This window comes from Thalia democratica, chromosome 9 (assembly GCF_965202585.1).
Source record: "Thalia democratica chromosome 9, ktThaDemo2.hap1.1, whole genome shotgun sequence".
In the NCBI taxonomy this organism is placed as follows: Eukaryota; Metazoa; Chordata; class Thaliacea; order Salpida; family Salpidae; genus Thalia; species Thalia democratica.
In genome coordinates, this window is record NC_139173.1 from 25,107,062 (window position 1) to 25,179,150 (window position 72,089).

The following is a 72,089-nucleotide window of genomic DNA, read 5'->3' on the forward strand; positions in this document are numbered from 1 at the left end:
CACTTAAAAAGGCTATAAATCATGTATTTTTAAAAACTAACTCATAACCTTTTCAGCCTATGTTAAAAAATTTTAAACCAATGTTGTAAACTTTGAATAAAAAATTCCAAAATTGGTCACATTCGTCTACGTCCGTAACGTCTAGGTTTTGTCTATATAAGTAACAGTTATAAGTGATTTTCAAGCAAAAACTACAATGGCCCGCAAAACACCAACCAACCGCAAATCAATTGGAGGAAAAGCTCCTCGCAAGCAACGTGTCAGTATTGGAGTTATGGTTAGTACTTTTAATGTAAACTTATCTATTATTATATTTATGTTATATATTGTTATTTTATCAACAGATTGAAATCTTGGCAGAATTGAACGTTTTAATTCAAGCTAAACACCAAGATATAGAGAACAAAATCCAAAACGCAACAGAACTTCACCAACTACACGCCATTGAAACAAACTACCATTCAAGTACAAACTTGCACCGACGAAAAGATTTAGAATTAAAACGAAAATTTCGAAACATAAATTCTAAAACATTTAAAGACAAACTTGATAAACTTGAAAGTGAATTATGCCAGCACATGGACGCAACAGTTCAACGAATTCACACCAAAAGACAAGACTTGATGTATAAAGGTCTCACTCCGGAAAGAATGGAAAGTTTTCATCATTACGTAGCTGATGAGTCTACTGTAGGCGGTCAATGCTCAGTTTGCATTCAAGATGTTGAAGTTGGTAGAAAAGTGATACGTCTCGACTGCAAACATGAATTTTGTAAAGAATGCATTGAACAATGGTTTGCTGATCACAAAACTTGTCCTAATTGTAGACAATCATTTTAATAAAAACATTAACTCTATTATAAGTGTTATAAATTCTTAGTATAATTTTATTTTATACGTTTTATTTTCTTTGTCGCTTTAATAAATTCAGTACCTTTTTCTTCGTTTTTTTTATCGGTAAACATTTTAAAAATATTAAATACGAACTCGGTTTAACCAGATCTAAAGTTATCGAAAAGTATATGAACTTTGGTTGAATGCGTTTAGAAAATTAACAAAACACTTTTTGCATTTTAATGAAAATTTTATGTAGACAAACACTTAAAAAGGCTATAAATCATGTATTTTTAGAAACTAACTCATAACCTTTTCAGCCTATGTTAAAAAAAGTTTAAACCAATGTTGTAAACTTTGAATAAAAAATTTCAAAATTGGTCACATTCGTCTACGTCCGTAACGTCTAGGTTTTGTCTATATAACTAACAGTTATAAGTGATTTTCAAGCAAAAACTACAATGGCCCGCAAAACACCAACCAACCGCAAATCAATTGGAGGAAAAGCTCCTCGCAAGCAACGTGTCAGTATTGGAGTTATGGTTAGTACTTTTAATGTAAACTTATCTATTATTATATTTATGTTATATATTGTTATTTTATCAACAGATTGAAATCTTGGCAGAATTGAACGTTTTAATTCAAGCTAAACACCAAGATATAGAGAACAAAATCCAAAACGCAACAGAACTTCACCAACTACACGCCATTGAAACAAACTACCATTCAAGTACAAACTTGCACCGACGAAAAGTTTTAGAATTAAAACGAAAATTTCGAAACATAAATTCTAAAACATTTAAAGACAAACTTGATAAACTTGAAAGTGAATTATGCCAGCACATGGACGCAACAGTTCAACGAATTCACACCAAAAGACAAGACTTGATGTATAAAGGTCTCACTCCGGAAAGAATGGAAAGTTTTCATCATTACGTAGCTGATGAGTCTACTGTAGGCGGTCAATGCTCAGTTTGCATTCAAGATGTTGAAGTTGGTAGAAAAGTGATACGTCTCGACTGCAAACATGAATTTTGTAAAGAATGCATTGAACAATGGTTTGCTGATCACAAAACTTGTCCTAATTGTAGACAATCATTTTAATAAAAACATTAACTCTATTATAAGTGTTATAAATTCTTAGTATAATTTTATTTTATACGTTTTATTTTCTTTGTCGCTTTAATAAATTCAGTACCTTTTTCTTCGTTTTTTTTATCGGTAAACATTTTAAAAATATTAAATACGAACTCGGTTTAACTAGATCTAAAGTTATTGAAAAGTATATGAACTTTGGTTGAATACGTTTAGAAAATTAACAAAACACTTTTTGCATTTTAATGAAAATTTTATGTAGACAAACACTTAAAAAGGCTATAAATCATGTATTTTTAAAAACTAACTCATAACCTTTTCAGCCTATGTTAAAAAGAGTTTAAACCAATGTTGTCAACTTTGAATAAAAAGTTCCAAAATTGGTCACATTCGTCTACGTCCGTAACGTTTAGGTTTTGTCTATATAAGTAACAGTTATAAGTGATTTTCAAGCAAAAACTACAATGGCCCGCAAAACACCAACCAACCGCAAATCAATTGGAGGAAAAGCTCCTCGCAAGCAACGTGTCAGTATTGGAGTTATGGTTAGTACTTTTAATGTAAACTTATCTATTATTATATTTATGTTATATATTGTTATTTTATCAACAGATTGAAATCTTGGCAGAATTGAACGTTTTAATTCAAGCTAAACACCAAGGTATAGAGAACAAAATCCAAAACGCAACAGAACTTCACCAACTACACGCCATTGAAACAAACTACCATTCAAGTACAAACTTGCACCGACGAAAAGTTTTAGAATTAAAACGAAAATTTCGAAACATAAATTCTAAAACATTTAAAGACAAACTTGATAAACTTGAAAGTGAATTATGCCAGCACATGGACGCAACAGTTCAACGAATTCACACCAAAAGACAAGACTTGATGTATAAAGGTCTCACTCCGGAAAGAATGGAAAGTTTTCATCATTACGTAGCTGATGAGTCTACTGTAGGCGGTCAATGCTCAGTTTGCATTCAAGATGTTGAAGTTGGTAGAAAAGTGATACGTCTCGACTGCAAACATGAATTTTGTAAAGAATGCATTGAACAATGGTTTGCTGATCACAAAACTTGTCCTAATTGTAGACAATCATTTTAATAAAAACATTAACTCTATTATAAGTGTTATAAATTCTTAGTATAATTTTATTTTATACGTTTTATTTTCTTTGTCGCTTTAATAAATTCAGTACCTTTTTCTTCGTTTTTTTTTATTGGTAAACATTTTAAAAATATTAAATACGAACTCGGTTTAACAAGATCTAAAGTTATTGAAAAGTATATGAACTTTGGTTGAATGCGTTTAGAAAATTAACAAAACACTTTTTGCATTTTAATGAAAATTTTATGTAGACAAACACTTAAAAAGGCTATAAATCATGTATTTTTAAAAACTAACTCATAACCTTTTCAGCCTATGTTAAAAAAAGTTTAAACCAATGTTGTAAACTTTGAATAAAAAAATCCAAAATTGGTCACATTCGTCTACGTCCGTAACGTCTAGGTTTTGTCTATATAACTAACAGTTATAAGTGATTTTCAGGCAAAAACTACAATGGCCCGCAAAACACCAACCAACCGCAAATCAATTGGAGGAAAAGCTCCTCGCAAGCAACGTGTCAGTATTGGAGTTATGGTTAGTACTTTTAATGTAAACTTATCTATTATTATATTTATGTTATATATTGTTATTTTATCAACAGATTGAAATCTTGGCAGAATTGAACGTTTTAATTCAAGCTAAACACCAAGATATAGAGAACAAAATCCAAAACGCAACAGAACTTTACCAACTACACGCCATTGAAACAAACTACCATTCAAGTACAAACTTGCACCGACGAAAAGTTTTAGAATTAAAACGAAAATTTCGAAACATAAATTCTAAAAAATTTAAAGACAAACTTGATAAACTTGAAAGTGAATTATGCCAGCACATGGACGCAACAGTTCAACGAATTCACACCAAAAGACAAGACTTGATGTATAAAGGTCTCACTCCGGAAAGAATGGAAAGTTTTCATCATTACGTAGCTGATGAGTCTACTGTAGGCGGTCAATGCTCAGTTTGCATTCAAGATGTTGAAGTTGGTAGAAAAGTGATACGTCTCGACTGCAAACATGAATTTTGTAAAGAATGCATTGAACAATGGTTTGCTGATCACAAAACTTGTCCTAATTGTAGACAATCATTTTAATAAAAACATTAACTCTATTATAAGTGTTATAAATTCTTAGTATAATTTTATTTTATACGTTTTATTTTCTTTGTCGCTTTAATAAATTCAGTACCTTTTTCTTCGTTTTTTTTATCGGTAAACATTTTAAAAATATTAAATACGAACTCGGTTTAACCAGATCTAAAGTTATTGAAAAGTATATGAACTTTGGTTGAATGCGTTTAGAAAATTAACAAAACACTTTTTGCATTTTAATGAAAATTTTATGTAGACAAACACTTAAAAAGGCTATAAATCATGTATTTTTAAAAACTAACTCATAACCTTTTCAGCCTATGTTAAAAAAAGTTTAAACCAATGTTGTAAACTTTGAATAAAAAATTCCAAAATTGGTCACATTCGTCTACGTCCGTAACGTCTAGAGTTTGTCTATATAAATAACAGTTATAAGTGATTTTCAAGCAAAAACTACAATGGCCCGCAAAACACCAACCAACCGCAAATCAATTGGAGGAAAAGCTCCTCGCAAGCAACGTGTCAGTATTGGAGTTATGGTTAGTACTTTTAATGTAAACTTATCTATTATTATATTTATGTTATATATTGTTATTTTATCAACAGATTGAAATCTTGGCAGAATTGAACGTTTTAATTCAAGCTAAACACCAAGATATAGAGAACAAAATCCAAAACGCAACAGAACTTCACCAACTACACGCCATTGAAACAAACTACCATTCAAGTACAAACTTGCACCGACGAAAAGTTTTAGAATTAAAACGAAAATTTCGAAACATAAATTCTAAACATTTAAAGACAAACTTGATAAACTTGAAAGTGAATTATGCCAGCACATGGACGCAACAGTTCAACGAATTCACACCAAAAGACAAGACTTGATGTATAAAGGTCTCACTCCGGAAAGAATGGAAAGTTTTCATCATTACGTAGCTGATGAGTCTACTGTAGGCGGTCAATGCTCAGTTTGCATTCAAGATGTTGAAGTTGGTAGAAAAGTGATACGTCTCGACTGCAAACATGAATTTTGTAAAGAATGCATTGAACAATGGTTTGCTGATCACAAAACTTGTCCTAATTGTAGACAATCATTTTAATAAAAACATTAACTCTATTATAAGTGTTATAAATTCTTAGTATAATTTTATTTTATACGTTTTATTTTCTTTGTCGCTTTAATAAATTCAGTACCTTTTTCTTCGTTTTTTTTATCGGTAAACATTTTAAAAATATTAAATACGAACTCGGTTTAACCAGATCTAAAGTTATTGAAAAGTATATGAACTTTGGTTGAATGCGTTTAGAAAATTAACAAAACACTTTTTGCATTTTAATGAAAATTTTATGTAGACAAACACTTAAAAAGGCTATAAATCATGTATTTTTAAAAACTAACTCATAACCTTTTCAGCCTATGTTAAAAAAAGTTTAAACCAATGTTGTAAACTTTGAATAAAAAGTTCCAAAATTGGTCACATTCGTCTACGTCCGTAACGTCTAGGTTTTGTCTATATAACTAACAGTTATAAGTGATTTTCAAGCAAAAACTACAATGGCCCGCAAAACACCAACCAACCGCAAATCAATTGGAGGAAAAGCTCCTCGCAAGCAACGTGTCAGTATTGGAGTTATGGTTAGTACTTTTAATGTAAACTTATCTATTATTATATTTATGTTATATATTGTTATTTTATCAACAGATTGAAATCTTGGCAGAATTGAACGTTTTAATTCAAGCTAAACACCAAGATATAGAGAACAAAATCCAAAACGCAACAGAACTTCACCAACTACACGCCATTGAAACAAACTACCATTCAAGTACAAACTTGCACCGACGAAAAGTTTTAGAATTAAAACGAAAATTTCGAAACATAAATTCTAAAAAATTTAAAGACAAACTTGATAAACTTGAAAGTGAATTATGCCAGCACATGGACGCAACAGTTCAACGAATTCACACCAAAAGACAAGACTTGATGTATAAAGGTCTCACTCCGGAAAGAATGGAAAGTTTTCATCATTACGTAGCTGATGAGTCTACTGTAGGCGGTCAATGCTCAGTTTGCATTCAAGATGTTGAAGTTGGTAGAAAAGTGATACGTCTCGACTGCAAACATGAATTTTGTAAAGAATGCATTGAACAATGGTTTGCTGATCACAAAACTTGTCCTAATTGTAGACAATCATTTTAATAAAAACATTAACTCTATTATAAGTGTTATAAATTCTTAGTATAATTTTATTTTATACGTTTTATTTTCTTTGTCGCTTTAATAAATTCAGTACCTTTTTCTTCGTTTTTTTTATCGGTAAACATTTTGAAAATATTAAATACGAACTCGGTTTAACCAGATCTAAAGTTATTGAAAAGTATATGAACTTTGGTTGAATGCGTTTAGAAAATTAACAAAACACTTTTTGCATTTTAATGAAAATTTTATGTAGACAAACACTTAAAAAGGCTATAAATCATGTATTTTTAAAAACTAACTCATAACCTTTTCAGCCTATGTTAAAAAAAGTTTAAACCAAAGTTGTAAACTTTGAATAAAAAAATCCAAAATTGGTCACATTCGTCTACGTCCGTAACGTCTAGGTTTTGTCTATATAAGTAACAGTTATAAGTGATTTTCAAGCAAAAACTACAATGGCCCGCAAAACACCAACCAACCGCAAATCAATTGGAGGAAAAGCTCCTCGCAAGCAACGTGTCAGTATTGGAGTTATGGTTAGTACTTTTAATGTAAACTTATCTATTATTATATTTATGTTATATATTGTTATTTTATCAACAGATTGAAATCTTGGCAGAATTGAACGTTTTAATTCAAGCTAAACACCAAGATATAGAGAACAAAATCCAAAACGCAACAGAACTTCACCAACTACACGCCATTGAAACAAACTACCATTCAAGTACAAACTTGCACCGACGAAAAGTTTTAGAATTAAAACGAAAATTTCGAAACATAAATTCTAAAACATTTAAAGACAAACTTGATAAACTTGAAAGTGAATTATGCCAGCACATGGACGCAACAGTTCAACGAATTCACACCAAAAGACAAGACTTGATGTATAAAGGTCTCACTCCGGAAAGAATGGAAAGTTTTCATCATTACGTAGCTGATGAGTCTACTGTAGGCGGTCAATGCTCAGTTTGCATTCAAGATGTTGAAGTTGGTAGAAAAGTGATACGTCTCGACTGCAAACATGAATTTTGTAAAGAATGCATTGAACAATGGTTTGCTGATCACAAAACTTGTCCTAATTGTAGACAATCATTTTAATAAAAACATTAACTCTATTATAAGTGTTATAAATTCTTAGTAAAATTTTATTTTATACGTTTTATTTTCTTTGTCGCTTTAATAAATTCAGTACTTTTTTCTTCGTTTTTTTTTATCGGTAAACATTTTAAAAATATTAAATACGAACTCGGTTTAACCAGATCTAAAGTTATTGAAAAGTATATGAACTTTGGTTGAATGCGTTTAGAAAATTAACAAAACACTTTTTGCATTTTAATGAAAATTTTATGTAGACAAACACTTAAAAAGGCTATAAATCATGTATTTTTAAAAACTAACTCATAACCTTTTCAGCCTATGTTAAAACAAATTTAAACCAAAGTTGTAAACTTTGAATAAAAAAATCCAAAATTGGTCACATTCGTCTACGTCCGTAACGTCTAGGTTTTGTCTATATAACTAACAGTTATAAGTGATTTTCAAGCAAAAACTACAATGGCCCGCAAAACACCAACCAACCGCAAATCAATTGGAGGAAAAGCTCCTCGCAAGCAACGTGTCAGTATTGGAGTTATGGTTAGTACTTTTAATGTAAACTTATCTATTATTATATTTATGTTATATATTGTTATTTTATCAACAGATTGAAATCTTGGCAGAATTGAACGTTTTAATTCAAGCTAAACACCAAGATATAGAGAACAAAATCCAAAACGCAACAGAACTTCACCAACTACACGCCATTGAAACAAACTACCATTCAAGTACAAACTTGCACCGACGAAAAGTTTTAGAATTAAAACGAAAATTTCAAAACATAAATTCTAAACATTTAAAGACAAACTTGATAAACTTGAAAGTGAATTATGCCAGCACATGGACGCAACAGTTCAACGAATTCACACCAAAAGACAAGACTTGATGTATAAAGGTCTCACTCCGGAAAGAATGGAAAGTTTTCATCATTACGTAGCTGATGAGTCTACTGTAGGCGGTCAATGCTCAGTTTGCATTCAAGATGTTGAAGTTGGTAGAAAAGTGATACGTCTCGACTGCAAACATGAATTTTGTAAAGAATGCATTGAACAATGGTTTGCTGATCACAAAACTTGTCCTAATTGTAGACAATCATTTTAATAAAAACATTAACTCTATTATAAGTGTTATAAATTCTTAGTAAAATTTTATTTTATACGTTTTATTTTCTTTGTCGCTTTAATAAATTCAGTACCTTTTTCTTCGTTTTTTTTATCGGTAAACATTTTAAAAATATTAAATACGAACTCGGTTTAACCAGATCTAAAGTTATTGAAAATTATATGAACTTTGGTTGAGTGCGTTTAGAAAATCAACAAAACACTTTTTGCATTTTAATGAAAATTTTATGTAGAAAAACACTTAAAAAGGCTATAAATCATGTATTTTTAAAAACTAACTCATAACCTTTTCAGCCTATGTTAAAACAAATTTAAACCAAAGTTGTAAACTTTGAATAAAAAAATCCAAAATTGGTCACATTCGTCTACGTCCGTAGCGTCTAGGTTTTGTCTATATAACTAACAGTTATAAGTGATTTTCAAGCAAAAACTACAATGGCCCGCAAAACACCAACCAACCGCAAATCAATTGGAGGAAAAGCTCCTCGCAAGCAACGTGTCAGTATTGGAGTTATGGTTAGTACTTTTAATGTAAACTTATCTATTATTATATTTATGTTATATATTGTTATTTTATCAACATATTGAAATCTTGGCAGAATTGAACGTTTTAATTCAAGCTAAACACCAAGATATAGAGAACAAAATCCAAAACGCAACAGAACTTCACCAACTACACGCCATTGAAACAAACTACCATTCAAGTACAAACTTGCACCGACGAAAAGTTTTAGAATTAAAACGAAAATTTCGAAACATAAATTCTAAAACATTTAAAGACAAACTTGATAAACTTGAAAGTGAATTATGCCAGCACATGGACGCAACAGTTCAACGAATTCACACCAAAAGACAAGACTTGATGTATAAAGGTCTCACTCCGGAAAGAATGGAAAGTTTTCATCATTACGTAGCTGTTGAGTCTACTGTAGGAGGTCAATGCTCAGTTTGCATTCAAGATGTTGAAGTTGGTAGAAAAGTGATACGTCTCGACTGCAAACATGAATTTTGTAAAGAATGCATTGAACAATGGTTTGCTGATCACAAAACTTGTCCTAATTGTAGACAATCATTTTAATAAAAACATTAACTCTATTATAAGTGTTATAAATTCTTAGTATAATTTTATTTTATACGTTTTATTTTCTTTGTCGCTTTAATAAATTCAGTACCTTTTTCTTCGTTTTTTTTATCGGTAAACATTTTAAAAATATTAAATACGAACTCGGTTTAACCAGATCTAAAGTTATTGAAAAGTATATGAACTTTGGTTGAATGCGTTTAGAAAATTAACAAAACACGTTTTGCATTTTAATGAAAATTTTATGTAGACAAACACTTAAAAAGGCTATAAATCATGTATTTTTAAAAACTAACTCATAACCTTTTCAGCCTATGTTAAAACAAATTTAAACCAAAGTTGTAAACTTTGAATAAAAAAATCCAAAATTGGTCACATTCGTCTACGTCCGTAACGTCTAGGTTTTGTCTATATAACTAACAGTTATAAGTTATTTTCAAGCAAAAACTACAATGGCCCGCAAAACACCAACCAACCGCAAATCAATTGGAGGAAAAGCTCCTCGCAAGCAACGTGTCAGTATTGGAGTTATGGTTAGTACTTTTAATGTAAACTTATCTATTATTATATTTATGTTATATATTGTTATTTTATCAACAGATTGAAATCTTGGCAGAATTGAACGTTTTAATTCAAGCTAAACACCAAGATATAGAGAACAAAATCCAAAACGCAACAGAACTTCACCAACTACACGCCATTGAAACAAACTACCATTCAAGTACAAACTTGCACCGACGAAAAGTTTTAGAATTAAAACGAAAATTTCGAAACATAAATTCTAAACATTTAAAGACAAACTTGATAAACTTGAAAGTGAATTATGCCAGCACATGGACGCAACAGTTCAACGAATTCACACCAAAAGACAAGACTTGATGTATAAAGGTCTCACTCCGGAAAGAATGGAAAGTTTTCATCATTACGTAGCTGATGAGTCTACTGTAGGCGGTCAATGCTCAGTTTGCATTCAAGATGTTGAAGTTGGTAGAAAAGTGATACGTCTCGACTGCAAACATGAATTTTGTAAAGAATGCATTGAACAACGGTTTGCTGATCACAAAACTTGTCCTAATTGTAGACAATCATTTTAATAAAAACATTAACTCTATTATAAGTGTTATAAATTCTTAGTATAATTTTATTTTATACGTTTTATTTTCTTTGTCGCTTTAATAAATTCAGTACCTTTTTCTTCGTTTTTTTTATCGGTAAACATTTTAAAAATATTAAATACGAACTCGGTTTAACCAGATCTAAAGTTATTGAAAAGTATATGAACTTTGGTTGAATGCGTTTAGAAAATTAACAAAACACTTTTTGCATTTTAATGAAAATTTTATGTAGACAAACACTTAAAAAGGCTATAAATCATGTATTTTTAAAAACTAACTCATAACCTTTTCAGCCTATGTTAAAAAAAGTTTAAACCAATGTTGTAAACTTTGAATAAAAAATTCCAAAATTGGTCACATTCGTCTACGTCCGTAACGTCTAGGTTTTGTCTATATAAATAACAGTTATAAGTGATTTTCAAGCAAAAACTACAATGGCCCGCAAAACACCAACCAACCGCAAATCAATTGGAGGAAAAGCTCCTCGCAAGCAACGTGTCAGTATTGGAGTTATGGTTAGTACTTTTAATGTAAACTTATCTATTATTATATTTATGTTATATATTGTTATTTTATCAACATATTGAAATCTTGGCAGAATTGAACGTTTTAATTCAAGCTAAACACCAAGATATAGAGAACAAAATCCAAAACGCAACAGAACTTCACCAACTACACGCCATTGAAACAAACTACCATTCAAGTACAAACTTGCACCGACGAAAAGTTTTAGAATTAAAACGAAAATTTCGAAACATAAATTCTAAACATTTAAAGACAAACTTGATAAACTTGAAAGTGAATTATGCCAGCACATGGACGCAACAGTTCAACGAATTCACACCAAAAGACAAGACTTGATGTATAAAGGTCTCACTCCGGAAAGAATGGAAAGTTTTCATCATTACGTAGCTGATGAGTCTACTGTAGGCGGTCAATGCTCAGTTTGCATACAAGATGTTGAAGTTGGTAGAAAAGTGATACGTCTCGACTGCAAACATGAATTTTGTAAAGAATGCAGTGAACAATGGTTTGCTGATCACAAAACTTGTCCTAATTGTAGACAATCATTTTAATAAAAACATTAACTCTATTATAAGTGTTATAAATTCTTAGTATAATTTTATTTTATGCGTTTTATTTTCTTTGTCGCTTTAATAAATTCAGTACCTTTTTCTTCGTTTTTTTTTATCGGTAAACATTTTAAAAATATTAAATACGAACTCGGTTTAACCAGATCTAAAGTTATTGAAAAGTATATGAACTTTGGTTGAATGCGTTTAGAAAATTAACAAAACACTTTTTGCATTTTAATGAAAATTTTATGTAGACAAACACTTAAAAAGGCTATAAATCATGTATTTTCAAAAACTAACTCATAACCTTTTCAGCCTATGTTAAAAAAAGTTTAAACCAATGTTGTAAACTTTGAATAAAAAATTCCAAAATTGGTCACATTCGTCTACGTCCGTAACGTCTAGGTTTTGTCTATATAATTAACAGTTATAAGTGATTTTCAAGCAAAAACTACAATGGCCCGCAAAACACCAACCAACCGCAAATCAATTGGAGGAAAAGCTCCTCGCAAGCAACGTGTCAGTATTGGAGTTATGGTTAGTACTTTTAATGTAAACTTATCTATTATTATATTTATGTTATATATTGTTATTTTATCAACAGATTGAAATCTTGGCAGAATTGAACGTTTTAATTCAAGCTAAACACCAAGATAAAGAGAACAAAATCCAAAACGCAACAGAACTTCACCAACTACACGCAATTGAAACAAACTACCATTCAAGTACAAACTTGCACCGACGAAAAGTTTTAGAATTAAAACGAAAATTTCGAAACATAAATTCTAAAACATTTAAAGACAAACTTGATAAACTTGAAAGTGAATTATGCCAGCACATGGACGCAACAGTTCAACGAATTCACACCAAAAGACAAGACTTGATGTATAAAGGTCTCACTCCGGAAAGAATGGAAAGTTTTCATCATTACGTAGCTGATGAGTCTACTGTAGGCGGTCAATGCTCAGTTTGCATTCAAGATGTTGAAGTTGGTAGAAAAGTGATACGTCTCGACTGCAAACATGAATTTTGTAAAGAATGCATTGAACAATGGTTTGCTGATCACAAAACTTGTCCTAATTGTAGACAATCATTTTAATAAAAACATTAACTCTATTATAAGTGTTATAAATTCTTAGTATAATTTTATTTTATACGTTTTATTTTCTTTGTCGCTTTAATAAATTCAGTACCTTTTTCTTCGTTTTTTTTATCGGTAAACATTTTAAAAATATTAAATACGAACTCGGTTTAACCAGATCTAAAGTTATTGAAAAGTATATGAACTTTGGTTGAATGCGTTTAGAAAATTAACAAAACACTTTTTGCATTTTAATGAAAATTTTATATAGACAAACACTTAAAAAGGCTATAAATCATGTATTTTTAAAAACTAACTCATAACCTTTTCAGCCTATGTTAAAAAAAGTTTAAACCAATGTTGTAAACTTTGAATAAAAAATTCCAAAATTGGTCACATTCGTCTACGTCCGTAACGTCTAGGTTTTGTCTATATAAGTAACAGTTATAAGTGATTTTCAAGCAAAAACTACAATGGCCCGCAAAACACCAACCAACCGCAAATCAATTGGAGGAAAAGCTCCTCGCAAGCAACGTGTCAGTATTGGAGTTATGGTTAGTACTTTTAATGTAAACTTATCTATTATTATATTTATGTTATATATTGTTATTTTATCAACAGATTGAAATCTTGGCAGAATTGAACGTTTTAATTCAAGCTAAACACCAAGATAAAGAGAACAAAATCCAAAACGCAACAGAACTTCACCAACTACACGCAATTGAAACAAACTACCATTCAAGTACAAACTTGCACCGACGAAAAGTTTTAGAATTAAAACGAAAATTTCGAAACATAAATTCTAAAACATTTAAAGACAAACTTGATAAACTTGAAAGTGAATTATGCCAGCACATGGACGCAACAGTTCAACGAATTCACACCAAAAGACAAGACTTGATGTATAAAGGTCTCACTCCGGAAAGAATGGAAAGTTTTCATCATTACGTAGCTGATGAGTCTACTGTAGGCGGTCAATGCTCAGTTTGCATTTAAGATGTTGAAGTTGGTAGAAAAGTGATACGTCTCGACTGCAAACATGAATTTTGTAAAGAATGCATTGAACAATTGTTTGCTGATCACAAAACTTGTCCTAATTGTAGACAATCATTTTAATAAAAACATTAACTCTATTATAAGTGTTATAAATTCTTAGTATAATTTTATTTTATACGTTTTATTTTCTTTGTCGCTTTAATAAATTCAGTACCTTTTTCTTCGTTTTTTTTTATTGGTAAACATTTTAAAAATATTAAATACGAACTCGGTTTAACCAGATCTAAAGTTATTGAAAAGTATATGAACTTTGGTTGAATGCGTTTAGAAAATTAACAAAACACTTTTTGCATTTTAATGAAAATTTTATGTAGACAAACACTTAAAAAGGCTATAAATCATGTATTTTTAAAAACTAACTCATAACCTTTTCAGCCTATGTTAAAAAAAGTTTAAACCAAAGTTTTAAACTTTGAATAAAAAATTCCAAAATTGGTCACATTCGTCTACGTCCGTAACGTCTAGGTTTTGTCTATATAACTAACAGTTATAAGTGATTTTCAAGCAAAAACTACAATGGCCCGCAAAACACCAACCAACCGCAAATCAATTGGAGGAAAAGCTCCTCGCAAGCAACGTGTCAGTATTGGAGTTATGGTTAGTACTTTTAATGTAAACTTATCTATTATTATATTTATGTTATATATTGTTATTTTATCAACAGATTGAAATCTTGGCAGAATTGAACGTTTTAATTCAAGCTAAACACCAAGATATAGAGAACAAAATCCGAAACGCAACAGAACTTCACCAACTACACGCCATTGAAACAAACTACCATTCAAGTACAAACTTGCACCGACGAAAAGTTTTAGAATTAAAACGAAAATTTCGAAACATAAATTCTAAAAAATTTAAAGACAAACTTGATAAACTTGAATGTGAATTATGCCAGCACATGGACGCAACAGTTCAACGAATTCACACCAAAAGACAAGACTTGATGTATAAAGGTCTCACTCCGGAAAGAATGGAAAGTTTTCATCATTACGTAGCTGATGAGTCTACTGTAGGCGGTCAATGCTCAGTTTGCATTCAAGATGTTGAAGTTGGTAGAAAAGTGATACGTCTCGACTGCAAACATGAATTTTGTAAAGAATGCATTGAACAATGGTTTGCTGATCACAAAACTTGTCCTAATTGTAGACAATCATTTTAATAAAAACATTAACTCTATTATAAGTGTTATAAATTCTTAGTTTAATTTTATTTTATACGTTTTATTTTCTTTGTCGCTTTAATAAATTCAGTACCTTTTTCTTCGTTTTTTTTTATTGGTAAACATTTTAAAAATATTAAATACGAACTCGGTTTAACCAGATCTAAAGTTATTGAAAAGTATATGAACTTTGGTTGAATGCGTTTAGAAAATTAACAAAACACTTTTTGCATTTTAATGAAAATTTTATGTAGACAAACACTTAAAAAGGCTATAAATCATGTATTTTTAAAAACTAACTCATAACCTTTTCAGCCTATGTTAAAAAAAGTTTAAACCAAAGTTTTAAACTTTGAATAAAAAATTCCAAAATTGGTCACATTCGTCTACGTCCGTAACGTCTAGGTTTTGTCTATATAAGTAACAGTTATAAGTGATTTTCAAGCAAAAACTACAATGGCCCGCAAAACACCAACCAACCGCAAATCAATTGGAGGAAAAGCTCCTCGCAAGCAACGTGTCAGTATTGGAGTTATGGTTAGTACTTTTAATGTAAACTTATCTATTATTATATTTATGTTATATATTGTTATTTTATCAACATATTGAAATCTTGGCAGAATTGAACGTTTTAATTCAAGCTAAACACCAAGATATAGAGAACAAAATCCAAAACGCAACAGAACTTTACCAACTACACGCCATTGAAACAAACTACCATTCAAGTACAAACTTGCACCGACGAAAAGTTTTAGAATTAAAACGAAAATTTCGAAACATAAATTCTAAAACATTTAAAGACAAACTTGATAAACTTGAAAGTGAATTATGCCAGCACATGGACGCAGCAGTTCAACGAATTCACACCAAAAGACAAGACTTGATGTATAAAGGTCTCACTCCGGAAAGAATGGAAAGTTTTCATCATTACGTAGCTGATGAGTCTACTGTAGGCGGTCAATGCTCAGTTTGCATTCAAGATGTTGAAGTTGGTAGAAAAGTGATACGTCTCGACTGCAAACATGAATTTTGTAAAGAATGCATTGAACAATGGTTTGCTGATCACAAAACTTGTCCTAATTGTAGACAATCATTTTAATAAAAACATTAACTCTATTATAAGTGTTATAAATTCTTAGTATAATTTTATTTTATACGTTTTATTTTCTTTGTCGCTTTAATAAATTCAGTACCTTATTCTTCGTTTTTTTTTATTGGTAAACATTTTAAAAATATTAAATACGAACTCGGTTTAACCAGATCTAAAGTTATTGAAAAGTATATGAACTTTGGTTGAATGCGTTTAGAAAATTAACAAAACACTTTTTGCATTTTAATGAAAATTTTATGTAGACAAACACTTAAAAAGGCTATAAATCATGTATTTTTAAAAACTAACTCATAACCTTTTCAGCCTATATTAAAAAAAATTTAAACCAATGTTGTAAACTTTGAATAAAAAATTCCAAAATTGGTCACATTCGTCTACGTCCGTAACGTCTAGGTTTTGTCTATATAAGTAACAGTTATAAGTGATTTTCAAGCAAAAACTACAATGGCCCGCAAAACACCAACCAACCGCAAATCAATTGGAGGAAAAGCTCCTCGCAAGCAACGTGTCAGTATTGGAGTTATGGTTAGTACTTTTAATGTAAACTTATCTATTATTATATTTATGTTATATATTGTTATTTTATCAACATATTGAAATCTTGGCAGAATTGAACGTTTTAATTCAAGCTAAACACCAAGATATAGAGAACAAAATCCAAAACGCAACAGAACTTTACCAACTACACGCCATTGAAACAAACTACCATTCAAGTACAAACTTGCACCGACGAAAAGTTTTAGAATTAAAACGAAAATTTCGAAACATAAATTCTAAAACATTAAAGACAAACTTGATAAACTTGAAAGTGAATTATGCCAGCACATGGACGCAACAGTTCAACGAATTCACACCAAAAGACAAGACTTGATGTATAAAGGTCTCACTCCGGAAAGAATGGAAAGTTTTCATCATTACGTAGCTGATGAGTCTACTGTAGGCGGTCAATGCTCAGTTTGCATTCAAGATGTTGAAGTTGGTAGAAAAGTGATACGTCTCGACTGCAAACATGAATTTTGTAAAGAATGCATTGAACAATGGTTTGCTGATCACAAAACTTGTCCTAATTGTAGACAATCATTTTAATAAAAACATTAACTCTATTATAAGTGTTATAAATTCTTAGTATAATTTTATTTTATACGTTTTATTTTCTTTGTCGCTTTAATAAATTCAGTACCTTTTTCTTCGTTTTTTTTATCGGTAAACATTTTAAAAATATTAAATACGAACTCGGTTTAACCAGATCTAAAGTTATTGAAAAGTATATGAACTTTGGTTGAATGCGTTTAGAAAATTAACAAAACACTTTTTGCATTTTAATGAAAATTTTATGTAGACAAACACTTAAAAAGGCTATAAATCATGTATTTTCAAAAACTAACTCATAACCTTTTCAGCCTATGTTAAAAAAAGTTTAAACCAATGTTGTAAACTTTGAATAAAAAAATCCAACATTGGTCACATTCGTCTACGTCCGTAACGTCTAGGTTTTGTCTATATAAGTAACAGTTATAAGTGATTTTCAAGCAAAAACTACAATGGCCCGCAAAACACCAACCAACCGCAAATCAATTGGAGGAAAAGCTCCTCGAAAGCAACGTGTCAGTATTGGAGTTATGGTTAGTACTTTTAATGTAAACTTATCTATTATTATATTTATGTTATATATTGTTATTTTATCAACAGATTGAAATCTTGGCAGAATTGAACGTTTTAATTCAAGCTAAACACCAAGATATAGAGAACAAAATCCAAAACGCAACAGAACTTTACCAACTACACGCCATTGAAACAAACTACCATTCAAGTACAAACTTGCACCGACGAAAAGTTTTAGAATTAAAACGAAAATTTCGAAACATAAATTCTAAAACATTTAAAGACAAACTTGATAAACTTGAAAGTGAATTATGCCAGCACATGGACGCAACAGTTCAACGAATTCACACCAAAAGACAAGACTTGATGTATAAAGGTCTCACTCCGGAAAGAATGGAAAGTTTTCATCATTACGTAGCTGATGAGTCTACTGTAGGCGGTCAATGCTCAGTTTGCATTCAAGATGTTGAAGTTGGTAGAAAAGTGATACGTCTCGACTGCAAACATGAATTTTGTAAAGAATGCATTGAACAATGGTTTGCTGATCACAAAACTTGTCCTAATTGTAGACAATCATTTTAATAAAAACATTAACTCTATTATAAGTGTTATAAATTCTTAGTATAATTTTATTTTATACGTTTTATTTTCTTTGTCGCTTTAATAAATTCAGTACCTTTTTCTTCGTTTTTTTTTATCGGTAAACATTTTAAAAATATTAAATACGAACTCGGTTTAACCAGATCTAAAGTTATTGAAAAGTATATGAACTTTGGTTGAGTGCGTTTAGAAAATCAACAAAACACTTTTTGCATTTCAATGAAACTTTTATGTAGACAAACACTTAAAAAGGCTATAAATCATGTATTTTTAAAAACTAACTCATAACCTTTTCAGCCTATGTTAAAAAAAATTTAAACCAAAGTTGTAAACTTTGAATAAAAAAATCCAAAATTGGTCACATTCGTCTACATCCGTAACGTCTAGGTTTTGTCTATATAAGTAACAGTTATAAGTGATTTTCAAGCAAAAACTACAATGGCCCGCAAAACACCAACCAACCGCAAATCAATTGGAGGAAAAGCTCCTCGCAAGCAACGTGTCAGTATTGGAGTTATGGTTAGTACTTTTAATGTAAACTTATCTATTATTATATTTATGTTATATATTGTTATTTTATCAACAGATTGAAATCTTGGCAGAATTGAACGTTTTAATTCAAGCTAAACACCAAGATATAGAGAACAAAATCCAAAACGCAACAGAACTTCACCAACTACACGCCATTGAAACAAACTACCATTCAAGTACAAACTTGCACCGACGAAAAGTTTTAGAATTAAAACGAAAATTTCGAAACATAAATTCTAAAACATTTAAAGACAAACTTGATAAACTTGAAAGTGAATTATGCCAGCACATGGACGCAACAGTTCAACGAATTCACACCAAAAGACAAGACTTGATGTATAAAGGTCTCACTCCGGAAAGAATGGAAAGTTTTCATCATTACGTAGCTGATGAGTCTACTGTAGGCGGTCAATGCTCAGTTTGCATTCAAGATGTTGAAGTTGGTAGAAAAGTGATACGTCTCGACTGCAAACATGAATTTTGTAAAGAATGCATTGAACAATGGTTTGCTGATCACAAAACTTGTCCTAATTGTAGACAATCATTTTAATAAAAACATTAACTCTATTATAAGTGTTATAAATTCTTAGTATAATTTTATTTTATACGTTTTATTTTCTTTGTCGCTTTAATAAATTCAGTACCTTTTTCTTCGTTTTTTTTATCGGCAAACATTTTAAAAATATTAAATACAGTACTCTTGTATAGGTGTTTTTTTTTTCTTGTAACAATTCTTTTAACAGTGATAGTCTCTTTCGGCTACTGAAGTTATGAGATTGTTTGCTGATGATGCGTTAAAGACAAAGTGATCCTAACTCTTGAATGGTATAATATTAAGAAATCTAGTAAATGTGGTATAGAACAAAGTTGTACACAAGTACTTTTTCAAATAGTTTTATTTTTTATTTTAACGTTTTTTTGTATACCAGATTGGTGATACCTAAAAAATTTCGTTTGTATGCAAAAAAAATGAAATAAAAAACACTGTGTTTAAATGGCAAGGTTGTAAATGGATAATACATTTACAGAATTTAGTGTTGTCCATGATAGAGTGGCACTTAGTAATTCTGTTCACCCACACAATACAAGTTTTTCAATAAAACTAAGCTTTGTAACTAAAGTACCTAGAATATAGGCTTGGATTTAATCCTGTACTTAAGTAAAAGTTTAAAGTTTTATTATTTTATATATTTCTTTAATTTTTAAGAGAGCAATCATTTCTATTTTTATGTTTTATATGTTCTGAACTTTCAAACCAGGTTGTTTGGGTCTGTCTTATATTATTTTAATATCTTTTTGTTAAAAACAAGTCATGTTGTTAATTACATTTAAATTAAACTTTTACATTTTCAGATTTATTTAATTTAAATGGTTATAATTTTAAATTTATTCTTATAATGTGTTTTAAAAATCAGGTCGTAGATGTTGTAATTAGAAGTACAATCAAATTTTGGATTACAGGAAAATGTTTACATACTTTTTTTAGTATTTAACTTTTAAAATATAAACCTATTAGAATTTTATTTAGTATTTGTTCATTTAAACTTACAGCAGCAAAATATCAATTAACTTTAGTATCAATGAACAGTTTATCTATTTTTTGTTAAAACGTCTTTACAGTGTACTGTACCTATTTTTTGATTTAAGCTCACTATTTTTGGTTTTTAGTGTTGAGTTATTTACGTTGTAATTGTTTGACTTTTAAATAAGTTTTTCATTGCCCCAAAGAGTATAGAAATTTTTTCTTATTCAGAAAAGAAGGATGATATAATTTTTCTTATTCTAAGCTCTTCAAAACGTTCGTCTAATTCCAGAACCTTTAGTAAATAATCATACATAACATGGACTTATAACTTAAAGATATTTAAATTAATTTAGAACTTTAGTAATGTTTTTGATTTATTTAAAATTAAAGCTGATTTTATTTAACTAAGGAAACCTGTTGTAGGTAAGCAAATCAATTTTGAATGTAATGTTTCGTTTTTTCGTAAAAGTTTGTACTGTATAGGACGTATTATTGACATTCTATTAACAAGTGCACGTCAGGCTAAGTTACGCTAATTATTTTTTTTATTGAAAAAATTGAGAAGATTTAAGTTTATTTTTTCAGTTCAAATGCTTTAAAAATTCTGCTTTTTATTTGATTAGATTATTAGATTGTTTTTTTTTGAACAAGCTTTAAACTCATGTAGTAAAAAAGTTAGTGTTTATCTGCACAAATGGTTAAAATCTTTTTAGCTTATAAAACAATTTATTGCGATTTTTTTATTTAGTTTTGAGTTGATTACTTAGTAGATATTTACTTGTTTTTTAAATAAACATTTAAGTTTTGTAGGCAAAACTTCAGTACTCGTCAGAACAAATGTTTGAAAATCAATGAATTTCTAAAAAAACCTTATATCTGTATTGAAAAAAAAAATATTTTGACTTCAGTAAACTTATTATGATGTGAGTTTATTCCTAAATTAACCTTTAGTTTTTGAGGCAAATGATTATTTGCAATAAAATAAGTATATTTTTCAGTGAGCGAGAGGTGTCATAGAAGCCAGATGTAGCTGAAACGCGGAAAATTTGTTTAAAAATGAGCTATTTTCCACAATAGCTTTTAGCTTAGCATAAACCTCTTTTAACCTAAATTTTGATTTTTATAGCAGAACGGCCTTAAGGGGCGTCACGTAAACGTAAAGGGGAATCCCGTTGTACAAAACATTTTGAAAAATAATTTATCAAAGTTTATTAACTGTAAATTGTAAGGTTTAAAATAATAAATTTAAATTGTGACAAGTAAAAACATTATAAAAAGTTCTAAAGGAACACTGCTCTTCAAATAAATTAAATTTGGAAATACTTAAAAAACGCTCATGCTCATAATTTTTATAAAAAAAATCATCAGTATTAAAAAGCCAATTTTTAGTATGTTTCAAAATTTCAATTATTTATATATATATTTTTCATTTTTTCAGGTAGAAAATTAGATAATGTATTTAAATGTTAATTTAAACTTATTTAAACTTTTTATATTCTTTAACGAAATTAAGACGAAATACTTTCAGCAAAATGTTAAGCTTAGTAAGTTGTTTATGAAACATTGCCAAATCCTTAATTACACTAAAAACACAAATTTTTTAATTTACAAAGTGTTCAATTTAATGTTAAGAAGCAAAATAGAGGGTGAAGTAAATCTGATGGTTGTCTACCATAAAAAATTAAAATATCCTAGAAATAAAATAATAAATTGTGATTAAAGTCTTAAAATACTTAAAGATTTTTATCAAAAAGTTTTCTTTTTAGTTTAATTTTTGTATTCTATTTTATATATTTGAATGTTATAATGAATTTTTAAATGACTTGATTAAATTTCAAGTAACTATTTATTCAAACATAAGTTTATCATTTATTCAAAAACAAAAATATTGTTTAATTTTTTTTTTAATTTTTAGAAATGTCTCTTTGACTTAATTTTTGCACATTTTTGCTGGTCACTATTTACTCAAAAAAAAAAAAACAACAGATTGAGTCTTAATGAAATGGGTAAATAAGATTTCTTGAAACAACCTATCTGCAAAATTTAATTTAACAATGCCACACATTTTTAAAGTCTAGGACTGTTTGTATAGTAGCCATATACAAAGTAGCCTACAAATGTGCATAACTGTGTTAACCATTAAAATAATAAAGTTGGTTAACATGTGTTATTAAGTTAGTCCAGTTTTATAAGCTAACTCTTATTAAAAATATCTTTAAAGACTCTCCTTTTGTAACAACTAAATATTTTAACTGTATACTTATTAATTATTCAAGAATTAGCTAAATGACTTTAGACTAGTAAAAAACATTTTACGTATTATTTTAGAACTTAACAGTTATATAATGATTTCTTTTAATTATTTAACACTTTATTTACTCTATTTAGCTCTTCTTTGATTTCTTAAATAAGTTCTTCTGTTATTTGATAAATATTTTTGTTTCAATTTTGGTTTTGATAAATCATGTTTTTCAAGAATTCTAGAAGTTATGATTTTATATCTTAAGTTTAAAAGTGTACAAATTTTTCTAAAAACAGCTGTGTTTAAATCAAAATCTAAACAATGTCTTTTATTCACTAAAAAAAATTAACAAAGTATTATGTAAAATAATCTTAAAAAATTTAAAAATAAGTTTTGTGAAATAAGTATACTAAAATGGTAGTTAAATAATTGATCTTAATCATCTAATTGTTACAAAAAGGAATCATTAAGAACAGTTTTAATAAAATATTCATTAAAAACACTTGATGAATTTGCTTCATTAAAAAAGTTTTCAGCTCACATTTCCCATATCCTACAATATATGAGCAAAAAATAAAATTTGTTTTTTAAAGCATTCAAATAGTCAATGAAAATGTACATTAATTTTTGTGGTGGACTTTAGATAAAATTATTGTGCTAAAAATTAATGTTTCAGTTTTAAAATTTGTTTGTATAATGTAGAAATTTAACATCAGTAGATTAGTTTGTTTATAGTATCATCCATAAAGTCTATAGTCAGATTTTTTATACAACCTAAAACAGTTTCAATTAACTTTTAAGATATATTCAGTTAAAAAAAGTTTCAGATACATACTGTGTGTGGCACTCTTAGGCTAGTATGAACTTTTTTTGAAATCTCATGCTAGTGTTGATTTTTAAGTATCTCATACTAGTTTTTATGCCTTAATTATTTCTTATTTCTTACAAATGTTGATTTTTAAAGTTCTTCTGTAATTAATTAGGTATCTTTTTGTATTTAAACTTAATTAGTATTATTTTTATTCAAAAATTTGCTAACAAAAACGTTTTGTTTCTATTTTATTATAAACTCTAACTAGTCTCAGGTAACACAGGCTGACTATTTTGCCTCAAAGAGTGGCAATTCTGATTATTATTAACTCAGCTAAATTATAATTACTTCAACTTAGTAGTTAGAATAGTTAAAAGCAAAGTATACATTTGTAAGTTGTTTAAAAAGTAGGTAAACATCTATCTAACTAACTAATGAATTTTTATTAAGTTTTAAGTAAAAAAAATATTTAATATTTATTTTAATACCTTATTACTAACAAAACAATGTTTTACTCCTATATTTGCATATAGGAGATGCTCAGTTGTTGTTAACAAATCTGAAAAAAAAATTTGAACAAATAAATGGAAGTAAAATAAAATTAAAAACAAAATATTGAAATAGGCATTTAATTCAAGAACTTTAAATTGATTAATTTGAAACAAGTAAAAATATTAGTAAAAAATATGTACAATTATGATTCCCAAGATTTATTTAATTCAAAATACTAAAAAAATATTATTTGTTATTTTATGATAGTTAACTTTATAACAGCCTATTTAATATAAAGCACTAAAACATTTATTTGTCACAGCTGGTTAAAAATGATAACTGTCAAAATTGAAGCACCTACTAGGAAGAATAAACAAAAATACACTTCTAAATGGAAATATGTTCTTGAGTTTAAAGGTAAAGTAGTTGATTATTGCTTTACATAAATAAGACTTATCTATTAAATACAGAATATGATTTTACTAATAGACTGGATTATGCCTGATGTATCTAGTTCATACCACGTAAGATGTAGATATTGTAAGAAGAGATTACAAGCAAAATGCTTAAGTCTTAAATACCATGCTAATACTAGCCAACATTTGAAAAAAGTTACTTTTAACTAATCATCCTACCAAAAATTTTGAGTAACAATTAAAAACTTTTAACTAATCATCCTACCAAAAATTTTGAGTAACAATTAAAAACTTTTAACTAATCATCCTACCAAAAATTTTGAATAACAATTAAAAAGATGTTAAGGGCATAGGGATGTATATCACCATTTTTACAATTTAGTCTTATAATATTGAATTTTAAGTAAGCTACAAGTTGCTTTTTACAAATTTAAAAAATCAAATTACTTTTTGAGATATAGCAGGTCAAATTGGACGACAACAATAGGTTCCTTTGGGGAGGGGCAAACTAAAACAGCAAAAAAAGACTACTTCACTTAAAATCTATCTTCTTCTACGTTTTTCGAGATAAATGCCACAAACTTTCAGAATATGCTCCTTGCAATTTTTAAAAAATTGTGTCGGAAGAGAATTTGAACAAATAAAAATAAATAATTTGTTCAAAAAAACAAAAAAAAACTGTTTGTTTTTTGTTTATTTTTTATAATTTTATTTTTTTGATTTTAAAAACATTCTTTCTGACAAAGTTTAAAAGTACTTTAAACAACATATCCTGAAATTTTGAGGTATTTATCTCAAAAAACGTAAGAGAATATAGATTTTTAGTGAAGTATTCTTTTTTTGCTGTTTTAGTTTGCCCCTCTCAAAAGGAACCTATTGTTGCCTCCCACTTTGACCTGATATATCTCAAAAATTGTTTTTATTATTAAAATCAGTAAAAACCATCTTGTAGCTTAAAAACTCAATAAAATAAGATCAAAATGTGAAAAAAAGTGTTTAACCCCCCTATGCCTTTGATACTTTTATTAAAATTTGTTAGCATTTCTTGGTTTTAAAGATAACTAAGTTAATTTTCATACTGCTCTACTATTTGCATGTAGTTTTTATAGATATTCATGATTGAAACTTATGTAACAGGTTACTTCATTAATTTTTTTCATAAATGGGCCTAATTAAGCATGCTTGTTTTCTAAAATATTATCATTTTGTATAAACTTTACCTGAACACAGTCGTCCATTAAGTATGATAATATAATCTCGCTGAACAAATTTGTACAAAGAGTTAAACATATTTTAACAAAGTTTGATTTCTTTGTTTTAAAATTGGTTTTGTTGTTTTTCTGCTTTAAGTATTTAAGAAATTATTTAAGTTTAAATCCAACTAGTTTTTGCCTATACAGTTTGAAAACTACTCCAAATTCTTCATAGTTTTGACAAAATTTTCTTGCAGAATGTTAGAGAAAAGTTTCTGTAAGACTAATTTAGAGAAACTTTTTTAGCATTTTTCTTAAACTTTGTTGAAATGGTATTGGTAAAAACAATAAGTTATTTAAAAACTCAAAACTTTTAATTTAATTTTTTTATTTGATATTTAAAAAAAAAGGGCAAATAGGCATCAGGATGTTGGTTGTATAAACCTAAAATTAGTTAATTTCCTATTGATTGTTTTATTTTGTAAAATTGTATATAGAATTATTATCATATATGCTAAAACATAAAAAAAATAAGGATATTTCAGCACCAAGCAGTTAAAATACTCCCTTTTAGAAATACTTTGTAGTATATTACCATAAATATTCAATGAAATTTTCAAAAGAGTATCAATTTTTAATGAGAAAATATACCTTTTTTTTCAAATTTTCAAAGAATTCAGACATTTTTTAACACTAAACCGAAGAAAACAAAAAGTCTAAAAAAAATTTATTATATAAAAGCTTCTAAGGTATTTTTTAATAGTTGCTGTTGGCCTTAATTTTGACATAATTTTGAGGTTTTTTCAACTTATTTTCTATTTCAATAAAGTAAAAATTTGCTACATTTAAGCTTACAAAACTTTTATTAAACTTCAAGCAGAATAGAATCAGAGCCAATTTAAAAAAAGGAAGCCTAGCTATAAATAACTAACTAAATCTCTGGGTTTAATTTTAAAGTTACTAAAATGTTCAATAGCCATTTGCCAGCCCATGGGCTGAATTTCTTTATAATTCTAAAAATAGTATTAAAATTGTAATGACTTTACAACATAAAATAAACATAAATATGAAGAGTTGATGTTTTCTAATAAGATTTGCATTACCAGAAAAATTTAAGTTAAAGAAATATATATATTAAAGAAAAATTAAATGTAAAAATTTATTAAAATCAATTAACTAAGTTTAAATAAATTAACCTGTAAGTAAACAGTGAAACAGAAAAGATTATTTTTTTTAAATCCCTAAAAAGTTGTCAATTATTTTCACTTTTAAAATCATTTTGACCACAAATGTTTTTTCACAAAATTTATTTGTTTTAGTTCAACTTAATCTATTTTAAATACCTTTTTGAATTAACAGGAGTTCATATCACTTAAAGCGCTGATTTCAGTTAGCCAACCGCAAAAAGTTAGTTAAGATTTCGAGATAATGTTCCAATTTGATAGTGCCTGTCAAAGTTGCAAAACAAATAGGATTTTATTGTCCCAGGAGCACTCATCTCTTCTAGTTAGTTTTTGTTTTAATATTTCATTTATTCTAAGTAACTCAGCAATGTTTGTAAGTTATCTATTTATTTTTTTTTAGACCATCTTTCCTAAATAAATAGATACTTTGGTTTTTAAGTTAGTTAAAAAAAAGTTTTTTACCTTTCAAAACTTTTTTTTTATTTTACAACTTAAATAAAAGTACGATTCCAATATTTCCACTTCATGATTGTTTAACAAATTTTGAAATATAGTTGTTTAAAGTTGAGAGCACATTTAATTTTTAAAATATTAAACAAATTTTAAATTTACAATGATAGACAATAAGATGATTTAGATAATTTTTTGAACTATAAGAAAAAAAAATAAATTGGTTTTATTATGTTTTGTAGTTATAAATAAATGAATATTTGTTATATACCAAGTATTTCATTTCCTAATTGTTTTCAATTTTAATTATTTTACACTAAAAATAACATACTTCACTGCTAGGGTTACTTGAAGTAATTTGTTCTAAATGTTTTTTCATAAAAACTTAAAAAAAAAAAAAAATTTAACCTTTTTAATTTTTGATTAGTTGAATACATATTTATTATTTTATTACTAACAGTTTTATGTAACAAATTTTGCACTTGAGTAAATTTAGTTGTTTTCAAAATGTTGTTCTTATGTTTTTTGAAGTTATAGAACTAATAGTTTTATCACTAACTGTTTTGTAAAACAACTTTAGTAGTTATATAAACTACTTCTTTTTTAATTAAAGTGTATTCAAAAAAATCTTTTTTTGTTTTATTAGATCTTTTAAATTTATTTAGTTTTGAACAAAAAAATAAATTTCTGGTTATTACTTATAGTCATGTTTATTAAAAGATGAAACATTATAAAATTTATATACTGTAGCAGTTAACTTTTTAAAGTGATGTGTGTTCAAAGATTAATAGTTTCAATAAAAAATTCCTCCTTGTATGTTTTTTTTTTAATTTTGGTGTTATTTTTTAAACAGAAAAATTAATTAAGTGGCTTAAAAATTAAAAACAGTTACTTTTTAAAGCAATTTGTTTTAATTGCTTTGGAGTTCTTTTATGTTTTAAGCCAACTTTACAATCTACAATGTTATTACTGATGTTTTTTCTACTTATTTTTATTAGTTAAGAGTTTATTTAATTTTAGTCTATTTTAACTATTTTTTACATTAAATGTAAAATTTTACTAACTTAGTATACAAACTTTTTTAAAAATTTTAGAAATAGTAAAAAGTTTTTTATTCAGTGTTTCAACTTATGAATTGTTGGTTTTGTTAAAACTTATTTGTCTTGTTGATTTCCGATTTACTAGTTTTTTAGAAATGCTTAAACAAATCAGTTGTATAAATCAAGCTTATGTAGCATTTTAGAATATTTTAAAATTCATATTGTATTTTTATTAAACCTCTTTTTCGTTCAGATGTTTAAAAATAATTGAATGTTAAAACTAAGTTAAATTTTTACCTCGTACCTTGGAAGTTTTGTTTTTAATAGAACATTTTGATATTTAGTAGTTTTGATCTTAAAATGCACTTTAAGCTGTATCTTTCTATCATTTTCTTGATACTTAATTTAAAGTTATTCATAATTTTTTTACCACAAAAGCTTTATAGAAATGAAATTTTGAAACTATAAATGTAAGCTCTACTTTTTATGTGAAAACTACCTTGTATAAAAAATAATGTAGAAATTTTTTAAAATCTATTTGATTAGTCTTTTTAATTTACAGTAGATTATTTGATGTTTTTTGACCTTTTTCTTATTAATTTTTCAAATTAATACCTAAAATAATGACATAAAACATTTAGTTATGAAGCTTAAATAGTATTACCTATTATTTTTATGGTTTAGTTTTAAGGAGTACCAATAGAAGCAATTTAATTCTAATAGCTTTAATCCATTTGTTTTTCATTATTATGATGAACAAAAAAGATTAAAAGACCAGCTTAAAATTTAAAATAAATTCTTCTAGGTGTTTTATATTGTAAAATAAGTTTTACTGTTTATAAGACGTGTTTTTTTAGTTATGTCAATAGTTTTGCAGGATTTTAGACAGTGAACTATTACAATTTATGAAATTAACATTTCTGCAATTACTTTGAGTTGTTATTATTATTTGTATTTTTTATATGTTGACTATGATAAAGCTTTAGTTTCAATATATTCTTTTTAGCTAACTTATCGCAAATCTTTTCAACAAGTTACTTAATATATTTTAAGTATTGGAAAAAATACTTAAATTAGCTACAAAAATTAAACTTTAAGCAAATGAATTTTTTACATTGAAAAGTTTTCTGTATCCTAAAGGTAAATGTACTGAATTTGTATACGTCCAATTATTAGAAAAAATATCTTTTTTTTTTAAGTTTATCCAAAAATTATATTTACTGTAGGAATATGTACAAACTAAATAAACTAAAGAGTTTTTTGTTTATAAAATTTATTATAAAACTGATAAATAACCTTTTCATTAAATACACTTACTAAACTTCACTTTGTATTCAAAATAAAAGTCTAAAACTTTATAAATATAACAGTTCAATACTAAATTAATGTATTTTATAAATTACTCTATTAATAAAAAAAAAAGTCTTTATCCAATATTATCATTAAAATTCAAACCAACTTTTATTACAAAAAGGTTACATACTTTGAAGTTACTGTAAATTAAAAAAAAAATCATAGTCTAAACATTAAGTAGAATTTCATTTACAGATTTTTAAAAGAATCGTTTTTTAATAAAAATAGAAAAAAATTCTTATAATTTACTTTTTTTCAAAAAAAAAGTGTTTATGACTGCTATTTTGAGACTGAATTTACAGAAATATAAAATTAAAGTTCTCAATTAAGAAATGATATCTTCGACTAGAACATTTAGTACATTTTAAAATTTTTAAGTTTCGTTTTTCTTTAATTTTCTAATGTTTTTATATATTTATTTAAATAAATTATAAAAAAATTACTCATTTAATAATAATATTTTGAAGCAAATATTAAACTTAAATTCACTTAACTTAAAATTTAAAAGTTAAATACTAAGCAATTTTTTTTTATTTTTAAATCCAAACTTAAACAGCAGTGCGAACTCAATATTTGCAAATTTAAACCGACTGTGTGAACTCAAAAAACGCAATCCTAACTGATAGACTTCTGCATTTGAAAATTTTAAGTATGAACAAAAAACTGCAAGCAACTTTTTAATCAGCTAAAAAATGATACCAGAATTTGTACTTTTAGTTTGCAAGAATAATTCTTTTAGTATTTTAGTATAAAGAAGTTAATTTCAGTAAACTGAAAGTTAATAAGAATAGCACTATAGTATAGTGTTTTATTCGTAGACTAATTCATTTACTGAAATTCAAAGAAAACCAAACTTAGCTCTTGGGCGATACTTAACGGTTAAAAATTTATATATGTCAATTTTCCTATAGAAGTTGAATGAGGGCAAAAATAGCCGAAAAATTCTGGCAACTATGAAAATGACTATTTCAATAAATGTAAACATTCTTTACACTATTAACAAACAACTGTAAAAGCGGCAATAATAAACCGCATTTATTAAACGCATTAATGCAATAATAAAAAGTTACTGACCGAGATTAAGGGTTAGCGCTAATAGTGATAGTAAAAATAGAAGTTAAAAAAATTATTAATTAAAATTAATTAAAAAAAAAAAACTACCGACCGAGAGTAAGGGTTAGGGGTAACAGTTATAGTAAAATAAAAAAATGAAAAAAAAAAACTATAATTCAACCCGTGCAAAAGTGTCTTTGGTGCGAAAGTGACGCTTTTAGAAAAATTATATTCGTGCAATTTTACCTTCTCGTGCAAAAGTATCTTCCTGCAATTTTGTGCACTCGTACAATTTTTTACGCTCGTGCAAATTTGACAGCTACCCGAGCATAACTGTAGTGGCCTTAACAATAGATGTAAATACTTATAAAATTTATTTTCATTATTATGTTGTAAAACGTTTTTAATAAATGAAACCTTATTTTAAAATACAAAAATCTGCAAAAGTTTGAAAATTTTCTAAACTGAAAATAAAAAAATATTTTAATAATGTATTTGAAACTCATTAACGATTATACAGGATATCTGAAGTATGAAAAAAGGGTTGATTAAACCAATTCTATCATCAGACCACAAGCCTTTGATAGACTGAGACCGGTTTCGTCCTTATTACGACTCTTCATTTAATCACAACCGAAATTATGTTGTGATTTATGACATTCAGTTTTTTGAACTTGCACTTTAAACTGTATTGTTCTATCAATTTTGTTCACAGGAAAAGTTAAAGATATTAGCTAGTATTTAATTTTAAAAGCTTTTAAATAATAAAATTTTAAAACCTCAAATGTTAGCTTTATGATTAGAAATTACCTTTTATGAAAAACCAGCGTAGAAAACACATCTAAAATCTTTTTATTTTATTTAACAATAGACTAACTGATGTTGTATGATCTTTTTTCACAATTATTCGAACTTATACCCAAAAATACAAAAAAAAAGTAATATAAAAAGCTTCAATAGTATTAACTTTTACTTATTTTAAATTTTAAAATATAAAGAAGTACCAGTTGAAAAAGAGCTTTAATCCGTACAGTAACCTCTCGCATTTTTACGCACTAGTGACGTTACGCACTCTCGTTTAGTTACGCATTTTAGAATTCTAATTTTTTTTTTGCGCAAATTAGGTTTATTGTATTTTTTTAATTAAAAATATAATTTTAAATGCTAACTCATCTCTCTATATCGTTAGACTTTGTAACCTTAATATAATTTTTAATAGATAAAATTTCAAATTTCTCAAATTCTTATGGCATGAAATTTCATTTCGACTCAAGAAATCCATTAATATACCTTTAATACAATGCAAGTCAAGTTTATTCTTACGTAGGCAAAAGTCAAATTAAAAAAAGTTGTAGTAACATAATCAATATTTATTAAATATTTTTGTTCAAAAGAAGAAATCCATCACAGCACCAAATGCATACTTTTGTAAAAGGTTAAAGAAACAAAGTTTAATACGGACACCACATCTTTTCTTAATTGTAAACAAATGCTTAATAATAAATTTAATTCCTAAGTAGATTAAAATATAAATTTTAAGTACCAAATAAGTCAAACATAAACAAAGATAAAATCTATTTATCATTAAAATAAGTAAAATTTTTCTACAAGTATTGTTATTTTATATAAAGCTAAATCCTTTTTGTTTTAATATATGTATAGTTTTATCTTTTGTTTTCATATTTATAACAAAGTAAACAAATTGATAAAAGTTGGAAAGTCCCCAGTCTGCTTTTAACCAGAAACAATATCAAAAAACAGCCATTATAGTAAGTATATTTGGTACCTCTCGTATCTTTATGATCTCTCTTATATTTATACATATTATCTGTGGACACAATGTGCGTAAATAAGCGTGAGGTTATTGTATGTTTTTCATTATAATGATAAACAAAAATAACTATAAGAACTTAAAGAAAGTTGTTCTAGGTACATAGTATTGTTAAATAAGTTTTGCTGTTAACAAGGTGTATTTACATACTTCTTTTTTGCTGGACTTTAAACAACAAAATGTTTTAAATTTTTTGAAATTAATATTTATACATTGATTTGTTTTGTGGTATTTTGACATATTTACAGATATAAAGGTAAAATTTTCAGAAACAAAATCTTTGTATGCGATTTTACTAGATTAACTGACATTGTTTAATTTCTTTAAGTTAGAATTTTCCAAATTTAAAACTAAACTAATGAGAAAAACAAGTGTTAGACAAATAACTCAAACAGTATTAGTTTTTATTTATATAAAGTAGCTTTAAGAAGTATCAAGGGAAGCTTTTGATTTATAATAGCTTTAATCTTTTTTTTCATTAATGATTAAAATATTTGATTATATGACCATCTTAAGTTTAAAAGCAAATTATTTTAGGTACTTTAAAGTGTTAAGTAGATTTACTGTTTATAGGGTGTTTTCACATTTTTTAGTTTTGCTAGATTTTAAATAGTAAACTGCTTCTTATTTTACAATAAATGTTTTGACTTTGATTTTTTATTATTATTTATTTTTTCTATATGTTTACTGCGATAAAGCTTTAGTTTCATAAGTTTATGTAAAATTTTTTTGAAAATTTTATTCATAAGTAACTTAAAATATTTCTAGTACATAATATGATTATGTTTACAAATGATATCTCTCATTATTATATTATAATAAATTATATATAATATATTATTATTATATTATGTTAACATAACTCTAGTACTTAATATAATTCTAGTTTGCATAATAAAATCTTGAAATAATAAATATACTTTTTCTCCTCTAGTAATTGAGATCTCTTTATTTGTTTACTAGAAATTAAAACATATAATATAATTCTAGTACGTCAAATAAGGATAAGTTAGCTTCAAACTACTAACTTAATACTAGTGGATTTTATTAGTATTTAAACATTTTCCGTACTCTATACAGTGATTGCGTAAAATAGTTTAATTTAAATTATTTAAACTTTTATCATTTTTCTTTTAAACTTGTACAAAAAATATTTTTAACAGGAATATATACTAATAAAATCACAAGTTTTTAGTTTATAAATTATATTATAAAACTGCAAAATTTCATTTTCATCAACTGCACTAACTTCAATATAATTTTTTGGTCAATGCAAATTTGTAAAAAATATAAATTTAAGTGTTCATTTCTTAACAACTTTTTTTTGGTAAATAGGTTAATCTATTAAAAATTATAAACAATTTTATTTTATTCACTATTGATTTTAATATTTTATAAAACTTTTATTACAAAAAAGTTGTACAAGTACAAATTACTGTAAACCTAAATTTTTTAAATTAGTAAAAGTCTATACATTAAATAAACTTTCATATATTTAACTGGTCCGTTTTTAATAAAAATTCATAAACCATCTTGTAGTTTACGTTTGAAAATTAATAGTGCTTATTACTTTTATTTTGAAACTGAATTTAAAAAAAACAACTTCAATTGTCAACTAAATAATGGTTTTTGTTGATTAGACCGTTTAATAAATTAAAATAAATCTACATTGTGTTTTCGTTACTTTCTTAATTTTTTTTACATACTCAGATAAATTTTTCGAAAATATTCATTTAATTTAAAATAGTTATGTTTCAAAATAATTTTAAGTTTAAGTTATTTGAAAAGAGTTGCATTTGAGCAAAAAATATTTTAGTTAAAAATGCAAACTGAACCAGCAGTGCGAACTCTAATTTAAAAAATTAACTGAGAGTGCTAATTTAAGAAATGCGAACTCAGTGGGCAGACTTTTGAATTTGGAAATCATAAGTACTTTAGAAAATAAATACATTTTTTACAAATAACTTTTAACCTAAATAACAGTACCTGAGTTTGTTATTTTCGGTTGCAAAATATATTTTAGTATTTTTGTGAATAAGTTTACTTTCATAAATTAAAAGTTTGTGAGAAAAGCAACATACTATAACTTTTAAACAGTAAGCTAATAATTTACTGATAGTCAAAATAGGTCAAACTTAGCTCTTGAGCGACACTCAATGCTTAAAAAGTGTATACGTCAATTTGCATACAAAACTTATAGGAGGGCAATCGATAGCCGAATAATTCTGGCAACTATTGTCCTTTAACTAAAATTTTAAGAACTTTAATTGTCCGAATTTGAATAGTTCCTTATGGAGAAACTAAACTAAAGAAGCACATTATTAAGGTTAAAGAAATATTACTCTATATAAATACATCTTATCCTACTGTAATTTTTTGCAGTCGCTTTCAAGGATTTTAGCTTAAATTAGTAATAGCCATGTAAACAGCAGAGCTTGTTGATTACTTAAACTTTTGTGGCTAATAGTCATAACTAAATACTACTTTTTTATTAAATATCTAACAATTATTAGAAGTTACCATAGTTTACTTTATATTGTTTATGTACTGGAAATTTAACGTCCTAGATAAGACGTTAAAATGTGTTTTAGTGGTTTGCGACTCGATAACCAAATGGTTCTTCGTGCACCAGGTCCTAGGAGTAAATCTCTTGAGCGCTTTTCTTGTCGTTCAATAAAAATATTTATATACAAAATGGAGAGACTATTAAGTAAATGAATCTATTCTAAATAAAAGCATAATGAAACAATACAGTCATTCATTTTCAAAAATACAGTATACTTTTAAGACTTTTATAAAATATCTGATAAAGTTCAAACTTAATAATAAACCAAGTTTTAATTAGAAATAAACTAAAAAAACTTAAGAAACTGTTAAATACTTATATAAAAATTATATAAATGTAAAACAGCTAGAAATAGTTTGAAATAAAAAAATTATCGACCTTCAAACTTTATTAAACAATTAAATCTTAATCAAAATATCAACCAATCAGATATAGCTTTAACAACAACTCTATATATTAATAATGTTAAAAAGTATATTTATAAATTATAGTTCTAGATAAGTAACTTATTCAGTAGATGTTTTACACAGTAATACACAATAACAAACTAAGTCTAAAAAGCATTTAAAGATAAAGTTATGGTTGAATGAACTTGCTTCAGTAAAGTTCTTTATCAAAACTTCACTTTCATTTATGTACATCTGAACACAACAGGGATTCTCAAAGTGGGCCATTTGAGAATTTCAGGGGGTCATAGGAAGCAAAGGGGCCAAGGGAGGTATGAGTAGTAAAGGAGACATGAAGCTATATTTTGAAACTTACAATATTTTTTCTGAATTTATGTAATCTACAATAGATTTATGGTGATGAACAATAAATAAACGTTTTAGGCGGTAATTAAAGATAGTTTTTAAATTTATACTAAGTATTATGGGGAAATTTCATGATATTTTTACAGCCATATGTTGTATAAGGGTGAGCCACAAACCATAATTTGGAAATTACACTAGATTTTTTAGAGTTGATGATGAAAAGTAAATAAAAAAGGTCTTAGGCTATTTAATTGTGGTTTTTGAAAAACTTGTTAAAGGGGCCATAGCTTTATTTGTACTCTAAAAGGCCTTGTGAAAAGGAGTTTAGAAAACCATGCTTCATAACAACTAGAAATTAGATACTGAAAATAATAAGATGCAAGTGAAATGAGCAGATTAGTTACAACCGATCTTATTAATATAAAATGTAAACCAAAATATATATTTTGTTTAACAAATTGAAATAACTACTTTTTGTTTTGGTCATAAAATACTTAACTTTTTTAAAATGTATAAGTTTTTTACTTTAGAAGGAATACTTTCTTAAATTCAAAAATTAGTTGCTCAAAAATGAAGGATAGGAGAAATATTTGATATTCTTTTTCAAAGTTGACATAAAATCAAAAATTTTTTTTTCCATACCATTGTTTCAAAAGGAGCTGCTCAGTTCCACCCGCAGAATTCCATCCGATCAAATGAGTAAACCGTTAAAGTTTACAAAACAAAAAGCTAAACTCCTCCCCCTTTATGGTCCCTAAATTATTCAAGTTTGTTGTTGACAACGCAACCACCCAGATGGGATGCCTTAACAGGAAAGTCAACTCCATCAGTCCAAGTGTTCGTGTCCAGGTTGTAGATTTCTACTGACTTCGTATTTGTGTCGACAGTTTCTCCGCCGATGACGTAAACGAAATTGCAAACTCTGCAGCAAGCGAAGTTGAAGCGAGCAACTTTCATCGGAGTCATCGTGACAAACTTGTTTGATTTTGGGGAATACATTTCCACGGAGTTGAGTGGTTTCAAGTCTTTGTCCGATCCGCCGAAGACGAACAAATTGTTCTTGTAAACGATGACTTTTGAATACATTCTTGCCTGCATCATTTTAATGGGTGAAAAAAACAGAGTTTTACTGACCAGATCAAAAGTTTGTATTGCGTTGATTTCTGGGTACTTATCATTGCAACCGCCGATAATCCACAGTTGATCGAGGTAATAAGCAACTGCAAAGTATCTTCTACCCGTCTCAATATCACCCTCACTTATTTTTCTATTGTTTGTGTCTAGTAACTTGTATTCTAAAAAATCTGAAACATCAGTATCTTCAATAATGACCAGTATGTTTTTTCCGACTTGACAAGATGCAACATAGTTAAAATACCCACGGGAAGAAAACTTGTAAAGTTCATTGTTCAACGTTGAAATTCCATACGCACTAACTAAGTATGAAACATTATCAATTTCGTATTTAATTTGAATACTATTCAGATTTTTTCTTACACCATCAGCAAAATTGTTTATTTCAACCCATTTTTCGTCATCTAACGAATACTGGTAGGTACGATGCAATCTAAAACAATCGCGTACAACAACGATTGCTTTTGCTGCTTCTTGATGACATTCTGTGGTTTCTTTACCTATGTAAATGTTTAAAATGTCAATAATTATTTTTTCTTAAATATAAACACTTAGTTTACAAATTAAAGTTTATAACTAGCTTTTTACATCCAAGTATTTGAGTTTGAGCTTAAAACTGTGATTTTTAAAGCAAGTTATTAAATATATTTAAATGAACATTAGAGTATTTAAGTTTATAATGTATAAAGATATAAAATATATTTAACTTATAGCGCACTTTAGTAAATCTAAAGCTACTTCGTAGTTTGAGTAGCTGAAACCTTAAATTTCTTAAATAAAGTATTATATTGTTATAACATTTACGAATATAGTTTATGAAAATGTGTAAAATAAAATATTTTATGTTATCTAATAATGTATTAAGTATTCAAATAAGCTAATGTAAGTTATGAAATTCGTAAAAAAAACTATATATTTTAATCTTTATAACTTTTAACGGTATATTTAAGTTTTATAGACTTTGAAAAGTACATCTTAAAAAGTTAATTAGATTTTTGCTTTTAGTTAAACAGAAAATTTATTTATTTTAAGTAACAGTTAATTTTTTTAGCATTTTATTCAATATTTCTTTTAAACAGTTCTATACTACTTTTTTATTAATTGACCCGAAAAAGAATTAAAAAATTTCATAATTGACGTTTTTTAACAATCTAATATATAAAGTTTGATAATATAAAAAGTAACTATTTAATCATAGTATAGTAAATACCCTTTTAAGAATTTGAACTTTCACGTCTATAGTTTAGTGTTCAAAATGCGAATTATGATTGAAACTAATTTAGTATTTTATATGTATTAGAGGTTTTTTGAAATTAGTACAATTTTAAATAGTATTTTTTTTTTGTCAAAAAAAAAAACTAAATTCAAACTAGTTTTTGATTATTTTTCATTATTACCACCAATTGTTTTTTTCTAAAGTAATAAAATTATTAATCTCATTTGTAGTACCATTTTTAGTCGTTTTTAAAATTGCGTACTCATAGAAAGTATTAAAAAAATTCTAATACATTTAAGAACAGTACTGTTGAGCTATTTTTAAATTGTAATTATTTTAAACATTTCAAAATATTTTTATTATACCTCTTAAACGGCTAGTGAGTAAATTAATAAATAGTAGCTAATTCATTAAAAACACAATTAACAAACTTGAACAGATTTCTTTATTATTTAATTTATGTTTCTCTGAATGAATACTCCGTTTATTAATTGAATTAATCTTAATTTCTCTGCTTTGTGCTTCTAAAACATTTACTTCTTTATCATCATTTTCCAGCTGTTTAATTTCTAACTTTAGTCGCAAAATTTCCTGTTTTAAAGCGTTATTTTCCTCTAAGCACTTTTTTAAATCTATTTCTAAATTTAAACTTTTACTTTTTAGCGTTATGCTTCTTTCAGATAACGTTTTATCTAATTTTTTTGTGGATTTTGTTTCCAGAATTTTTTTAGTATCATCAGATAACTCTTTATCAATAAAATTTGCATCCTTTTTCTTAAAAGGGTAAAGTTTTTGCACAAAACTCTTGGCCTTAACTGCAGATTTACATTCAGGACAAGTTGAATTGTTTTTCATCCGTAGTTGTAGACACCGTTTGTGGTATAAGTGTCCGCAATTTAGCACTGAAATTTCTTCAGCACACAAAATTATAGCTTTTTGGCAAATTAAGCAAGATACTGACATTTTTATAAAACTCTAGAAAAACATATTAATTTAGTTTATACTAGTAGTAAACTTCAACTATATTACTTTTATAGCTAGATATAATAGACACAATCAAAGTTTTATAATTTAGAAAACTACTTTTACTGAAAACGCGAACAAATATAAAACAAGTTGCAATTACTACCTATACTAAATTTGTATTCAACTTGTAAAACAATAAAATGTTTATTTGTCTGCGCTAAAAGTAATACTAGAAAATACCTAATAAATTAAACTGAATTTGTTAACATTTCTAACTCTGCCAGAATCGTTGTTTGTTGTAAAAATAAAGTTTAATTTAGCTTTTTTATGCTGCTGAAATTTTTCATTTCTACATCCTATATAATATTGTAAAGATAAAGATACATTATTGTACTTTTATAAATACATTTTTCGATTTGTTTTTTCAGTTTATTAACTTATAATGTATAAACTTTGTAACTTTATATATATTAATTTTGTTACTTCGAATGGCATTATAAAACATTAGTATTAATTTAAGTTGTAGAGATAAAACATTAACGTCAAAAAAAGTTAACAGTTAATGAACGTTTGGGAATCTTCTGTCTATAAATTTTCGAATTATTTACTGTTTTGAATTCCTGAAGATTAGAAAGAAAAAAAAAAGTACTATTCTATATTCAAATTAATACAAGTTAATACAGTGTGAAGAAATCTGTTAAAATACTCAGGGCAGCCGAAGGATATATTAAAAATTGTCAAAAATGAAATAAAGCAACACTAAACTAGCCTGAGTCAGTGTGAATTTTAAATAAACCCACAAAATATCAGGATAGTCACTTGTTTTTGGCAAATTTTCCAAATTTTTAAACTTTTATTTAAGTTTTTCAGAACTTTTAAAGAACATCTTTTTTTTGACTAAGTAGTAAACTAATCTAAGGATAGAAAATTTACTTTTTGTTAAATCTAAACTACTTAAATAATACACTTTTGCTATTTAAAAAGTTTTTTTTTTGTTTTATTGCAACCTGTACTATTATTTTTAATCAATTGCTTCAAAGTTCTTTTCATGTGGTTGTTTATAAGCATGTTAATATATATATATGATATATCTATTTAAAATATGCTTTTAGTTTTGATATGTAATATTTCATTTTAATATTTTTAACCTATTATAAAATTGATATCTAATAATTTGCAACAAATAATATAAAGTTTAACAAAAATGAAAACATAAATTAAAAGAAAATTTTAAAGTGTAAATAATTAAAAATAAAAAGATCCAAACCAAAAAAAGGTAAAAAAAATACTTAATCGAAAATTAATTACTAAAATAATTTAAAAAAACATTAGACCTAACCAAGTGATTCATACCTTTTTTAAATTAAGTAGATACAGCTAGTGACTAATAACTTATAGTTACTTATACCTTTTATTGTTGATAAAACTTTGCATCATAATTCCGTTTTTACCTTGCTCTTGTTTTGCTATTGTCTAATATTTTTCTTGCTGTTAGTTTTCTCTTAACCTAAACTCTACTGAATTGCACCAGTCCAAAACATATTCTTGTTAATTGACTTGAAATGATATTCAAAACAATGGAAACAAAAGAAATTTTTTTAATTCAAGTAGTAATTTAACTAAAAGCTTATTAATTACTAGTTAAAAACTTTTACTATACATTATTTTAAGTCTAAATATGATAAAATTTACAGTTTTCGTATAACAAAATTGTTAAAAAACTAAAAAAAAAACACACTTTTTTCAAAATTTCCCAAATTCTAGGTTTTTCCAGGATTTTTGGCTAAATTGTCAAAATACAGGTTTGGTGGCGCCCTAAACTAAAAAAACACTCTTTTATGCTTGAAAACTAAATAAAAACAAAATAATTACAAAAGGATTTTAAATCAAGAATAAAAGATAACTTTGATAAAACTATTAAATGTAAAGTAGAAACATTGAAAATATTACAGTTTAACCTACTTAAAAAAACTAGTCTCGATATATTTACTAATATGAATATGATCAATATTTATATTTTTAATAAACTACTATACTATCTGTATTTTTAGAACTTGTGGTATGCAATGCAGTATCTGTATGGGTATTAAATTTTTTAAATCAACAATAAAACTTACAATGTTTTTTAAAGTTTTTAAAAAATAAACATTAATATTTAGTTCTAAGTAATTTACCAAACACACTTTTAATCTATATAGTAAACTTAAACTAAACTTTTCATTTTTTGTAACTACCAGGATATTAAGTTTGAATAGTAAAAAAGAGGTATAATAAAGCATTTTATTAGTATTAAACATGTGTTCAGTTATATTTATTTAATAAAATTAAGATTCACCATTTAAGTATAGATTGCAGATCTTCAGTTAGAAGTAAATAAACAATGATATGATACACTTTTTATAGGTTTGTAATTAGTAGTAATTAGAAATTTTTTATAATGATGACTAATAAGTGTATATAAATATTAATAAGAAACTTAATAGAATTAAGCAAAATCTAAAAGTTAAAGCACAATATAATCATAAAAACACCAATATAGTTCAAATAATAAAAATTCTAAGTTAAAGTGTATTAATTAGAATGTTGGCATAAGGCAGGTATCTCTGATCTTAGATTAAATGATAATATTATACCCTTTTTGTCTATTGGGTTCTACAATGGTAGTTTTTCCGAATTACACGCGTTTTTAGAAGAGGGCTGCATAAGTATTTGTACATGATTTTTTTATTACTGATTCCAATACCGCTTCTCGTTATATATGCTCACAATGTTGTTTGGATGGATTGATTAATTTTAAAGCTGAGTTTTTTCAATACACCTTACTTGAAAATACACCATTAAAGACTTTAGTTGTGTTTTGATGTAAGATTGTGGCTTTGTATATAAACTGAAGACATATGCTGTTCAGATTATTACTCACCGTCTGTGATTGAGCACTATATATTTTACTCCACTAAGAGGCTTTTATTGTCTGATAAAATACTTAAATTAAATTTATATACACTCACCTTTTATTCAGGTTGTTAAAACATCAAAAAAAAAATTATAGGTTTAAAACAAGTAAAGTAATAAAAGTGTTATTACTATTCACCAGGTTCGCTAGGTTGCTAATATTGCTATACATAGCACTGATTTACAACCAACAAAAATTTAACATTAAGTCTAAAAGATCCACCCAAACAACACTGTCATCATACATAAAGAGAAACAGTAAATACCATAATAAAGCAATCATGAAAGAATAAAGAAAGAAAAGTGTGAAAGCTCACAATTATGGTCAATAGAATAGTGTGGAAAAAACACATTTTGATTATTGAGACTAAGAGCACAAGTATTAATTTTAAGTCTGTTTGTTTTATATTTTAATGTCACGTCGAATTTAAATGTGAATAAATATATTGAAGAAAGGCTATTCGCCATAAAGCCACACATACATATTTTTATAAGAAAATAACAACACACTTACTCGAGCGCGGGATTCAAAAAAGCAACAAGCGCTTATCTAGTTTTAAAAACTCTCATTTATGGAATTTTGCTTACTGTGCTTTTTAATAATTTTAAATTAGCATGCCTTACAATCACTCAAGCGTGTAATTTCAGATTAAAAAATAAAAACCTTTGTTTATATTTTATATAGTTGTACTTTAGTGAGCAAAAAAACCTGACAATTCTGCAGTTCACCAAACCTAATAAGCTGACCTGTTCATCTAAATAAGCTAACTTTAAACAAACTATTACAATTTAATTCTAATCTATAAGTACTTGATGTGTACTAATTTAGTTTAACACTCTAAAACTTATTCCTACAATCTTTAACAAAAAATTATTATAAGTTGAAACACAGAAAACACTTATTTCAAATTCGTAATTAGTGTTGTTAACTAACAACTAAATAATATAATGACCATTTCTAAGTTCGTTATGGAACAAAAATGAGTAAAAACTTATAATTTAAGAGTCGTTATGTTTAATGTAATATTGAATGGTAGTGAAAAATATAATTTAATTAAAAATATATATCAAAATAGTTTAATTTAAGCAATAATTTGATTTAAAATAACAAAATACGGTAAGCAATTTGTGTACGCACACAACTCTGGTTAATGGATTAGTGTGGATAAAGACCTTACGGTCATCAAGCCTACGGCTAACATTTTATAATTTCTTTTATAACAGTTTCAATTAAAACAATAAAAAAGAAACTTAAAATCAAAGAAAATTAATACTTTTATTTATTAATTGTTTTTTTTTTCAAAGTATTATTATTTAAACTAACTCAAAACGAAATTATTTCTAAGAGAAAAAATTGGTGTGCACCCTTTTTTATACCCATTACTGCCAATATTAAGTATGGACACAACACCGTCTTCTCCCTTTAGATTTAAATTTTTGCGATCATGTACGTTCACATATTTGTTGTTGCTCTTTTTACAAGAACTACTACGAAAAATGCAATATAAAGTTTAATAATAACATAAAAAGGGAAATGCTGTAGAATTGCAGTAAAAAAATAAACATATATCTCATCTTTAAATAAATATATATATATATATATAAATAAACACGAGGATAAAACAAAAACTGTAAATCATACTATATGTTAGAAATATCTGTAAGCTTTCTTAGTATGTGCTTAAATTTACTAAAACAAAAAAAAAAGTCTAATATATGTTATTGCACAATTATGATTGCTAATTCTCATAACTGTAATTGTTGTAAAAACTTAAAGCAATGTAAATATCTACCTAAGAAGAAGTCAAAATTTTTAATGTACAAGTATATTTAAAAAAATTTAATAAACATCTAATAAACTTTACATAAAAATAATTTAACAAATATCAAACTAATAGGTAAATTTAAATCTAAACAATAGGTAAAATCAAGTTTAAAAGTAAAGTATAACTTATATAGTAAACTTGATAATGGATAAAGAGATTTTTTTAACAGTTGAAAAAAAAGATCGCAATAAAAGAATAATAAATACGCTATCACATAATACTGTACATACTTAAAAACTTTTATTACCTGTATATTGGACTTATCAGCTGTTTTTTCCTAAATCATACTATAATAAGCTAACAAGTAAATAAATTCATCAAATTGTTAAAGACAGTTAAATATAATATTACTATATATCTGTAAAAAAAAACTATCATGAATTGATGTTATAATTTAGTAAATGAAATAAAACTAAGCAAACCTTTTTTTAGCCACATAGTCAATGGAGACAAAACAGTAACACTAAATCCCGAATATAAAAAACAAAAACCCAGCCATCTCTGCCCACCATCAATTAGCCCAAAAATAAGTTAAAAATATACCAATACCAAAAGTTTATCTTAGTTATTAAAAAATATAGAGAATATAAGTTTCCATTCATGTTATTAAACAGCTAAAACTTTAAACTACTGAAAATTACTTAAATTCATTAATTAAATAATTACCTAGTCACCTAAAAACTCAGTTGAAACTAAATAAAGTGTTTACTAAAAACTACTTAAATTCATAAAACTAACTAATTATGTATCACCTAAATACCCAGCTAAAACTATATTAAGTTTTTGTTCTTTGCTACTTGTTATTTTATTTGCTTGTGATCATCGCGTAAGCGAGAAACAATTGTAAAGTAAAAAACTCAATAGAACTTTTATTAAAGCTATTTTAAACACAATATCAACATTTAAAAAAAACATTAATAAATAAAGTTGACTATAATAGACACTTAAGAAAAAATTGAAAATCAACTAAAGTTTAGTAATTTTGTCAAGTTTAATTTTTTTTTTAGTTTGGAAAAATTTAAAAGTTTTACAGAGAACTTTGTGTTAAACAAAAAATTGTAATAAAAACTCGAAACAGTAAAATGTTTCATTACTGTATGACTTTTTTTTTTTTATAGTAAATATTTTACAACAATTTTGAAAAAAATGGCAAACTATAGGAAAAAAATATTTGAACATATCTAATTAAATTAATTTTAAAAATAAGAAAGAAAATCTTTATTAAAATGTAAAAGAGTAAGTACTTATAAAAAAAAATATATGTCTTACTGTTGTATATCATGAACAAAACATTTTTTAAGTACTGTAGCTAATTTTTTGAACTTATATACATGTAAGTTTCTGTATTTCTACAACTATGAATTTAACAAATTAAAAAAAAAAAAACTCGACTAATTAGTAACAAAAAACAAAAAAATAATTTTGCAAGTAATTAAAAAAATCAGGTTGTTAAAATATAATTAAAAAAATACTTACTCAATATAAAAACTTTAAAATTTCTACAGGTAATTGCACCTAATAATGATAAATATGATCTTAAGCTTCATTTTAATTGTTTTAATTAAAACTGCTCAAAAAATTTTACAAAATGTGAGGCTTGATGACCAAAAGTTCTTTCTCCATTTGATCATTTTGATCCTTTTAGTTGAGAGCGTTCACATTAATTTCTAATGAAATTTAATTTCAAAGATCAGTTAAAACAACTTATAGGTTAGTTAAAAGTCTATACAATAATATGAAACATAAAAAAAAGCTATCTATATAAATGCTTTAACACCAGTTTGAATTTTAAGTCAACCCATGCGTTATTCCTCAACAGTATATATTTCTAAAAATATATGTTTTTGATTAGGTTTACAAAAATAATTGAATTAAGGCAAGAGCAGGTTCCTTATGTATGGTGTTTATCAGGAAAAAATTATTATTTTACTAAAATCATAACTTTTTCTGAGTTCTTAGTAATTGTTTAGTACTTTTTCAACAAAACATATAAGACTTATAAAGTTTTGTGAAAACACATTTTTTTAATTGTAAGTTATTTTTTAATTTTGAAATGTTTTATAATTTTAGCATACTTTTTCATTAATATTTTAAAATTATGACAAAAAGTTTTTCAAGAAAATCATTCTAGGAAAATTTTACTAAACTTTTTAGGTTACTTGCTCAAATAAAATAAACATGTAGGTTTTGTAAATCTTTAACATATTATTTTGGTTCCCCCTCAAATAATTAATTCTTTATTTGACTGTCCTTTTCTAAATCTTTAATTTATATCTTACAACTAGTAAAATAAATTTGTAGGCTAAGAATTATAAAATATTTTTGAATTTTTTTTTATACACCACCCCCTCATGACTTAAATAAATTAAAGCTGGTGGATCTAAATCTATTTTTTACAAAAAATACCAAGTAAATGCCAATCATTTTGAAAATAAGTATGTTTAGTTTTTGAAATGTTTTTTTTAATTATACAAATTTTATTACCAAATAAGGCAAACATACTTAAAACTTGAATTCAACTTTGTAGATTTATATTGCCAATTGATAACTATCAAAACTATCAAAAAAAAAAATCTTAAAAAAATCCAATTATTATATTTGTATAATGTAAGTAGTCCTTATTTTCTCTAAGTACTTTGATTGAGGTGTTCTGAAACAAAAAAAATATGAATGAAAATGTATTTAAAATTTCATTGATAATTACTAAAAGAACTATCAATAAAACACTCACATACCTATAAAAATTTATAATTTTTAACAGTTATTAATGCTTTTTATAAACCTTTTAAAAGTTTTATTTTTGAGAATATTATATTTAACGTAAAGTGTAAACTTCACATTCATTTTAGTAAAAAGTTTTTTTTTTTGCTGATAAACATACATAAGGAATCTGCTGTTGACTAAATTCTTTTCAGCCTTTAAAATCAAGCCTCAAATATGCAAATTTTTGCAACTTTTTTGAATGATTGTAATCCACATACTCAAATCCTGAAATCCTTAACAACCAACTTTTTTAAATGATTTTAAACAACAACAACTTTCAAGATTCATTGTTCACAAATTAATGAAATTTCTTTATCTATAAGCAGAAAGCATAAAACTAAATAAGAAAACACCTTTTTTAAAGTAGATTATAAAACAAACTAAAAAGAGCTATCAGTAAATTTAAAGGAGAATTTTTCTTCATAAATTTATTATATTCTTTTTTTTTTATTTTTTTTTACAAAAGTTGTGATTACATAATTACTTTTTATAAGAGATGCAATAAAGGTCATAGTTGTTTTAATTATAACAATACATGACAGTTTTGCTTTACAGTCACTATATTCTCATTATTTACAAAGGGTATTGTTATTTATTTAAGACAAAAGAAACAATAAAAGTTATGGTTGATTTACTTATTTTATAAGAACGTATGACAGTTTTGCTTCACAGTCACCTTACTTTAAACCATGCGTAAGATTTGTTATAACGATGAAATAGCTAAAATTCTGTAAAAAAAAATATTTTTCGAACATTGAGTGTCATTTTTTAGTTCTTAATCTTTTTCAGTTTGATTTTTAGTGAACCTTCTTTTTCAAAGGCAGCATTTTTTCGGCAGGCCAGGCCAAACAACAATAACCAAACTAGGTTAAAGTAAAAAACACTATGAATTAAGATATTAGTTTTTGACTACATTTATTTTATATTCGTTATAAAAATACTTATTTATTTGCATTTATGTTTTTTTTAAAGATTAAATTAAGTTTAAGACCGCACTTTGCTTACCTCTGGTATAAACCATGAAATACAAATTCTAAAATTAAACAACAATTAAGTTATGTATAAAAAGAGTTTTTTTATACTATTTAATTGGGGTCCGATTTTAAACCAAAGGTGTTTCCCCTAATTTTTACTGAATCATTAATTATTTTTTTTTTAATGTTTATACCGTTAATCCTAACCCACCTTACCGAAACATATTAAAAAGTAAGTAGTAAAAAATAGACTTTTTATAACTTTTTTACTTTCCCAGCAAATATTGGGGTATTTCCGTAACATCAACAAAAGGACTCATTAAATTGTTAACCTTTTTTTTTTGAAACTTAAATAACTAATGCATTGTATATAACTTTTATTGTTAAAATTTTAGTTGTAAAACTTTATTATCTGACTAATTTTCAACTTTAAACATTTTTAGCCTTAAGTTATTTTAGCTAATGAAACAAAAGCTTTTAAACCATTGCCAATAAAGTTTTAAAAATTTAAAATTTTATTAAGATGATTATTAGTATTAAATAGTTTATTATTATTGTAATGATTAGTTATCAACATTTTTAATTTAAAACAGTGAGCAGTTTGAAAAATTATCAGTTTTTAAATTTAAGTTTTAATCTGTTTATGTCACGTATTGTTTTTATTATATCTTATTACAATATATTTAAGCTAGGTAGAGCATAAACATATTTACGTATGAAAAATGAATTATGACCATTACTGTTTTTTAATCTTAGTAACAAAATTTTTGTATTTTAGGACCTTGTTGAATGGCTATATGTTTTGTGAAGCTTTCAAAAAAGCACAAGCGTCCAAAATTGCACTAGGGGACAAAATTGCACGAATATACTTTTGAACGAAGACACTTTTGCACAAAAGGATAAAAATGCACAAAGATAAAATTACACGGAGACATTTCTGCACAATTGAATTTTTTTCTTTATTATTGATTTTAAATTTTTTATTACTTTTTTTTTTTTTGTTTTTATTTTGTTTTACTTTAACTGTTACCCCTTACTCTTACCCTTGGTTGGTAAAATATTTTATAATTTATATATTCTTTTTTAAAATTTGATTTAAATTTTTTATTTTATTTTTGCTATCACTGTTACCTCTAGCCCTTACCCTCCGTTGGTAGCTTTTTTTTTATAAGTTAGTTTTTATTACTATTATTATTAATTTATTTTTTTTAATTACTATTATTTTTACTATCACTGTTACCCCTAACCCTTAACGTCGGTCAGTATTTTTTGAATTAAGTTATCTTTAAGATTTATTCTGTTTTAATCAAATTAAGTATAAAATTTTTCATTTAATAAGTACCTAGTTTTTAAAGAACATCAATTGACTTTAATAATTTACTTTTCATCATTTCAATATGTTCTGCCCAAATCAAACTATTATTTGTTATTACTCCTAAGAAGTTGTAACATTTTACCATTTTAAAAGTTTTTTATCTATTTTGACTTTAAAATTTATATTTATTATCAAATTGTTATCATTGGTCATAGTATCTTATAACAATTATAGACCAAATTTAACAGTTTTAAAACAGAAAAAAATACAAATGGATATTATTGTAAAGACAGTAAATATTTAAAAAAATTATATTGTTTTTGAATCATATTAATTTTACAATATTTAAGTATAAGTTTATTAGCATTTAAAATATCATTGATTATCTAATAATTGTAAATGAGTTCTTAGAATTAGATATTAAACTGATTTTAATTATATTGTTATGTTTATTACATACCGTTTAAATTTAAAGGTTTATATAAAAGTAAAAAGATATATAAATATTACAATCAATTGATATAGCTTTTTAAGTACTGTATTTAAGAATTTAATATAACAAAAAAATTATAAAAGTTAAATAAAAAACTTTCTTTTAACAAAATAATAAGTTACTAAAAAGTCATACTCATTATAATAATATAGTTAGATATTTCTAAATAATCCATTTACAAAACGTGTTTAAAACTATATAAGTTGTACTTAGGTAATTGCATGATAATGAAAATAAAAGCTTTTTTGAAGTCAAATGTATTGTTCCAAACAAAACTAATATCTTACAAACGAAAAAACGCAGTCATTCTAAATGTAATTAATAGTTAAAATAATTAATGTAGAGGCGTATCTTCAACTTATAATAAAAAAAAAATTGATTGTATCTTCAAAAACTGTCAATAATCTTCTTTAACTGTTTTAATTTATATTCTGCTGGACGATTTAAGCTTTCAGTTACCTCAGATAAACAAAGAAAACCTTTTTCTTACGCTTCTTTAAAAACTTCAAAAGCTTTAGTTTTATTATTAGTTGGCAATTTAAAACATTTTGTAAGATTTTACGCAGTATTGAGCCTTACTGGATGTGCTGGATTCAGACATTGATTTGTTATTTTCGTTGCCTCTTCAAAAAGCTTTGTTTTTTTCAACACTACTACTCTCAAGTATGTAATATGCTAGGTGACCGTATTGTATATCTTTAAAGCATTCACAATCAGCAATAACTTCTTTACTTATGTCTTCTTCAACAGGACTTTCATCTGTCAAGTAGATTTTATCTTTACACAAGTTACAAAGTAGCACATTAAGTTATTACACAACTTACTTTTGCATTGTTTTTTTCGATCACATTGTAACTTTTTTTTTTTTTTTGAAATATTAAGAATATAGTAAAAAAGACGTTTTAATTTAGAAAAACTTTAAAAAATAATTGAGAGGATATTTCAATATTTTAACTTCTTTCATGTGAGTAACCACACTGATAAATTAAGCATTTTCATAAAACTTCTTAGCTAGAGACACTAACTCATTTTTGATTAATTCAAACATTTTGGAAAACACTTAAAAAAAAAAAGTTTATATCAATGGGTGCTGTTAAAAATTTATTGATAAAGATTATTAGTTTCAAATAGTTAAATTAATTTAAAGATCAAGTGTATCGAACTAATAGAATTATTATTACAATGGTACTGAAATTATTTGTAACATTTGTATTAAACATGTATACTAAGACAAATAACATCAAAAAGAACTAGTTATCTTAATTTTTGAAAAGTATATAAAGTATTTGTACAAATAGTCGGGATAATAAGTACGAATAACAAGACTAAATGATTACTTTTGTATTTATGTATAAATTTTGAACATTTGCTATATATTAATGTTTAAAAGTTTGAAATCTACTTAAAATATAATAGTATTGCTTACTGCATATATAAAAGAAAAAGTTTGTCTTTTAGTTTAAGCGAAGAATAAAAAAAAAAAAATTAACTAATTTTTTTTTTGTTTGGTAATTTAAAACTTAAGATTATAACATGTGTAAAAACATTAAAATATAAGTCAAACACATTTGTTTACCGTTAATGTAATAAGACGTTTGTTGTTTACTTAAACTTAACTTAAGTATAAATTTATAGTAAATACAAAGTTGCCATTCCAACCAAAAAATAGTTGCCAAAAATTACTTAAGCATGACATTTTAATTTTTTAAAGAATCGCTTGTTAAGTATCCAGTATTATACCTCTTAATTTTTGGTAATTTTGCTTAATAAATTCTAAAATATCTTTTTAGAATAATGAAGTTATTTTAAATAAAATTTTATAGTAAACAAAAACATTTAGTTACAATTGAAACACATGCAAATACATAAGTCTGTACTCTAGTTTTACAAAATTATTTTAACTACAAATATTGGTACATAAAAGAAAAACTTTGAGTATGTTTTAGATTATCATTACATGTAAATAGAACCGAGACTTACTCGATTACAGTAAGAAAAACAAAAATAAAATTTTAAAACTAGTTAACTGCGAATGAAACAACTGTTAATAATTAGGATTTTTTTATTTGAATAAGAATAAAAGATCTTAAATATTTTTTATTAATTTTTTTATAATAAAATAACTCAATTGAATATACATTGATACCGCAACAAAGCTTACATAAACAAGGTATTTTTAGATACACCTAACATTAATAAAACTCTTGATTTACATTGAGAACTAAAAATCCTAAATAGTTCTAAAATTCGTAACTATGACTAGTTTTTAAAACTAAACGGTAGTAAAAAAAGACGTTTTAAACTTTTTAATTTTACATTTAATGTTATTTTAAGGAAATAGTTTACAAAATTCAAATGTACGTATTAATTTCGTTCAAAACACAGACTAAATACTTTTTTTAATAAAAGTCAAATTGAAATTATTAACAAAAATGTTTTAAGCAAATACAACTAAAAGTGCAAGTAGGAGTTATTAAAACTTTAAACTAATTCCAAAGGTCTTTAAATAGTTTTAAATGTTTGTAAACTATTTTAATCAAAAAAGTTTTATTTATTTCAAAATTGTTTTTTAATACTTTTAATAGATATCTGATATTAGTTTTTAACAATTTAAGTGTACTATTAATGTATTGTAATTTACGATGAAATTTACTGAACCAGCAAACTTTTAAGTTGGTTTTAGAGCAATGAAGCATGTTAGTATTAGACCTAATTTCGTTTTACCATTTTTGTATTAGTAAATAATATCAAAACTTTCGTTTTTTTTTAATGCATAAACTAATACCTTAATACAATATTTTTTAGTATATATCAACAAATGTTGAGAGTAAAAAGAGGTTTAGGACTAAAAAACTTTAAAACGTGACAAAACCTATTAATTTTAGGCATGATACGCAGCCTAAAAGCAAAACTCTGCGGCCTGCAAGAATCTCTGCTTTATTTCAACTTTCAAGACCTAAATACGAAAAGTTTCTTTTTTTAATGATTTAAATTATGTTATCAACTTAATAGCTGCTTATTAATAGTATTTTACTGTTGCTTATTTTGTTACACTTTTGGTTTAAGATAGTATTTTTATGTTGATTATTACAAATATTGATAATAAAAGTGATTTATTTAAAGTGAAAAAATCGATTAAACTGAAAAATATTTTAATTTATACATATTTTTGATATTTTAGTTAGAACTAAACGTTCATTAACCTAAAATAAAAAATTATAAAATGGATTTCAACCGAAAATTTAACGTACTACTTATTTTCTGTTATAAAAAGGATGTTCGATAAAATTTTATCATAAATATAAACTCATATCTTATATAAACTACACATTAAGGTTTCTTTCTCCGTATCAAAATTGACTGATAGGTTGATTTTATAGCAAAAAACATTTTGCAAAGCTTTTGAGTTTTTTCATAAATAGAAACTGAGACTATAGTTAAAATTACTTATAGTGTTTATGCTTAACCCAGGCAATTAATCGTCGAAGACCAATTTTTAAGTTTAATAATATCAAGGGTTGCAGTTTTTGTAAGTTTAAAGTTTTGCTTGGTTTTAGTTTTCAAAAATACTATCTTAAGATACTTTTAGTAGTAGCTGAAACTTTAAAACTGATTATTAAGTTTAATATACTTTTAATAAAAATATAAAGACCTTATAAAATTTAAAATACTTGTGTCTAACTTTTTAAAAGTAACTCACACGAATAAATTTTAAGTTTAAACAAAAACTGGCTTTAATTTTCTTAAAAATTTTTAAACAAGTCTTAAACAGCCTAAATCAAGATGACCACTGTTATTTCCCCGAGAAATTTCTTAAAATATTTAAAGCACGTTTTTGTAGTATTTTTTACAAAACTAAAGTTAATATTAAAATAAAAGTTTAGTATAAAGACATTATAAAGATATTTTTAACCTACTCAAAATGTATTTGATAACAATTTTGTAAGCTGTGATTGAACAACAAAAAAGACGGTATAATGTTTAATTTTAAATTTTATTACTAGTCAGAAAATATTTATGCTAGTTTAGAGTACTAATTAATTTTAAAATTTAAAACAGCTAATTAATTTTATTCTTTTCATTTGTATTTTCAGTTGCAGTATTACTATTTATTTTATATAATTACTTTTTAAAATTGCTAGTAATTCGAATAGTTTATATTTTTTTATATATTAACTTTATTCTGTTTGTAAAATATAAATGATCTGACATATTTGATCTTGTATTAAAATATGATCACAATCATTACATATAGTACCAGTTACAAACAAAACGCACAAAACAACTAGTTTTGTAGTATTTAGATTATATTATTATATTAATATATAAACCTTTTTTTGATACTTAAAATTAAGTTTTATTCTAATTCGTTTTTTTAACTTTCAAGCATATTTTTTTTACCAGAGTAGATTAAGTGAAAAACTATCAAAATACATAAATTTAAAAAATTAAATTCAAACTTTAATACATATTTTCATTAGGTAAAACGAATCACCTTGAACGTTTAATTAGTACTGTTAGTTATCCATTTTTTTATGCTTTATTTAAAAACTATTAAATAGTTAAAAACCGAAATGAAACTGTTTATTTGTAGTTGAATTAGTTTAGAATATGTCATTGAAAATACTTTAAAAAATAAACTTTTGAAAATCAGCTTGAATTTTTTTTAATGATATTGGTTGCAGATATTTATACTTAATTACTTTTTAATTTTTCTCAAACACTTTTATTCGATATATTGTAACAAAAAATGCATAATACATTATTTACAATGAGTTTGATGCTATAATTGCTGTTTAAATTTTATATACAATAAACAAATGATTATTTTGTTTAGATTGGAAAGCTTTAAATGTTTGTTTGTGTTCTACCATTGTTTATATAAGTTATTATGATTTAGTATGAGTATGTAAATACAGTAATACATTTTCAATAGGTTATTTTCTTGTACTTTTTTTTAAAGTTATTTTAAAGAAATCAATGACTTGATAGTTTGATTTTTTTTACTTAATTTTATTAATTTTTTTTTATACGTGTACAGCGTTTAAATGTTGTTAAACTACAAAAATTTGTAGTAAAAACATTTTAACATCAACTTGAAATTCGTTTTACAATCTGGTTGCAGTGGTTTATACTTATTAACTTTTTAGTTTTTTCTCTTTTTTTTTATTGGAAAACTTTAACAAAAAATGCATTATACGTTAACTGTAGCTAAAATTAAATTATATTTACTTATATTTATTTCTTTTATCCTCTGTTAGCAGAATTTAATAGATGAGTATAAATGAAAAATTTCTTTAAAAAATAAGAAATAAAAATAACTCTTTTATTTTACAAAGTACAAATTTAGTTTTTTACTTTTAATTGTTTTACATCAAGGTATTTACAACATACTTTTTATTAAAAACAAACTAATTTTTTTTAAACAATCTTCATTATTAATTTATCCAATTACTTTTGTTTATAAAAGGTTTTACATCGACTAAGTACAAATCAGCTAAAAAACGTATAGCAACGCACAATACCACAATAATTAGCAAACCAAACGACATTATCTACTTTCGGTACAAACAAACAACTGAACTTTGAAACCTAACAGAAATTAAAAAGTGAATACAAGAATTATAAGTTAGCATTGAAAACAATAAAAACGGAAAATTTTATCAGGAACAATGACATGCAGGTTGTGCTTAAAAAAAGCTTTATTAATTCTTAAATCTGGTACAAATTGCATCAACAAAAAACGGAATTAATAAACTAATGCAGACACAGACACAAATTTTATAAATAAACTGAAAAGCAGATATAACTTAAATCAGATTATAATACTAGTACAAAATAGGTTTTTTAAATTTTATAATCGAGTTTTGATGATATTTGGTATAAATTTAAAATTTTTGATAGTTCTTAGTTCAACTAAGATAAATTTTTAGATTTTTTTATTATGTTTAAATTAATTTAGTTCTTGAATCTGTTTAAATCTAGACTGTTTTATTGACTTAATATAAATTAAATTTTGAAATCTTCAGTGACTTTAAATTTTGTTAATGTTTTATTAATACTTGGCTTAAAATTCGAACTTTAGATAATTTTAATTCAATTTAAATGAATTTGAAGGAATACATAACTTTTAAAATATCTTTAAACTTTTTCTAAAGCTCTCAATTAGGTTAATTTTTTTTTTGACTTATGATATATTTAAAAATTAGTATTAACTTTACCTAATTATACACTGATAAGCTTGAATTTTCAAATATGTAACAATTCACTTTTTTGTTTATATTTTCATGAATGCATAAGCTTTTAGACAACATTATACATAAGCAGCAATGTTATGTGCAGTTTACTACTTTATTTTACTTGAAGAGCTAGCAATTTTTTTGTCACCGAAACCTGGTTGCAAATAAAATATTTAATTTGCATGTCTCAATTTAAAACGTTTTACTAAATTGTTAGTTTTATTTTAAAAGATATATTTTGAACTTTAAATAAAAATTCATATTTCTACTAATTAATAACCCATAATCATAAATAGTTTTATTATATTTTAAAATTATGATCAGTAATCTAAATAAAAGTTAAACACCTTTGGTAATTAGTGTCGTTTTAATAAAACAGTTAATATAATAACATTTTATTTATTTAAGTTTTTATAACTTCTACAGTTTATTAAATTTTTTAATTGAAAATTCAAGTGGAAAATGTTTTAATTTGTTTAGCAATCTAGAAGGTTTTTTTGAATGCTTTTTCTTATTTTAAATTAATTTACTAGCTCACAAAATTGCAAACAAATTATTTTAAACAGTGCTTTTTCTAAAATGTCTGAACTTAACAAAAATAAGTTGGTGTCTCTTGCTAAGAAGTGTTTTGAAAATTTTCAGTTTGTCAATGTGATTTCTTACATGAAAGAAGTGATTAGATTGGGATGTCCTCTCAATCGATCGGAAAGAGATCTCTTATACAGTAGTTTTAGTGAATTAAAATGTCCAATTAGCAACATACTAGAAGACGAAGACTTAGATGGAAAGCTGAATGGTAAATTAAAAAAAATGCTAAAGAAGCCATTTGTTGCTTGTGTATGGATGCAATCTACTTTTTAGAAGAAAATCCTATCGAAAAAGACCTCAATAGAGAAGCTGTTGCAGATTATAAGCTTTTCAAAGCTGTACAGTATCAAGACCTAGCACTTTACACACCAAATGAATATAACGAGGACGCTGAAAATAAAGCTTTTGAGCTTTATGAAGAGGCAACGGCGATAGCAAATGAAGGGGTGAGTCCGGCTCATCCAGTAAGACTCTAAATTGCACTCAGTTTCTCACGATTTCACTTTGACGTGCTCAACGATGATGACGTAGCTTACGAAATTGCCCATGAAGCTTTTCATGATGGTGTACCTGAACTACCTAACTTGATTGGAAGTTTGAAAAACCACGCAGAATTCTTATTAAGAGAATTGCTGGAGTTTGTTGACCCTGGGAGAGATTACTAGATTAGCTCTTGTATTAAATGAATTTATCTTTCTCTTTTGTTGAACTTATTTTGTTTATACTGTAATTTGTTGGTTATGTTTAGAAAATTGTACTATGTTGATAATAAACTAAGTTAAACTGATAGTATTTAACTTGTGTTAAGTAACTAACACAGTATATACCGAACATACATTAGATTTAGTATTTTACAAAATGTTATAAAATAATTGTTAACAATTATTAAATAAATGCAAATTATACCATATATTTTTGGATTAAAACTAGTAATTTTAACTTTGCTAGTATTGTTTATACTTAAATCAAAGTTGTTAGAACCTTTTATTTTTTTTTTAGTTGAGCTTTTTCTTGTGAATTATAACTCACCTTAAAGTTAATACAATTAAGTTAATAGATGGGAATTTTACATTGATTATTTGGAGAAACTCTTATTTTTATAAGTTTTTGTAAATTAAACTGTCCGTTTATAGCATTCTTAATTATTCCAATAAACATAAAGTGTTAGACTATAAGCACAATGCTAAAAAAAAAACTTTTTCGTAGCTTGTGTAATGATGCATTTCTCCTATTACATGAAAATTTTATGGCAAAAATAAAGAAGCTGTTGCTGGTAATAAGTACTTGAAATGTAAAAAAACCAGTCACTTGACATTTTACGTACTTGATAAATGAAATGAAGGTGAAAAAAATAAAGAACTTGAGCTTTTTAACAGGCAACAGAGATAGCAAATGAATATCTAAATCCAGCTTATCTAGTAAGAACCTATATTGCGAATTGTTATGTTTTGAATTGTTACCAATCGCTGCTTGATATCAAAGCTAAAGCTGTATTAACTGCTAAATAGGCTTTAGAAAAGGGTTTTTCATTGTATATTTGAGTTAGCTTAAGTTTTAAAAGATATTTAGGAACATAAAATATAAATATTGAAATAAAATATTGACAGTTTGGATAATTTATTTAATTTAAAACTTTTAATATAAATTTAAAAAAATGAAAACTAGGTTATAAGTAATTTTTTTAGACCTTTTTTTTGAAAACTGACTATTTTTTAGGATGTAAGTAAAATAATAGAAATAAAAAAAACTAGACAAAACTTTCTTTTTGTTATTTTTTCCTCCTACTGTACTTGATGTAATTTTTATGTATAACTATGTGATATTTTTGGATACTTTATGTAAAGTATGATGTATTGTTTAATAAATATTTGAATTTTTTTTTTAGATTTCCATAACGTTATTTGATCTTTTATCAAATTTAGGATGTCTTTTGAGTACAAAAAATTTAACTGTTATGCTTTACAATAAACAATTACTAATACAAAAAAATGAAAAACTTATTAGTTTTATTTGATTTTTTTTAATATCAATTTTAACACACATTAGTACTACTGATAGCAAAAAAAAATAGAAAAAAATCAGTTATGAATACCAGTAAGCTTTTTTAATAAATTATTGCGTTACACTTACATATATAAATAAAATAAAAAAAATTATGTTATATTTTGTCAACATACTTATTTTTAGTAAAATAACATAAGCGTGATTGTTTTAAAACGTGTAAATGTCTTAATTAAAGCATTGAATCGTATATTCTTTAACTTTTTTTACTTAAAAAAAACTATCAGCAGATAGAGCAAATATCAATTAATATAATTGAGCTAATGTTGTTTTAAATCGCAAACCAGCATATTTTGTGTTTCTGTATGTTTAACTTTAGATATCTAATCGGTTTCCGCAAAATAATGAAAAAAAAATTTGATTACTCAAAAGTTAAATACTCATCAAAAAATTGCAAAGAGCGGGAGAAGTTTAAAAAAAAAACTATATTCATCAATTTAATAATTAAGTTTTGTATTAAAATGTGTTTTTTGACTACAACAATTTATCAATACTTTTAAAATATAGTGAAAAAAAAAACAGTCTAAAAATCTAAAAGGCGTGATGTTACTTAAATTTCTAGTTCAAACTTCATTATTTTTATACAAGTGTATGTTCTAAACCTTACTTATCATTATAGTTTTTAGATGTTTCATGAATAACTATATAAGTTGATTTTCAGCTTTTTTAGAGAACTTCAAAAAAACGTTTTTTGTTGTAATACAATATATATAAATAATTTAGTTATTAAAATAATAACGTTAAAGTATCCTTTTTAAATGTTTACAGTCAATCTATTTAATCTACTTTTTTACAACAAATAAGCAAACAAAAACTTAAAAAAAAGTTTGAATAGAATTGTTATACTTTTTCGCACTTATGTATTTCTTTGAAGATAACAAGTGTTTTTAAAGAAATTATAGATATCTTACACATTTTAGAACAGGGTTTCCCAAAGTGGGCGATATCGCCCCCCTGGGGGCGATTTTAGTAAGTCGGGGGGCAAATTTTAGTAAAGGGGCGAAGGGGGGGGGGGGAGGGGGACGATAACTATTAAGGGGGCGAATGGGGGGCGATTTTATAATTTTGGGCAGTCATAAAATTTTTATCTTTTTATTTTACAAATTTTAGCTTGCCAGTAAATATTTAACCCTGAGGTCAATTAAACGTCCCAAAGTGGATTATGGATCCCTTCAAAGCAGATCTTTTTGAAGTATACGTTGACTGACAGGAAACTTTCTCAGACTTACAAACTGACCTTGAACTTAAAGTAAATTTTTCCAAAGAACGATATAAAAGCTTTTGGACTCAAAAAAAACTAAGGCATTAGTATCCAATCATTTAGAAGGAAGTTAGATTGTTGTTTATAGTTTTTCCTTCTAGCTATGTTGTTGAGAAAGCTTACAGTTCAGTTATAAACATCTTGAGCAAAATATATAATCTAGATATTTGTTAAGGAGGTGACTTGAGGCTTTGTTTGACTGATTTATAGCCAGATATAGAAAAACTTGCAATCAGTCATGAAGCTCATCCTTCACATTAGATTAAACTTCAGTTGCAGACATTATTTTCTGTAAGGTCTTCAATTTTTGTTGATTTTATAAAAGATTTCTTACTTGAGCTCGTTTGTATTGTACTTAAGTAGTCTTTTTATGATAACAATTTTATTAACATATTTATTCTACAACAGGTTTGCTTAATGCCAATGAATACTAATTAAGGTAGACTTCCTCTTGAGTTCGCACTTTTACTCAAAAAAAAGTGCAAATTTAAAATGTCTTAACTTAACTTAAATAAAGTATATAACTAACTAAGTATTAATAAAACAAAAACTTTACTATACTTTATAGCTTATATTGATCAATCTTTTTTAATAAATATTTTTTTTATGTTTCAGTGGATTTCACGTTTATTCATAACAGTATTGCATTATAATATGTTGAAATTTGCCTTTTGTAAAAAAATTGATAATGCATTTTTGAGTTAGCACTTTTTGATTCTGTTAAAAGTGCAAATTCAAGTCTACTGTATTTATTGAGTGGTTTGGTTTTGACTTGGTTAATTTTGTAGTTTATATTTGTTGTATTACATTATACTAAAAGATTTTATAGCATAGTGAATATAATATTTGTTTAAAAGATATTTATTTGACATATTTTTATTATTACTTGTTTAGCCTGTATAAGTAAAAAAATCTTGTTAACCAATAAAGTTTTTATTTCAATAAAGATTTTTGAACTTTAAAAGAGCATAGATTTGAGGTCTCTATTTCAAATGACTTTAACTATTTCACTAAAAACATTCTTAAAGTCAGTTTTATTTTCTAACTTGATTTATAATTGTTAAAAAACTGTATATTAAGGATTTTAAACTATTAGTACAACTTTTTTTGTTTTATCTTAATTCAAAATATTTTGGCAATTAAAATGTGTTGTTAATTTTAATATTTTAACCCTAGCTTTTAATTTTTCACTATTTTCCTCTGATAAATGATTATGGGTTGATAGCTAGAAAACAAATTCATTTTTGAACAGAATTAAATAAGCCATCGAAAAGACTGCTACAGTTACAAACTAAAATTTTAATCCAATAAAAATATTTTTAATAGATTACTTTCTGTTCACAAAATTAACTGTAAAATCTTTAATTTTTATTTATTTAAACTTAAAAACAAAATTGTTAGGATTAAGGTTTAGTTTTTCAAAGGTTATTCCAAGTCAAATACTGAATCATAATATTCTACTACAAAACATATAGTTTAAAAAGTTAAGTTTTTATCTTTTCAACTAACTTGCTTATAATACCTTTGAGCATTGAAATTAATAATTTTTCTGCATTAACAGAAGCTATTGATTAAACCAATTTTCATTTGAGATAATCAACCAGTCGGTCAAACTTCCTAAAACTAGATCAACAATGATGTTTTAATATTTATTTCATTCTGTGTAAAATAAGCTGTTCATTCTTTTGTAGTTTTTAATCTATGGTAAAATAGTTTTAGAATATGCCTAGGTTTCAGTTAAGATTTTAGATGGGTAACATACGGCCCAGATCCAGTCAAATTTCAGCCCGCTAAGTGACTTAAAAACTACTTGTGTGCAAAACAATAAACTTTAGCTTCTTGATACTTATTACTTTGAAATACACTTTCAATTTGGTTTTCAGTTCACAATAGTACTTCCTAGATCGCAATAATAGTAAATCAATTTTTTAAATTTTGCTTGAGATTTTTAATTTTCTTATATCTTAGTTTTTTAAATTATGTAGCCCGCAAGTACATTTTTTTAACAAGTCGACACTAGAAAGGATTTTTTAGTAAAAATGACTTGTTGACTACAAAATTTGTCCACAACTAACCTAAAGGTTTCATTAGTTTCAAAACAATTCATATTTAAACAGAATTGATTACAGATTACAAAAGGCTTTTTAATATTTAATTATTTTTATAAACTTTCCTGGGTTTATAAGAAAATAACGGTCAATCATTTTTTCAAGCCCTTTAAATTACTTTGAACATTGCCTAAAAGAGCGTGAATAATAAATTCAAGACTAAATGACATTTCGAATACAACTTTTTTGACTCAAAAGTGCGTACTCAAGAAGAAAAAAAAACTTTATAAAATCATGGGGGGCGATTTTTTTTCAAACTTCTGAAAAGGGGGCGATTTAGTAAATGAGTTTGGGAAACCCTGTTTTAGAACCTATCTAAATAAAGAGTTAAGCTACTAATAAGCATTACTAATTTTAAATAATTTTTATTTCACACTTAATATTAAACAATTTATTTTTTTAAAGCTTAACTTGTTTTTTTGTTTTTTCTACTTTTAAGACTTTACGAAAACAAAGACTATTAAAAACTTAATCATTACTAAGTATTTAAACTAAGTACTCTTTTGGACAAAACACTAAATATAATAGTTCTTTTTAATTTTGTTTAAGCTTATTTATTTTATTTAAAGATATATTTTGTACACTTTTCCTTTTTTTTTTCTTTTATGCATTTAAAATAAATAGTATAATCAATTTTTATAATTTTATACACAGTTTTTGTCAGGTATGCGTTTAAAAACTACCAATCAATGTTTAAAAAAAATAACATGGTAGAAGAAAATTCTCAATAGGATAATTAAAAAAACAAGTTTACCACTAAGTGTCAAGATTAAATATTTAGTTACTTGCTTTTGAAACATGAATTTTATATATTAAAACTTTTGTTCAATTTACTTACGACAGACTTTAATAATTTAGTAAATGAAATAGTAAGTTTTCTATATTAGTATGTAGCAAAAAAAAAACTCTGCATTTAAATTGGTTGTATAAGTTATCACCCATTATACAGTTTCGATTGATGATAACTTAAAATAAAAGTATTAATATATCGAGTGTTTTAGATAGAATCAAGTTGTTTTTTATACTGTTACCTAACGTACTGCATGAAACATTAATCTATATAAAATTTAATATTTTTTATTTTTAAATGTTGTATAATTAAATGTAGAAAAAAAATTTAAAGCTTATTTAAAAAACATTCAAACTGTTAGCTGAAAATATAAAATTCTCTAAAATAAAGTTTAAAATAATAATTTGTCATAAAGCTTTGAAAGACTTAACACGTTAATTTCATTAAGGTTTATGTTAAAAGTGTTTCTTAAAGTTGATTTCTGAAAGTTTAAAGTGAAAGTTTACACGACGGGAAGTTTGCGGCTTTTTTAAAACTTATGTAATTTAACTTTAAGTAAAGCTGCATTATAGAAAATGATATTTTAGAGTTAAAAAACATTGTATAAACGTCTTTCAACCTCTCAAAATTAATTCTTGATTTTAAAAAGTTATTTCGAAAATCTTGTGAAACACAATAATAAAAAATTAACTTTTTAAGTCTTAGATTACTTGTAAAATAAACAATTATCTAAAATGTCGAAACTCTTCTTGTTATATCAAAGTTTAGTTTGGTTGCATTTAGCATACAAAATGAATTCACTATCAGTTAAAGGTACATTTGAATATTTCTATGAATTTAACAAAACTTTATAAGTATTAGACTTCCTGTTTATAAGAAAATAAAACAATTGTTCGAAAAAAAAATGGAACATATTTTTTCTGCATATTTATAGATAATTTAATTATAACTAACTATTTTTCTCAAATTTTTAGTTCTTTATTTTTTTTAAATCAATACATTTTAGCATTTAAAAAATATTTCAATTGATCCTTTTTTCTAGTGACAGAATCAGAGTCGGAACCACAAGCAGAAATTATAGTCTGTACTTTTCAAAATTTATGGACTGAGAACACAACTTTAATTATTTTGTTGCTTTTTATAATACTTTGTATGTTAGTTTTCTGTTGCTGTAGCAAAACAAACCTTCGATCTAAAATTAGGAAATTACGACTTGAAAATCAAAAACTGATGGATGACCTATCTGGTAATTTTACAAATTTGACAAATGTATTAAGAAAGAAAATTAAGTCTCAAAGAACATAATTTTATTAAAATAACATTGAAAATATATGTTTATCAAATTTCATAGATGATTATAGATACAGAAATTAATTTAATTTTTTTCTTTTAATTGAAGTGCATTTTATATGATAATTTTTTTTTTGGAAATTTCAAATAATTTAGTGATACTTTATGCAGAAACACGCAACAAAATAGCTAATATTCAAAACAGACAACAAAGCATTGAAGGTTATTTAACACTATAAAAAAAAAACAGCTAAAAAATTCTTAATTATTTTTAACATTAATCTAACCAACAAGTCTTCTAGCTTTAGACTCATCTAAAGTTTTACACGAAATAAAAATAGTTTTCATTTTTATTTTGTTTTAGTTTGTGAAATAAACCTAAAATAAAATAAATTGTATAATATTAATTAAATTTCTTTCTTTTAGGTTTTAATAAAACAAAACGCGAACCAGAGTATGCAGAAATAGATTGTTAGTTTATTTAACTGTAATTAAAAAATGGACACTTGAATAAGTTAATTGTTCAAACTAGTACAACATAAATAATTTTGTATAATAAGCAGATACTGTACTACTAGGAAATAATGAAATCAGAAAAGATAAAAACACAAAAGTTGAAGATAACAGCGGTTATGTTGAAATGAAAAGTATTCCTGAAAGTAACTGTTCAGGCAAATATGTTGAAATGAAGTGCTTATGATAAAAAATTGTATTTAAGTTTTTTTTAAGTTTTGTTTGATAACCAAACGCAAACTATTTGCATAACTGTGTAACTTTATTGATTAGTTTTTAATTAAGTAATTTTATTAAATTTATGAAAATCAATAAAAATTTCAAATACAAATTGTTAACAACTTTGTTTATCAATATAAACATCAGACCTTGAAGCAAAAATGTGCGGCCTGCAAGGTATTTATCAGCTAAAAAACAACGTTCTTAAAACAATAAAAGTAAAGTTGTATATTAATTATATATATGAATTATTAGTAAAATGTATTAAGCGTTTAAAATTTTATACCTAAAAAATATATACGATAGTGTTTTAACGTTATATGCTTTTTTTCTTTTAAGAGCTCTTAAATTAATAAACATTAAATAATATAAAAGATATAAATCACCTCCTAAAGTTTAACTGGGTTCACATTTTACTAGTTCTGAAACATTATAATACGCACATTATTATGAAATAAGTCAATTGTAACAAGTTTGTTGTGTAAAACAACTGCAAAAAATTATAATTTTTAATTTTCTTCATTTGGAAAAAAATAGACATAACAAAGAAAACAATTTTATAAATAACAGATAGAAACTTTTCAAATAAATATCAAAAACTTCAAAAGTATTAAATCACTTTTTAATTTTTTACCAAACAATACTAAACGTACTTATACAGTGTTTTTATATAGTTATTTTTTATATTTTTAAACTAAACAACATATATCTAAAACAAATTTATTTCGTTTTGACACATTGAAGTATAAGGTAAGATTCAATGTTAGTTCATCTTCTTGTTTTTTAAAGCTTTCCAAATATATTTATGTATTTTAATTAATATTAAGGCCTTGTATCTTAGTTAACATCGTCGTAAACAGGGTTTCCCTTTGGGAGGAGGTATTTAAGCAAGTCTAGGGGCTTGAATCTAAAAAAGGGCAAAGGAAGAGGGGTCTTGACTATTAAAGGGGCCAAAATGTGGTGCTTTTAATTTTTGGGCAGTTATTAAAAGTTTTTAAAGTTTTATGCAACACAAAGTATATTATTCTATTTTTTACCCTAACTTAAGATTTAAATTGAAATTTGCAAAGAAAATTCTAGAAAAAAATCAGTGTTTAGTGCAAATGTTTTTTTTTTATAAAAGTTTTTGCTAGTGCGACGTCTACTTAATATAATCGGTGAAATATTATACTAGAAATATAAATATCTGCAATCAAGACAATAAACGGTCAGTTAAAAATCTTTGCTCATAACAAAGTTATGCTTTTGGCTCGTCTTCAAAAGTTGTAAAACAAGGCATGCATTACACTAGGAGTGGGCAACGTTTTTCAATCAACGGGCCGATTCCGGAAAAAATAGTCTTTTGCGGGCTGGAGCATTTCGAGTTATTTATTTACCGGATCCAGTATCCGAATCCAGCCGAATAATGACTTTTTAAATCCGAATCTGACTTGAAATTTATTTTAAGTCGAGATACAGATCCTGTCTGATTCTAATGTAAATAAAAGTTCGGGTTATCAAAGTAAAGTTCAGTTATGCTAGATTTCACTATTTTAAAGTTAATAAAAAATTGTGCAATAGTTTATTTATCTACTTGAGTGTAAAACTATTTTAACTGTTCAATTAAAATTATTATTTAAAATAAATATAATACTTTTAGCACAAAATACTGACAAAATTAAATGTAAAAATATTTCAGCGTATCACATTTTTACTTTCTTTAAAGAGGTTGTAACCTATCAATCAAGTATTCAATGTTTGCTATAAGTGGTGTTTATATCCTTTTATAAGTTGATATAAAGTTATATCTATTGTTTAGTTCTTTTGTTACTCAACATGTTTTTAAGTACATTTTTATACACAAAATTCAGTTAATTTTTGTTTAGTTATTTTTTTTTATTTCGTTTAACTTATTATTTTATATTAAAGATATAATATTTAGATGATAAAAAATTAAACCTAATAGCTCGTAAGAAATTTTATAAGTATGTGGTGTACGACTCGATAACCATAAGGTTTCTTTGTACACCAGGTTCTTAGACTAAAGATTTTGAGCGCTTTTTTTATCGTTCAATAAAAATTAATATTGTTTTTGTATTTAATTTTAGGATGTTTATTAACCACTTTTTAACTAACAAGCAGCTTATCAAGTGTTTTTTTCTGAATAAAAAACCTGTTTTAAGTTAAGCTAATTTCAACAATTTTAAAAGGCAAATTTAAGGTATAATAGTAATACAAATGTATTAATAACGTTTGGGACAAACACTATTCCAGAAAAAGATTAGAAGATATTAATAATATTTTCATACTTTTATTTGTTTGACAAGTTTGTTGTTGCTATGGCAACCAAAATAAAACCGATTGTCATGGAGTATTATGATAATTTAAACGGGTAGCTGTTTAAATTGCGAGAGCGTACGAAATTGCACGAACTTACAAAATTGAACTAAGATACTTTAGCACGAATGGTCACTTTTGCATGAAGACACTTTTGCACGAGCAGAAAAATTTGAAAATTTATTCTTTTTTTTTGTAATTTTAGTTATTTTTTTTTACTAGCACTGTTACCCCTATCCCTTACCCTCGATCGGTATGTTAATTTTTCTTATTATATATATTTTTAAATTTCAATGTTATTTTATTTTATTTTTTGCTATCACTGTTATCCCTAACCCTTACTATCGGTCGATAGCATTTATTTTTTTCAATAAAATTTAAGAAAAAAAAAATTTTTTGTTAAATAACTTTATATTTTATTATAGTTTTTCTTATTTTTTTTTTTATTTTTAATATAACTGTTAACCCTAATCTTACCGTTGGTTTTTTTTTTAATACTATTTTACTTTTCCGTTTATTTTATTGTAATTTTCTATTATCGTGAAAATTGACTCTTGGTGCAAAATATGTTTCGTGCAATTTTGTTAAATGTGCATTTTTGTGTTCTCGTGCAAATTTGCCTTCGAGCAAATTTGGCTTCGTGCAATTTTGTTCTCGTGCAAATTAGGCCCGTTCCCAATTGAAACAGTTTGAGTGATTTAGAAGTTATAAAAAATTATAAAACTTACTTTCAATCTACGAAATTCAAATTTAGTAATTTGGTTTAAGTTAAAATAAAGCTAATGATGTAATAAAGATAAAAAGAAGTAAAGAAACTGCCTCATTCTAAATAACTTCTTAAGTTCTTATTTAGTTGACCAAAAAATATATTGCTGTCTTTTGTTGCAGAAAATTTGAATATCTATGACTCGGGTCAGCGCTAGGCAGTAGGCAGCCTTTTAAAAATGGCGGGCCAATTTTCATAAAATGTGTTGGTCGATGGCCGCAGTTATTTAATATATATATAAAAATTGCATTATTCTACAAGATAGTTTTTTTTACTACTTTTATTAGTTAGTTCAAACGAAATAGATAACACTAATCTCAGGCTTCTTTAAACTCAATTGTTTAGGGTAGAGCAATACTATAACTATAATTGTAATTGTTAATGTATTATAAATACAATGTACGTACATACATGTGGTAAATTATTATTTGGTGTTAATTTTTATATCATATACATTGATATAAAACTTTTCTTTACTGACTAGCTTTTAAAATGCTTTAAATATTGAAAACAAAAATAAATGAGCACAAAAAATAAACTAATTATGTTTTATTAGAAGTGAATATAGTAATATATATTTTTAAAATTGTGATTGAAATGTGCAACATTACTATAATTGAAACTACTTTTCTACTAATAGATTTTTATTTATTAAACTTTGATAATTTACGATAACAATTAAAAATCTTAAAATATTGAAAAGAAGAATAATTTTACTTCAAGTATTTTAAGATTTTAATCAAAAAGAAGATCGTCTGTAATATATTAAATCTGTGAAAAATATATTTAATGTGTAGAAAGATATTTAGCTTTACTAAACTAATACTGCCAAAAAGGTATGTAAAGAAAAAAAAAAAGACAAAAATAACTGTAAACTTAGTAAAAATGCTAAAATTATTAGGCTATTTATAAAAAAAAGTTTTTTTCAAAGTTAAAAAAATATAACGAGATTTTTTTGTTTCTTTCAATAGTTTTCTAGCATGAACAGAATTCGTGAAAGATTATTTATTCAGCATACAGAATTCTAGTTTTTTGGCAACCCTGCTATTAAGTACTGGATTTTTTTAACATTGTATGTTCTATGTGTATGTTGTTTCAATTAAAATACTATAAGTCGCTTTGTGTATTGATTTTTTACTTTGAATAAATTTTTACATAACCCATTGAATATAATAAAGAATAAACATTTAGAAGTAAAATTGATGCATTTTGTAATTTTTTGGTTAAGTTTTATAAAAGTTCATATTTGTTATATTCATAAACAAAATAGATCTTTGCTTATGCATAAACCTTCAATTGCTTTTGTAGTTTTGAAAATGTTTTCTTTTTCCTATTTTATATAATGTATATTTTGAATATTTAGTAAATTTTAACTTAAGAACTATAAATTGTTTTTTTTAATAAATATATTTATATATAACAATACATAGATAGCTTAACAACTATAGTTCAAATTAAAGTAAGAAGTACTTTCAAAGTTTAATAATTTTAGATCATCCTGTAAAGTTTACTTTTCCTAAAATTTTTTTTCATTAAAATATTTTTAATTTTACGTCTTTTATGTCCTTAGCTATACTATAGGTTAAATAATATTTTAGATTGGTAAACAGTTTTAGTTTATTAATAAATAACTTTTTTTTTACCAATACCATTTTTTTATTATTTTTAATTAAGATATTCTTTAGTTGTGCAAATTTAATTTTTTGGCGTACTCAAATGATGAAAAAATGACACATTATAATAATGACATAATTTAAAGTTAATTAATAGTTTTTCTAATAAACCATTTACATAAAGATTGTTGTTGGTAGTTTTTTTTAAAGTTGATAGTCTTATTTAACTAAACTAAATGCTTAAATAATTTTTGTTTAAACTATCAATGTAAAAGTTTAAACTTTAAACCCGTTGTTTATATAATAGAATAGATCAACAAAATAAAAATCAATACATATACGTACAAAAAGTACTTTAAACTTAATAGTTGTTGTAAATCAGGGTTTCCAAAAAACCTTTGAAACCTGGAATAACCTGAAGAAACTGGAATTTCCGATTTATGCTAAAAAACCTGGAATTTAAAAAAAAAAAAAAATTTAGATTTGACTCAAAAAAATTATAATTTAGATAAAATTTTTGTGTCATTATCAAAAACAAAATATTTAAAACAACAGTTAAAGTAGCTTTAGAGTATCTTATTAATGTTTTTTATACTATTTAACACAGTAAGTACACCCAAAAGTGTGTACTATTAAAAATCTGGAGGAAGCTTAGAAGACATGGTGAAAATTTGCCAAAAGCAATTAGCAACACTGTGTATAATTTTTTAACTGCTTGTTTTTTTTTTATGAGTTTTCCCCTGACAATAGACATATCCATGAGTATTTATATTTACTTATTATTTTAGCAGTTGATCTCATGAAAATAGACATCTAATATGCCTTTGGTTATTTGTCAGAAGTTGTCATAATAAAACTGTGTTGAATAATTCTAACTGGTTATTTGTTAAAAAGTGTTTTTCTTTAGTATGGTACGTTTTTAGTAAAGTTGGTTGTTGATTATTAGTTGTTCTGTCTTCTTTATAACTGTAAAATATAGTTATTACTATGATTTAAAAAGTTATGACAAATTGTTACAACTTTAAAGCTGTATTATTTGTATAGAAAAGACAAATTAAATATCTCTAAGTGTTAACCACAGGGTTGTAAAAAAATTTGAATCCTGGAAATATCTAGAAAATCCTGGATTTTGACAATTTAGGATGAAAATTGTTTATAAAACTAGAATTAAAAAATGTTTTGAAAAATCATTAAGTACTGGAAATATTATTACTAAAAAACACTAATTTTTTTGTATTGCTGATACAATTTTGACTAGACACTAAAAAGGTATCGTAATTTGTTTTTCTATTAATTTGAATTTAATATTATATAAAACACAACTAAATAAGTATTAGAGTAGTTTTTCTTTTTTTTACTGTTTATGGTAGGTTTTACTTTAAACTTAACTTTATAGTAATAATAAAAAAAATTACTTTTAAAAACCTTGATGAAATTTAGAAAACCTGGAATTTTTTTTAAACATTATGGCAATCAAAATAAAAGTCTGTTAAAATATTTTGGTTTAAAAGGTTTTAACATGTTTATAACATTTAGTACTTTGAAAATGGAAAAATAATGTAAATGTAAATAAATAATGTTAATTAAAATAAAAATGGGAAACAAATCTAAATTAGTTCTATTTAAAATAAAATTGTGTTTGAATTTCGCATACTCCAAGTTTACCTACAATAAGTCCACAACTAGAAATAAAAATCTTTTTTTTAGTGTTTTTTGTTTTTTAGTTGAAAACTAGTAATTATGAGATTTTTAGCACAATAAGAACATCAAATAAAGATTTAAATTTCATCTGCTATCAAAAATAAGTTATTAACAAGCTATGCTATATCACAGTAATTGTATAAATTTAATATTGTACTAAATTTAAAAAAAAGGAAACATGAATACAAGATTAATTTATAAGATAACTAAATTGTTACTGTTACAACTATTGTTTTATAAACGTTTTTAAAACTTTCATAAGTATTTATATATACATCTTTATTTTGCAAAAATAAGTACTTTTTAAAAATCACTGTTGTCCTTGAAGATAGCAATAAACTGTATACTGTACTTGGGCTAGCCATTAGTAGATTTTGCTGACTGAATTCATATGACAGTATTGGTCGCTATTTTAATGAAATTTTGTCAGAAATTTTTTTTTAATATTTTAGTTGTTTGCTACATTTAGAACATAAATAAATAGTAATACATTAAACTATTAATTGCTTATAAACAAAAAAAAATATTGCACTATTGGAGTTAGAGTTGCTGATCTAACTTAAAGTTTTTGATTTTGTTTTGAAATTGGTTTAGCTTTCTTATATTTATTTCAGATTTTTGCAACTCATATTTGAATTTATATTTGTAGGAGTATTTGTAGTTATCTTGCTAATATACTTCTTAACCGTGTTTTATTATACTTTTTTAAACTTGTTTTTATTAAAGCTTATTTTTTAAGAAAAGTTCCTCAAATAAAATGTCAAATTGTATAAATGACTGTAAGGGTCCTGGTCGTTTCTTCCACAAGTTGGATCTTTATGACGTACCTGTATGCATAGAATACCCAATGCAAGTTCCAAATCAGGGTATGTTTTAATAGTCTACAATTTTCTATCATTTATTAATAGAATATAAACAAGCTAAATTAATAAATTTTTCAATTTATCAATTTTGTGTAACTTCAATGTTAGAATAAATTAAGTGTTTTTACATGTTTAAGTAACAATTAAACAAAAGTTGCTTTTATAAAGGTTTTTTAATTTTGGATGTTTTCTGTCCGAATAGATAAATATTCTAAGTAATTAACCCTGCAGTTTAACTATTTTGTTTGTTATATAAT

At 25.4% G+C, this 72,089-nt stretch overlaps 2 protein-coding genes across 2 annotated transcripts; one reads left to right on the plus strand and one right to left on the minus strand.

Annotated features, from left to right (window-relative positions):
• Positions 1 to 36,624: 36,624 nt before the first annotated feature.
• On the minus strand, positions 36,625 to 50,533 carry LOC145844949 (kelch-like protein 40). The gene is made up of 3 exons (XM_082952367.1): positions 50,530 to 50,533; positions 50,162 to 50,263; positions 36,625 to 37,499 (listed from the first exon to the last, which is right to left on the minus strand). The coding sequence occupies exons 1-3, from the start codon at positions 50,531 to 50,533 to the stop codon at positions 36,625 to 36,627; spliced, it is 981 nt and encodes a 326-aa protein (XP_082808493.1).
• A 5,789-nt stretch (positions 50,534 to 56,322) lies between these two features.
• Positions 56,323 to 56,807, plus strand: LOC145844950 (uncharacterized). Its single transcript, XM_082952368.1, has 2 exons — positions 56,323 to 56,539; positions 56,605 to 56,807. Exons 1-2 carry the CDS (start codon positions 56,323 to 56,325, stop codon positions 56,805 to 56,807), a joined length of 420 nt encoding a protein of 139 aa, XP_082808494.1.
• The last annotated feature ends 15,282 nt before the right edge of the window (positions 56,808 to 72,089 follow it).

Coding starts and splice junctions, on each gene's coding strand:
- LOC145844949 (XM_082952367.1), bottom strand. Junction 37,500..50,161: donor AGCATATTACATACTTGAGA/GTAGTAGTGTTG, acceptor ACATTTACATAG/GTAAAGAAACCACAGAATGT.
- LOC145844950 (XM_082952368.1), top strand. CDS start 56,323: ATGTCTGAACTTAACAAAAATAAGTTGGTGTCTCTTGCTAAGAAGTGT. Junction 56,540..56,604: donor CTTAGATGGAAAGCTGAATG/GTAAATTAAAAA, acceptor TCTACTTTTTAG/AAGAAAATCCTATCGAAAAA.